We start from the raw sequence: 72089 nt of genomic DNA, 5'->3' as shown, positions 1-72089 counted from the left end.
TGCTCGGGTATTCAATTTGAGATTTTAGACAAAAGGGTATTTCGGTAATTTGTCAGCTCAGGTGTTATGGGAAGTGGATTTTGGTTCGGGACATCTTATGGAAGGCAAGAATAGATAATAGTGTTGAGCGTCTCGATACCTTTCTATGGATATATGACTGGTTGGGATATGAGTTGTATCGAGTAAGTTATAGCCTTCGAAAGAATTAGGGTTTTGGGAAAAGCCCTAGTACGCGGGGCGTACCAAGGTGGTACACAGGGCGTACCGAAGAGAAAGGACTATGCGAGGTGTAGTTGGAGGAACGCGCAGTGTATATGCGAGGACTGGATCGAGGTGCGCAACCTCATAGTCGGGACGCATGAGAAGGTACGTTGAGCGTACGAGGGTCAAAGTGAATACCCTAAAATTCAGACTTTACACCTATTTAAACATCCTTAAGCTTTTAGGACTAAACCCTAATCCGCCTCTAGAGCCTCATTTCATCCCTTTTCACCAGAGATGCCTTGTGAGAGTGTTTTTGAGCTTAAGGAATGTATTGTGGCCATTTTAGAGTTCATTCAAGAAGAAGGATGTGCTAAGCAAGCTTGGAATGGCATTGGGCTTCAAGAATCTGCATCTAGTTCACCTTTGAGGTATAAAGCTTTGATCTTGCCATCTTATTCATTAGATCTTGCTATGGTTTTCTATATTGTCCCTTTTAGTTGGTTTTGGACCCTGTTTGAGAGTTGAGCAACTCCAGAGGCTGAAATGGTTAGACTTGAGCCTTGTAAGCATGTTAGATGCATAAAAGTGCTAGCTTGAAGAGTATCTAGACTCCATGCATGAGTTTGAAGCTTCAAATGAAGTCCTAATGTGAAGAATGAAGTTTTTAAGTCCCATATAGCATGTAAGGGCATAAAGTTGCCAACTTTATGCCCTAAGACGTCTTAATGAGCTCAGATCTAAGTTTGGGTCGTAAAGTCTTCAAGTATTAAGCACTTAATGGATTTTGTGCATAAATTGTTTGTACACTAGGCGTACAACGTAGTACGTTGCGCGTACAACCCTTTTGTCCATTACGCTAAGCGTACAGAATAGGTACGTTGGGTGTATGCTCTCAGGAAGACTTGGGCCTTAGTAGACTTCGGACCTTTGGGCCCAAATGGTTTTGGGTCTGGATTTGTTGGTATTTGGTCTTGAACATACCTTTAGGCCAATATTAGGATAGTTGGGTCTAATGTGCCTTGTGGCCCAATATAGAAATGGACTTCGCATTATGGGCCTCGGTTTGGGTCATGTCTTGGACTAGGTTGTTATGGGCCTTCGTGGTCCTATTGGGAACAGGGTTATGGACTAAGGAAATTATTGGACTTTAGGATAAGGTACGTTAGAGAGGTTGGTCCCAATTTGGAAAATTGGGCCATTGGTTGATTAATTGGCCTTTAGGCCTTTTAGATTATAGTCTCGGCCAAAGTATTAGACAAGGATAGGTTAGGGGTAAAATGATCTTTTTACCCTGGGTATGAAGTGATATGTATGGATTGGAACTTAATTTCTAATTGAGTGTCAACTGATATTGGTAGCTCCGGGAAGTGGACAGGACAGCAACTAAGGATTTCATTCGGGAAGCGTCTGCAGTCGAGGTGAATCTTCTCACCATACCAATGGGTATAAGGCCCCAAGTCCGGCCCATTTAATGTTATATAGAATGATAGTTGGTTATGTGATATGTCGTTGGGACATTTTTATGGAAGTCCCCGGGGGTTCCCGTGGCAGTATATTAAGACCATGAGGAGGTTCACATAGCATTCGGCATAAGTACTTGGAGGGTTTCCATGGCTTCCTAGTATGTTTACTTTTTTAGCACGTATGATATTTCCATGATTAGTGTAGACCATGTGGAGGTTCCCGCGATAATTAGCCAAGACCACATGGGGGTTCCAGTTGCGGCTAGTAAAGACCACGTGGGGGTTTCCCGTGGCACTTGGTGTAAGACCTTGGAAGGTTTCCAAGGCTTCCTTATATGTTTATATGCATGGTTTGTGTGATTGATATGATTTATGTGATTATGTGTATAAGACCTTGAATGGTTTCCATGGCTCCCTTATATGATTGTTATGGCCTATGTGATTGATATGGTTTATCCGGTTATGTGGATTATGTGGGGCATGCTCTGGGAAACTCACTAAGCTTTGTGTTTACAGTTTTGTTTATTGTTTAAGGTATCATCGATTTGGAAATGAAGGGTTCAGATTGATCGCAATGCACACACCTATGATTTCCACAATAAATGATTTTTGGATGAACTCTGATAAATGTTTTACTTTAACGATGTTTTGGAATGTTTGAAATACATGGTATCAATGTTTTGGCTATATTAAAAATGAATTTTTTACCCTTGATTTTTGGGTCGTTACATCTAAAAAACTGGCCATCGTAAGAGGATTCTAGATCCTCTCCATTGTTCAACTATTGAACATTTACAACTGAACAATTGTACTTTTAATTAATTCCAATTAATTCTAAATTAATTCTGATTAATTCTTAATTAATTATTGTTATTTCTAATTAATATATCAATCATATAATATATTAATAAATTATATATCTCTTTCTTCTAATCAATCCAAGCCATTTCTTGGTTATGAGGGCAACCAAAAATAACTTTACTTTTGTTCTTCAGCATTATACTAACATTAATCCAATAGTCTCCCACTTGGATAAGTCGCGAACTTCAATCGGAAGTACAACTCTGAATAATAAGTAAATAGTGTTTTCCAAAGACACTAACAAACTCTGATTATGTGTTGGTCCTAAGATAAATGATTAACTATCCCTTCGTATTGTAACGCCCGTGTTTCGAGGCCGAGCATTGATGCGATAATGTAATAGTATAGGTCAACCATGTAACCCATTTGAAGTAATAAAGATGAATTATTTGAGTATTATGTGAATTTACATGCTTATTACTTATTTATAAAGTTATAATTAATAAATGATAAAAATAAGCGTCAAAATTTAAGTTTTGAATAAACCCGATATCGACACATGAAGTGGTAGTGGTCGTGACAAGGATTCCGGACATATAGAGAACGTCGAAATCCGAGTTATAACGAAGAAGTTATGGTATGTCGAAGTTTCACGGCAGAACCGGCACGACACCGCGTGACGTAAATAGTGAATTTATGATAGAGCGATTTTTAGACTTAGTGATCTTAACGAGAGTCGTAGAATACGTTAAACCGAGAGCGTCCATAAAAAGAACTCTCAAATCTGACTTTATATGAGGAAGTTATGATTTTTCTAAGTTTCGGATCGGCAGTACACATCCCGAAGTTCGAATATTAGAACGAGCGGTATTTAGCAGACACAACCTAAACGAGAATTGAAGATCTCGTTAATAGTAGCGTAACGATAAAAAAACAGATGAAAACGGACGTCAAATGAAGAAGTTATAAATTTTAACGGACCAATCATGTCCCGACCTGTTAAAAATATAACTTTCAACATAAAGTCAAAATTAGCCGATGGAGTTTAAAAGAAAGTTGTAGAGTATGTTCCCGCCTATGTGTGGATATAAAGAACGTCGAAAACGGAGCTCGTATGTAAAAGTTACGAATTTTTAAAGATTAGACTCGGATTTACGAAGCCTATAGCAAGACCGATGGCATGGCTCGATCTGGATCGTTTGTTGCTGATTGAAGGTCTCGCTTCGAATTCGAGAACCTGGCCTTCGTATTACGCCTCGCGTACGAAACCAGGTACGCCCAGTGTACTTCGGCCTTGTGTGGTCCGAGAGCGGGCCGCGTAGCACCACCCGAAGCTCACCACGTAGCAGTCTTATCCGAAGCTACGCCCATCGTAGCCTTTCCGAACGCCCAGCGTACGTCCGAGGTCTCGCCTATAAAAGGGAACCGAGGGCAGTCGAGATTTTTGCTCACTTTCTCACTACTTTCTCTCTTTATTTTCTCTCACTACCTCCCTAACCCCCTAAAGTATGACTGATTGTGACATTTCGAATAAATTAATATTTTGGAAGTAAAACATGCAAAGCGAAACACAAGAATAAATTAATTGACAAATGGCATCACACATTTTGAATATAAATAAATATCTATTTAATTAACAACCATTCAGTTACAATTTATTATTGCTACATTGTTTCAAAACATGAACTAACTACTAAAATCTAGAATCTGATATCGTCTCTTAGCCCAATGCTCCTAGCATGCTCGAAGTGTTTGATCTTGCTTAAACCCTTTGTAAGAGGATCAACGAGATTCTTTGTAGGGGTAAACCCTAATTTTTAGGGTTCGCACCCTATTTAAACAACTTAAACCACCTTTGGACATTCCATTGATCAACCTCCATCACCCTATACCCTAAAAACGAAACTCTAAGCGCCTCTTGTGAGTTTTGAGCTTGAAAGTGATATTTGGTAGTGTTTTAGTGAAAGAAGAAGAAAAAGAAGACCTCTTGGTGGTTGCTTGGGCTTGTAGATCCAGATCCATCATCATATTTGCAAGCTATTTGCGGTATAAAGGTCTCATCTTGATGGTCCTTTGTGCTAGATCCATTTTGTGGTGTTATTTAGGCATTTTTGGGTCTTTTAAGTTATATATGAAGTTATAGTCTACTCCAGAAGCTATGGATGTTAGATTTTTACTCAGTTGAGGTCCCTTGTCCATAAAATGCAACTTTATGAAAGATATTGGCCCATGCAAATGTTAAGTGCCTTATTAAGCTTCTTTTTGGGTGTTGGGTCCCATTAACTCATGCATGGGTGTAAAGTTGACAACTTTACGTATTAAGTCACCCATTAGGATTAGATCTAAGAGTTTGGTTAGATGTATCAACTGATTAAGCGCTTAATGGAATGGATTGGTAGTTTGGGGAGTACGTTAGGCATACCCAACTAGTACGTTGCGTGTACTGGCCCCGGAAGGAGTACGTTAAGCGTAAGAGCTGAGTACGCCCCTACGTACTCAACAGGTGGACTTTCAGTTTGGGCCTTATCTTGGGATATTAGGATTTGGACCTTGTAGGGCCATTGGACTTCTGACTTTGGGCTATGGATATACTATGGACTTTCTTGGGATTAGGTCCATAATGAATTTTGGGCCCATTTTGTAAGTTGGGCCTTATTGAGCCTTGTGATGTCATTTAAGGAATTTGGGTCTTTTGAGTAGTTGGGTTGGGCCTTGGTTTTGGGCTAAGTAAGGAAAAGGGTAAAATGGTATTTTGCCCTGAAAATTGGTCAATTAGCTTAGATTCTTGAATATGGGTCGAGATCCAATTATTAATTGGATAATTATTTGATTATGTTAGCGCGTGGATTTTTTGGACCATCAGACCGAGATTTATTTGAGAGATTCAACATCTAGAGGTGAGTTTCCTCATTGTATTTAGCGGGTTGAAGGCACCAATGTCGGCCCATGGTTTGTTATGTTTAGGATGCTAGTTGTCTGTGTGACTCTTGCATGTGATATGTGTTTATATGTTTACCGGGCGGGGCCCGATGACTATTCTATATGCTATTTATCTCTATGATTATTGCATGTGTTTATATGGTTATATGTTTATTTGTTTATATGTATACCAGCGGGGCCCGATGCTAGGTGGGGCCTGATGAATGACATATTTGTTTACCAAGCGGGGCTCGATGTCGGGCGGGGCCCACTATATGTTTTATATGTATGCTATGTGGTATTTTGGGAACTCACTAAGCTTTGTGCTTACGGTTTCCAGTTTATGTTTTTGGTACTTCTGGTTCGAAGGGGAAGAGTTTAAGATGATTGCAGTGCACACACCACGTCATTCCACATTTTTATATCACTCTAATATACTTGGATGTTATTGATACACTTTGATTAAATATGGTTTCTATGATGTTGTTTAGATAATGGTTTTAACTAATTTAAAAAACGAAATTTTTAGTCTTCAATTTTGGGAGGTTACAATTCTCTTTTACTCTTTAGACATTATTGAGCCAAACTGATCTTATTTAGATCTCGTCAAGGTTGTAGAACTCGTTACTCGGTACCTGTTCGGCCGACTACCGAGTAGCGAGTACTCGGGAGTACTCGGATTTGGAAATTTGTGTAAAAATATTTTTTGGGAAATTATATATGTCAAAATCATAAGATAAAATCATAAGTTGATTGAAATATATAACAAATTTTGATACATGTGAATACACAAAAAATGAAAAGCACATAATGGTCTCACTTCGTGAATAATTACTGAAAATTTAAGATATGTATGTAGTAATAATCATATGTGTGTGTTAAATAATAAATCATTAAGTCTATTATACATATTAATCACCGAGTTGACCGAATTTCACAACACTACTTAGTTTGTAAGGGGGCGATCGGGGAGTACTCGAAATTATGTAACTCGCCTCGGCAAGGGGGGGGGGGAGTAGCAAGTACTCGGAGGAGTAATCGGCCAACTCGGCGAGTTTTACAACACTGGATCTCGTATCCATTTACAACTTTTTATTGATTCAATCATGTTCTTAATCAATCTCTAACTCATATAAATTGGTATCAGAGAAGGATTCACTCAATCGATTGAAGTTTTCTCATAATTTTTCATTCTTTTTGAATCTCTATTTTCGATTCAAAATCTTCTGCAAACTGAATCAGGAAACTGGTGTCGATTGATTGTATTGAATTGATTTTGCACTTTGTGTGTTAGATCGATTGATTTTTGATCAATCTCTGATTGATTTCTTTCTTAGATTTCTATTTGAATAAAAAAATCTCTTTCTTCAAAATACGTACAACAATGGCGAATTCCAGTATGAACACAATGACTAATTTCTCTCACTACAATTAGCCACTTTAAGAAGTCCAATCTTCCATGTGTTTAAAGTTTCTTATTTGGGATCCTTCTAAGGTGTTTGATAGGAAGAAGTTGTGGGCTTGACAAAGCCAAGCTTGAAGTATACTTTGTGATGGCAGGATTATATTATGGTTTGAATGCTGATTATGCTTCACTTTTATGGGAAGAATTTGAAATTTCAATTTCTCACACGAAGCTAGCAACTGGTGTGTCGAGTACTCGATTTTGGGGATTAATTCTATAGGAGATATACAATCAGGATAATATTATGGCTCCATCAGGTATTGATACTGCAAAATTTCCAACGATGGTTGGTCCAAGGGTTTATGTGGATGATGCTAATGTCTTTCCCAATGTTGCTCACATTCCGGATTCGATGCTTAAACTAGTGGATCCTAAAAATCAGTTGTTGGTATAATATTTGGCTTCTATTCATTCTTCTAATCAAACTGGGGTTCTTCCACCAAAGGTTTCTCAAAAAGGGGTAGAAGGAACATCGAAAGGCTCTAAGGCTCAAAAGAAGAAGAAACAAGTCAACAAGCCACAAGCTATGGATGAGGAGATTGTTAAAGAAACCATACCAATGGAAACTGGGGTTCTTAAATGAATTAGGAAGCCAGCTAAGAAACCTTCTGATTCTCCAATCAAGGCATCTACTCATGAGTCATTTGTCGAAAGTGTTGAGCCCACTGGAGTCGAACCCTCAAAAATCTTGTTTCTTCTAATGGTGGTCCAAAGAAGGTTAGAAAGTTACAATTCACCAGGATGGGAGTTGTTGTTCGAGAAGTTTCGTCATCCTGGATCTCCAGTATCAAAGAAGCGTCGAGCTTTGGATGTTGCTCAACAATTAAAGAATAGAAATCATGATCAAGTTAGTGTTCCACTTGAGAATGTGACTGTCGAGACTGAGAATGATGGTGATAGTGACTGGTCAAACATTCGAATCAAGGATTCTTATGTTGTCTCACCATGAAAGGATACCCTTCGAGGAGACAAGTATTCATGGTGTCACTATAAACGTATATAATACGAATACAAACATTAATTCGGGTGATCAACCACAAACCAACATCCCTGAGAAGGCTTTCGTCAAACCATTCGGGGGTTTCGAATACCGAGTTTGTTAGGGAGGAGGTCGAAATTCCAAACATCACTGTACACTTATGTAACAAGGACACAAATTTCAACATGGATGATGGGATGCTCAATGTCGAGTATTCTATTGCAACTTCAACGGTTTTACCACCACCAACATCACTCATACCTACTTTTGTTCCTGTTTTGACTATCTCACGAACATTTTATGGTGTCATGCAAGAGCCTATCACCACTTTCTTCTCATCTCAATCAACTGAGAAATCACTTCAATGAGACAAAGATGATGATGAAGATATCATGGTTTCATTTGCTAATATTCAATTCAATCCAGAAAAAGAAGATATTCCTGATGAACTAATCATGTCAGGTAAGCAATTCGAGATACTCAACTCAAAGATCAATTTTCTTCTTCAAATTACAACAAATACGGGAGGAAAGAATTATGAGAATGGAGTCGAAGTGGATTACTTGATGAAAGCTCAAGAATCTCGTTTGCGAAACTTGATTGCGGGTATTGAGCAGAAACAAGCAGAACGATTGGCTTTTCATTCAAAGAGCTATGATTATAAAATACAAAAGCTTTGTGATGTTGCTAAGGCTCGTCATGAACTTTTCATGGAAACGATCAATGAAACGAAGGAGTCTCTTGTTGTCAAGGATGCTGAGATAAAACCCTTGATGTTAGAAGAAGTAAACAAGATGGAGGAAAATAACAAGTTTTTGTATGGAAAAGTAGATGTTATTGCTGGTGTCATAACTCATTTGGTTGAATTCAACAACGAGTACACTAAACAGTTTGAAGCTAAGTCTGAGAATGATGAAAAGGTGTTTGAAAAGATGGAGGAATTCTTGTCTGGAATTAAAGAAACTTTGTCAAAGGTGGATCTTTCGAATCAATCAACCATCTCTCAAGAATCACTCTCACAAATGGTTTCAAATACTGAGTCGAACATAAAGACTGAGCTCTCTCCAATCCTTAATTTGGTACTTCGTTTACCAACCAATGCTCCTCGTGCTGGTCAAGTCTCGCAAGGGGGAGATAGAGGAGTTGGGGGAGCTGGATCTTCAGAAGATTCCGATGGTGAAAAAGGAGTAGTGGTTAGGAAGGTTATTTCGACTCAAACTCCAACTACAATTCCCATGAAGCCAATAACTATATATTCGACGATAATGAATACAACAACAATTGTGTCGAAAGGTCCATCAAAAGGAATTTCGATAACGAAGGTGAAGGATGTTCGAATAATGCTCCTGTCAAAACAACTTCAACAACTGGCCCAAAAGATAAAGGAAAGGTCATCCTAATTGAACAATCAAAAGAGGAAAAGAAGAAGTTACAAACTGCAGAATTGGAATGACAAAGGCAGATAAACAACATTCTTCGACAAAGAGAGAATGACCCACCAGGCTTGAATAAAGGTGATCCAAACAATCATTGGTGTTATGAAACCATAGAAATTGTTGTGTTGGGGGAAGAATGATGAATTTCTCAAAAGACCGAAAAAGAGTTTTGAGACTGAAAATTCGGATTTCTATCAACTTGATTTTCCAATCAATCACATGCTCTTCACATCTTCACAATTCAAATTGGCTGATAACTTCAAAGACAAAAACGAATACAAAAATCTAAAGATTCGTTTTCATGCAATCTTGGGAAAGAATGAAGATGATGTATAGTCTTTGGTGAAGATCGTGAAGGTGATGAAAATCAAAAGGGATGCATTGTTCAAGGGTTATTAAAGCAAACAATGTGGAGTTCGAATTCTCAGTTGCTGATTTTCCTTTAATGAATCTGAATGATCTTATTTCTATCACAAAGATTTTGATTAATGTGAATGTGTCGAAGATCCTTGAGACAAACCGAAATGACTTCATTCTCGGTTTTGGTCATATCAAGGTTCTTCTGGAGAGCTACTATGAATATATGGCAATTACATATATTTATCTAGCCTTTGCAATCAAGAAGTCGGCGAAAGTGCTTTCAATCGCAAAGATTTGGATTAATGTGGATGTGTCGAAGATCCCTAAGACAAACCGAAATGACTTCATTCTCGGTTTTGGTCATATAAAGGCTTTTCTGGAGAGTTGCTATGAATATCTGACAATTACAGATATTTATCTAGCCTTTGCAATCAAGAAGTCGGCGAAAGTGACTCAAACTCTGTCGAAGGCAAAGCTGAACATCAATGAATTTAAAGACAGATACATCATCCATCAACCTTATGGTGGTGTGTTCCAGGGAAAGAACAAGAGAGGGAATTTGACAAAATTTTTATTTCAAGTCATTGATATGGAAAGATATACAAATTTCTATTACACAAACATCTTGATTCAAATCAACAGTTGTAAGAAGAATGATGATGAAGATAAGGAAGACAATTTTGTGGTATATGGAAGTTAGAAGGGAGCTTCTACAGACAATGAAGATGATTGCTTGAAATTCGACTTTTCTCACTAAGGGGGAGATTGTTGGGTCGAATGTACATAGCGAGAAGTCGAATGTAGTCTGTGTCTGTAATGTATCGAAAGTAGTCTGGTTTCGACACTCTATCTATTTACAAGACATCTTAGTTTTGACACTTAAATGTCTAGTTCTTGTAACTTTTTGTGAGTCTATTGTACCCAGTAAATAGGGTAAGTACATAGAGTAGAACGAACTGAGCGTCATTTGCATCTGTACTATGATATTCTCTTGTACTCTTCAAATGTAATTGAGCCAAAGGGATCTTATTTAGATCTTGTGTCCATTTACAGCTTTTATTGATTCAATCATGTTCTTAATCAATCTTTAACTCACATCATTATGCAATATGATACAAGTATACATCACCTCACTCATTTTCTTCTCCTCCATATAAGGCGTGGGATATTTAAGAATAGGCCAATGTTTTTTCAAAGATCCAAATGTTCGTCCAACATCCTTTCCCTCCTTCTCTTTAGGCTCTCTTAAACTTCAACCCTTTTGCGATCATTTGGACAATACAATGACTTCACAAAACAAGCACGCTCCCGATAGATCTCATCCACAAGATAATACCTACGATGTTCCAACTACATGTCCTCAAGTAACAGAGACATGTTAAGAACATTAATGTCATTAAGGGAGCCAACTGAGCCAAAGAATGCATGTCATATCCACATATCATGTGAGGCCACCGCTTCAAGAATAACGGTTGGATAACCATGATCGCCTCGGGTAAATTGCCCTTTATGGACATTCAGACAACAACCTCATGCCTAGTGGAGGCAATATAGGCTTCCTAACATTCCAGGAAAGTCATGCACATTTGAGTGATGAGCATACAATGTTGGATGTCACTACAAGTAGGTTTGCACAAATATTGTGGACCATATAATCTCATGACATACTTGCAAAATTTGTGAAGGCTACTTCGTGCAGTACGTCCGGACATCCTAAGGTTCTCCTCTAGTGCATCAGGGCAAGTGACATACGTTAATTGACAAAGTGCACCGGTGCATTTTTGTATATGAGTAAAACCAATTGTACCTCTAGCATCTCGACGTTATTGAAAAAATAGACACGCTGCCATGACGTCGTTGACGATACGCAAAAACATAGATTTATGAATACGGAACCGACAACAAAAATAATATCCTATAAACGTGGTGTCATCCACAAAGTAATCTTGCATGAGTCGTTCATTAGCCACCTCACGAAATCTTTGTATGCATCTTCTCTTCCTCCGGCATGCATTCTCCGCATTTTCTTGTTGTAGTTGATCGATCATCTGTTCCACCTCCTCAATGACCTCTATGGCCGTTTCAAGCAAGGCATCAAACATGCCCAATGAAGACGACGAAGGCGACATTTTGAGAGAACGTATATGAGTTGTAAATTGATTTTGATGAGTTAAAATGGTTAAGGGTTGTAGTATTTATAGTAGGTTTAAAAAAAATTATATGGAGGTAGCCATTGCCAACAACCCCATTGGTCCACTCAACATAGTCAAACTCGACATTTACTCACCGAGATACCACCAAGCCAACCTCGACAAACCACGGGGTCGCAAGCCCATACCGTCCAGCCTAAGCATTCATCACCATATTGAGAGTGAACACATTGATTGTGATATTGGATCTTCTCATTTGGTTGTAAAATGGTTAAGTGATGTCTGCTAGATTAAAACTAACCAGTGAACTCATATACATGTTACATGATTTAATAGTGGGAAGAAATCCATATTCTTTCATATGACAAAATATATCTTGTTGCATTCCTAAACTGTTTCATCTATGCATACATTTTGAAAAGTGCATTGAAAACACAAGGAGTGGAATCACACATTCGATAAGAGTGAAGAACAGCATCGAAGAGTCTAGAATGGAGGTTTACATCACAAGAACAAGAACCGATGATCTTTTTTAAAATGGATTCAGTTGACACAAATTTACGATTCTTGGTGAGGATGTGGAGGATGATGGAATTTGTTTCGAGGGTGAGCAAATTAGGGTTGTGAAGTTCAATCCATTTGAAGAATTTTAGGGAAATGGCGTAATCGTTGTGAAGCTTTAACAGAATGTGCTTCACTCGTAATGAATTAGATTTGGTTAGTAATTTATCTAGCTTATCCCAATAAAAAGTGAAGAAGATGACTGTTAGCTATGTTGATGTAATCGAGATCTTGACCTTTGGGTTCATGGATTGTTCTATGGGGTATTGGAATAGGAGTCCCATTTACTTCTATGGAGAGTTGAATTAGGGTTTTTCGTCGCTGAATCAAGCAGAGTTGACATTCGACGAACCTGTATAAAATACATGTTATGTTTAGCTCCATGTGTGCGCATTATATAGGATCACAGTTATCAAATCTTCTAGATCACTTTTGATAAAAACGGGGGAATCGTTGATTCTGTCTCCCACCATCACCACCACAAGTCCCGAACCTTGTATCTCTTTCACTTTCTCTGCTTGGTCATCTGGTTTGGCTTCGGCAATGACATGGTCGATTCCGACTTCCTTTGCAATGGAATTTGTTGTTCACTGTTCACCTACAACAACAAAAATATATAATTTTCCAAAAAAGGGAAAAATATTATCACATTATATAGAAAAGGTACCTAAGCTGCAGCAATTAATTGTAAGAGTCCCAGTTTTATGAAACACAATACAATTGACCTGTGCATAATTTAGTCCCAAACAATCAGAATTTTTTTGATGTTTTTAAAATGTAAGTGTTGAAAACATAACTGACCTTATGTGTCTTTTCTAATGCTTTCCTTCCTTTTATACCAACACCTTGAGAAGCCCTAACTCCAGTCCCAACCATCATAGCAGTTGCCAAAAAATGGTCCATGTGTCAAAAATACATTCCGAAACAGTCACGTGGCAGAAAGTGATTACATAAATGGTCCCTGTGAGTGAAATACATTACAGAAACAGTCCCCATGGCATAATTTCTTTATAAAATGGTCCCTATGAGAAACATTCTTGTGGCAGAAAATATTTATAGATTTGGTTCCTGTGGCAGAAATACATGACATATACAGTCACATAACATGATTTTTTTTTTACAGAAAAGGTCATTGTGGGAGAAAAACAATTACAAAAATGGTCCCAAAATAAATACATATCCCCTTGTAATCCTACCAAACAAAAAATGCCCTTACTACTACATCATCCCCTTGTACTTTTTTAACTTTCCACTTTTCATCATCAAAATGCCCTTATCAGTTAACAATTTTTATGTGATTTGGATAGAACATCTTCTTACTATTGCTGTTTTTAGATAGTAATCTGCAGACAAGAAACAACAAACACATCCCTTTAAAATTCAAAACGGGTACTATCCAAGATCTTAAGCTTCTCCATCTCTTCCTCAGTGGCAATTCCATGATCCATATAACACATCTGAAACAAAACCAATACCATCATAATATCAGCTTATTATATATATATATATATATATATATATATATATATATATATATATATATATATATATAATTACCTGGTAGTCCGATTTCTTGAGAGTGTGAACCCCTCTTTTTATATATCTTTGCCATCCAACTTTCTTGCTCAGACAACTTTCCAAAACTTTTGTTTTCTGGCAGCAATTAAAAGAAAAATTCATCTTAATCAAAATAATTAAATGCATTTATTTCATAACATTCAAGCAATATGTATGATATCACATGACATCTTCTAGTAAATAACCGAATACTGCTTCTGTATACGAGACCAACTAAGGTTGTGTTTCTTTTTGACTTAATGCATTTGATGATTGTAAATAAATAAATAAATAAATAAATAAAAACATGTACTTACGTGAGCGGGATCTAAAATCAGTAGGCTGTGTTGGTGCATCCCATTTGGAAGACTTTTCAACTGAATTCCAACTATAGTTCTTGAATGTCCATCATGCTGGAAATACAAGGGCCTACACAATAAGTTTCGAAATAAATCCATCATTATTTTATTTTGTACAGTAAATGTAAATTTTAATTAAATATAAGATTAAAACTATTACGCTTTATCCGTCACAACAACTCTGTTGCAGCCTGGTTTTGGTTTGATGGACGCGGACATATCATTATTATTATTATTTTTGGAAAAATAAGACCAAACCCAATTAGCAAGAAGTTGACTACCCTTGACTCCCAAAAAATTGTTGTCATTAATAGATTTACTATTGGAAGTGGAAGTCGATGCAGTAGTATTTAGATATTTATCCATTGGTCCAGTTGTAACTTGAGGGGTTGACTTCCTCTTCTTGTTACCACTAACATCAGTTGATAATCTTGAAGCAGAAGAAAAATCTACAATTCTGGCACGAATCCCAAAAGAGCAGAAAAGAGCAGCACATTCAGTGGTACCAATCCAAGTTTTTTTCCCATATATCTTTTGGTCAAAATCATTCGCCCCTGCTATATCAAACCCTTTCTCCCATGCAATTTCAAGCCATCTTTGGAGTGACAGTATATCAGGCACTAATCCATCTCCCCCAAATAGAATCTCCTTTGCTTCTTGCCTCTGTACAACCAAATGAGAGGTAAGCATTTGGATGTTACGCCACCCACAACCCCACCCGATATCTTCAAATTCTACACTTTGGAAATGATCAACGTGTCCACATAATATACTGGTGTTTGTTCCATTGTCGCACTCCAAACAATCCTTTAACATCACCATTATAGAGCTACAACCATGTTTCAACTCATAATCGTTTTTTGGTTTCACTTGCATTGGAACCTGCTATAGGGGAAAAACAATTTGTTTTTATAATCAATTCGGGAGAACATTGCCAAAGTATGGGATGTGGAAGATGAGAAGATGAGGAAACCGAAATATGATGGGGTAAATCGAAGGGAATATCTTCATCATGATAGTGCTTTGCTAATTGGAAATCCTTAGCTAAATCCTCATCCTCAAAGTGATTGTTGGCGTGCCTATATTACAAGCATGAAAACAAGAAGCATAACCTGTTAAGTGTTGACCATGACTCAAAAGTCAAAACCCTCATAAGGGGTGCTAAAAGATTGATACCTTTCGAGTTCTGTTGAAAGAACTTGTTGGGAGCAAAAAGGGCAAGATGACCAGCTCATTGGGTGGATAGATACTGTAACACCGTGATTTTTCGCCTATTTTTTTTTTAATGTTTATTTGACAAAATACGTTAGTGAAAGTCTTGTTTTAAATATTATGAAAGCATCACCAATGTTACTTTGTTATCATAACAAAACCATAAAAGACCATTAAGGAAAAAACGAAGTACATTGCTAAAAGAAAAAAGACCATTGAGGGCTTGAGTTTCCTACAGCGTTAAGCTACATATAAAGACCTTTAGGGACTGTTTTGAAGAGCTTTTGGAGGGTTCAAAACATGGTCTTTTTGGAGAAAAACATCACGCAAGAATCTATGAGAATTAGAGCAAAAGAAATCATGATCGAAGACACCAAAGAGAAAAGAGAAGACAATTAATCTACAATTCTAACCAATCCTTACTCAACAATGACCACATATATGAGAGTATTTTGACAGCCATCACCCATCAAAAACACACAAAACGTGGCTGGGGATTAATCATATAAAATCTCAAGGATTGGGAGTAAGAAGAATGAGATTGCTTGAATCCAATCACTAGCAATTGAAACATGAAATCAAAAGGCGAGTTAAAGCAAGGAACTAACGGATTGTATGACTCGATTTCGCAGCCTCAACACACCTTCAAGAATCGACACTTGCAGCCCCTTCTTTCCCCCCTCTCTTCTCGGTTCGTTCTTCCCTTCTCCACCCTAACCCGCCGTTTTTTTTTTCTTTCTATTCTGCTTTCGAGCGATGCCACTCCAAAGGATCGATTTTGAGTTTACTCCATCAATCCGTAAAGGCCAGGAGAACAGTCGCTAAAAAACTTCAGGAATTTTGAATCTTCACAAATTAAGTTTCTTTTGAATGCCAATTTAGTCCTAGACTTTGAACTTTTTCTTGTTGGGGGTTATGGACGAATTTTTAAGGATTAGTCCCTAGACTTTGATCTTTGTCCCCTCTTTCACAACCCCAGATACCTTCACAAATTAAATTTTTTTTAGTGCCAATTTAGCCCCCTTCAGTACTTCACAAATATATATATATATATATATATATATATATATATATATATATATATATATATATTTTGTTTTATATTTAGGGGTGCTCCATTTGACAATAAAAATAATGTTACGACAACCTATTATAGCCTTCTGACCCATGATAAGAGAATAAAAAAATAATCGTATTTTGAAATTACAAAAAAATAGGAAAGTATAAAAGATTAAAAATAATCTACTTATTTCTTAAAAAAAAAAAATTTGCGGTTTATGCTTTTGAAATTATTTTCTAAGTTAATAAAAATGATATTCAATTTTTCAAAAATCATATAAATTACTAATAGTCATTATTGTTAATATCGTTTACATATGTACATTATATTTATACTTCAATTTCAATTTATACGACGTTTTAAGTTTTTTATTCTTAAGACATTAGTCATTAATAAAAACGCTGATAATTAATAGTTATTATTGTGCATTACACGTTACAAAAGAAAAAATTACCACTAACCGGCTAAAAAAATACATAAAGGATATCAATGTCCATATGATAAAAAGAAATAAATCAAAAAAAATTGTTGAAGTATGCTTTAAAATAGATAAAGGATGATTTGTATATAACTATTTATGTTTTAAATATTTGTATTGTACAACTTATAAAACATAAATAGTTTGTGTATAAGAAAAAATTACCGTGTAAAGTTCTCTACTCATTGATAAATATCATTCATTTTTATAAAGCTTAAATCGACTATTTTAATAAAATTAACAAAGGTTTTCCACAAAATATTTAACTTTTTTTTGACAAAAAGTAATTAAAAAAGAAAACTAATTAAGATGTTATATCTTTTATCTATTAATAAATTCTAATCTAATTACTATTTTTATCACAATCAATGCAAACATCAACAAAGATTTCATTGTTGTTTCAAAAAAAAATCAAAGATATTTAATATTTAATTTCGAAGCCAACATTTCTTCAGAATCAATAAAATGAAAGGATAAATTCCTACCCCAAAAAAAATACATAATTTTATATAGTTAGAAACATTGAATAAATTAAATTACATTCAATTTCTTTTGAACCAAATATATGAAAGATTACAAAAATGAAGTTACAAATTCTTTAACTATTAATATCCTCAGCAACTAAGGCTCGTTTCAAATAATCAACTAAGAACACAAATTTGTGTTCAAAAGGGGGTGTCATCTAAATAAAACAACACATACTTATACATCAAGCTTATACAAGTAATAACTACCAATTTCGATAAAACTAATAATTTATTGTGAAATAAAATCAAAATGTGCAAATTATTATTATCTTTAAAATATAGAGTACAAATCTATCAAGACCAAGAAAACTACAACCATGATTGCACAACCTTCACGACCCATTCCTTTTTAGTATCTAAAATAGCATAACCATAAATAGCACTGTGCTTTGTGTATATGGTATAATATAAACATAAACTTTTGAAAATAAAATAATAAAAAAGTAAATTGCTACTTACACAATCTTCATTTCTGCTACTTCAGAACGATTTATTGAGTTAAGTTTTAGCAAGCTATATGGATTGGAGTGATTACTTTAAGGATCATGTCCACATACAATTTACAGGATTAGTAGTTGATATGCATAGTTGATGTGTACATTAAGAAGTGGAACTTATGCCTCTTAAAACTTTTAAAGCTTTATTCAATATATTAAAAGGTAGAAAGCATTATTTTCTCCAACACACATTTTGTATTCGGATTCATTTTTGTCATGATTAAATAAATCAACTTAAACATTTCCTTCAAGTTCTTTACCTTCATTGTTAGAGTCACAAATTATGCTTTTAACTTTCTCATAACGTTCATGACTAAAACACCCATTTTCAACCTCACTTAATAAATTCATAACAAATCTATCTTTCCAAGCTTTTGAAAACCCGTTACACAACCCACTCAAAACAACCGAATCAGGCCTCTCTAACATCTCTTTAAAACACCAAAAGCACCATAATAATCATCGGTTTGCAAGAATGATAAAATCAACATCTTCATAGTATCTTCATTTGGACGACAATTACTCTTCACCATGCTTTTATAAAGTTGAAAACCACGATCTGGGTTCTTTCGAGCACATTGGGCTTTAATTAGGGCAGAAAATGTTGAAGAATTTGGTACTAATTTCTTTTTATCAAGTTCTTTAACCAAATAAGCAACTTTCTTGGTTTTTCCTTCGTTACAAAGTCCCAACAACAATGCATTATAAGTCAAAATATCAGGTTTGACCCCGTTTCTTATCATTTCTTCAAAAATCTGATTACCCTTTTCGATTTTACCTGATTGGGAACATGCAGTGATTAATGTGTTGTAAGTTACAATATTAGGTTCCACATTTACCCTTTTCATTTCTTGGAAAACCTTAAAAGCATCATGTAGTTTCCTTTCTTTACAAAATCCATGGATTATTGTGTTGTAAGTTATGACATTTGGGCTGATTCCGTTCTTCTCCATTGTAAGTTTCAACTTGATTCTGGTTGTTAAAAGGCCTTTGTTGATGTATGCAGTGATCAATGTATTGTAGGAGGATACAAAAGGGTTCATTCCCATACCTTGCATTTCATCGAACACTTTGACTGCATTCTCTAGTTTCCCTAATTGAACATAAGCATTCATCACCATATTGAGAGTGAACATATTGATTGTGATTTTGGATCTTCTCATTTGGTTGTAAAATGGTAACGCGATGTCTGCTTGATTGAAACTAAGCAGTGAAATCATATACATGTTGCATGATTCAATGGTAGGAAGAAATCCGTATTCTTTCCTACGACAAAATGTATCTGTTGCATTCCTGAACTGCTTCATCTGTGCATACATTTTGAAAAGTGCATCGAAAACACGAGGACTGGAATCACACATTCGATAAGAGTGAAGAGCAACATCAAAGAGCTTAGAATGGAGGTTTACAACACAAGAACGGATGATCTTCTTTAAAATGGATTCAGCTGTCACAAATTTACAATTCTTGGTGAGGATGTGGAGGATGATGGAATTTGTTTTGAGGGTGAGCAAATTAGGGTTGTGAAGTTCAATCCATTTGAAGAATTTTAGGGAAATGGCGTAATCGTTGTGAAGCTTTAACAGAATGTGCTTCACTCTAAATGAATTAGATTTGGTTAGTAATTTATCTAGCTTATCCCAATAAATAGTGAAGAAGATGATTGTTAGCTATGTTGATGTAATCGAGATCTTGAGCTTTGGGTTCATGGATTGTTCTATAGGGTATTGGAATAGGACTCCATTTACTTTTAAGGAGAAGAGAATTAGGGTTTTTCATGGCTGAATCAAGCAGGGTTGACATTCGACGAAATTGTATATAATTCATGTTATGTTTCCAACTATGACACTGTTGATACAATTTGCAAAGAGATAGATCGAACTAATACCAGGATTTAAAGAACTATCCGATTGTTTGATAAGATGGATGCGAAGGGGTGAATCTATGAGTGGCGATAAAAGAATCTGAGAAAATTTGAGGATTTGCGTAGGAGGCAAAGTGATGAAGACTGGCCGCCTTAAACCCTCGTTAAAGACAAAATTGTAAACATGATAATCTGGATGTTAAAATTATGCGTTTTTAATAAAAAAAAAAGGTTTGGTTGTTCATTAATGGTCCAATTTTGAATATATTGTACGGATTTCGTCTCTACGTTGTTAACTCTTTTTTAAATAATTATTTTATCCTCAAGACCATTTCTAAAATTTAGTATTTTTACCAAACCATAGAGATCATTTTTGAATATCTTCTTTTTAGTTTTATTGAAGTATTATATATTAGGGGTGGTTTGATAGTTGCTAACTAAATTAGAGCTGAATGAGTTAGAAGATGATTGGGTTAGAAGGTCTGACTGAGTTAAATTCTGATTGAAACTTGTTGTTTGATTTTGGATCTGACTGACTGTGCAAAATGATTATATTACCTTCAAACAACATTTTTTATAAAAGTTCATTTATGATTTACCATTTAATTTGTAACCTTATATTTTTGTATAAAACATTCAACCTGATTATACACATTACCACATCATATATCAGATAACATACTCAACATTTTAAGATAATCATTCAAGCAATAATACAATTGCTTTGTTGCATAGTATTTTCTATCTTCTACTTCTTAGGTAGAATACAAACCAAACACATTGTTAGGTAGAATACAAACCAAAGACAAAAACAAAAATTAATTCACACCAATAAACAAAAATTACATGTACTGTTGTTTTTTTTTCAAAATTCCATGTATGCCCTCTGTATCATTGAATCCTTAATGATCCACTTAACTATAGTGTAGTGTGCTTCAGATCTTATATCCACCGTCTTATAGGAAAGATCTTTTGAATGGCTCATAGTGTCCTTCTAACTCATCCTTGCCACTTTCACCATCAATCAATCATGGCATATTACCATAGGAAACTAATGCCAATTTTCAAATATAAACATTCTGCATCCTCCCTTTTATGCAAGAGGGCTGCACCAATAAAAATGTTTGTGATTATGTGTGTGTAATAAATATAAATCAATTCACCCAAATTAATTAAAATTTAGCAATGTATCTATAATTTAACCCATTTATCAAAGCATTTATAATTTAACCATTTATCAAGGCATCTACAACTCAAACCATTTAACAGGAACAAAAAAAATCACAACAACAAAAAAATATAACAACAAATAGAGAGTACAGCAACAACAAAAAAAACGTTCAAAGCACATCAAGGGGGGCCGCCGGTTGGAACAACAAACCTCAGCAAATCGAAAATATCAGGTTGGATTGGAAAACACGGAAACAAAAAGCTCTGAAATACGCACCAAGTCGGAGGAAAAAGACAGAATCGCAGGTGGTCTTCGGTAGCAAGGGAGCAGCCGGAGGGAAGGAAATCGGAGTGAAGGAAGTCGGCAGTAGCGATGTTGCTGTGCTGCTGCATTTTCTTTTTCTTTAGGGTCACGACTCACGAGGGCAAAGAGGGTATACAAGTATTATTTTTGAGTCAACCATATTTTTTAAGCGGACCGACTAATAAGGCCCCGTTTGATAGTTGTTGATCGAGAAAGTGTTGACTGAGAAAGGTCTGTCTCAGTAAGAAATTCTGACTGAGTAAGAAATCATGTTGTTTGATTGAAAATCTGACCGAATGTGCTGACTGGTGCAAAATGACCATTTTACCCCGATGTTCTATACGTTTCTATGCAATATGAAGATAATAATAATAATAATAATAATAACAACAACAACAACAACAACAATTATAATAATAATAATAATAATAATAATAATAATAATAATAATAATAATAGTAGTAGTAGTAGACATTGATAATAATAATAATAATAATAACAATAATAAACTTCCAGCATAATAGACATTAAATATATTATTTTATAAATAAAACACAAAAACTCATTCAGCTTGCTGGTAAATGTCATCCCTTCTACAAGGGAGACCTAAGTTCTAATCTCGTAACCTTCATTAGCTATGAATTTTTATCCAAGCCAAGGGTATTATTGGAAACCCTCACTTTCTTTCTGGGTCAGCCATCTCCCAACTTCTTTCTCGGTCAGACCTTGCTTTCCGAGTCAGACGTCAAGATTTTGTCTATCAAACACCTTTAGTCTGACCGAGTCAGCCAAAAATGTCTGACCTGACTCGGTCAGATACATATCAAACAGGGCCTAAGTAGATGGATGGCTATTGCTGACCGAGTCTGGCATTTTTAGGTTTTATCAAAAGGGCTTATCCGGACTCGGACCGAGTTAGCCAAAATGGTTGACTGGACCCAGTCAGCTCACTGTCAAATTGACCCTTAGTTTTTGTTAATTAAATTTATTATTATTATTATTATTAATAAATTTTATTTTTAATATATAATACTTAATACACTAATAATATTATTTTATTAGAGTATTGATTTATTTTAATTAATTCTTTTTAATTTCTTTTTTATTGGAATAATTCTTTTTTATTGGATTATTATATATATTAATAAATATTATTTGTAATATTAAATATTTATATATATTAATGAATATTACTTTATGGGATTATTAACTTCTTTTAGTTATTTTTTTAAATTTCTATTGTATTAGTTCTTTTTTGTCGGACCGAGTTTGAGACGTATTTTGGGCAAAACCATAATTTTTGGACCGAGTGATAGTGGTGGTGTTATCCAAAATAACTTCATATCTGATTGAAATAAGGTCCATAGTTCCATAAAGTGAATGCCTTTGAGCCTTTGCATGGCCAAAGAGGAATAGAATCTCATTTCACCTCTTTCCAACTGGGTTACTCATGCATGGGACACAAAGGAGGATCAAGAAAGCATTTTTATTCTTCTACACACTCTAAATTGCAAGGAAGTACAACCCAAGCTCTCTGGAAATCCATAGGCTCGAAAAGGTCCAAACTTGGGGATTAAAACTCATGAATCTTATACCAAAAGAGATATAAGAGAATAGCAACCAAGGTGTAAACTTTATACTTGGAAATGTGTAACATCCCAAGGCCAGGTATACCTTATAAGCCCTTGTTCTTTTGGTAAATTATCAAGTTTAGCCCTTATTGAGAAAAGGTTGTAAATGAGTATGTGGGGCGTACGCGAGTATACGCTCAGCGTACTCATATGTGTGTTTTTGAACGCAGAAGCCACCTAGTACGCTGGGCGTACTAGGCCCAGAGTGAAAACCATAATTTGGGGTGTGTCCCTATATAAAAGATATGATGACCTCATTCATGGCCACCATTCTCAGACAAACAACCCTCTCAAACCCTAATCCTTGTTATTGAGCTTGTGTGTGTCCATTTGAGAGCATTTAAGTGATTTTGTGTGTTCTTGGAGTGAAGAAGGAGCTTTGAAGGAGAAGGAGTGGGAGACTAGGCTATATATATGAGCATATCTGTGTTGGGAGCTTCATTTGGAGGTATAAAGCTCAAAGCTTTCTCACTCTTTTGTTTTGTGCATCATGCTAGACCATTTTAAGGTTTTGGTCCCAAAGTTGCATACTTTAGGAGAAAATTAGCTCCAGAGATTATGAGCAGCTCCTTTGAGTGTCTTTAGGGGTATAGTGTCATGAAAATCAAGACTTGGACGTTTGAATCAACCCATGCATGAGATATGAGAATTTTGAGATAAGAAAATGAGAGTTTTGGTTGTTTGTGACTTTATCAGCCATGCAAAGTTAAAGTCACTGACTTTATGGAGTAAGAGCCTTTAAGGAGTCCAGATCTATGATATGAGCCAAGGTCTTAACTGATTAAGACCAAAAGAGTATAAAGAGCAAAACTGGGGTGTACACCGAGCGTAATCCCAGTACGTGCAGTGTAGGGTTGAGAATCCCCGATGCATGTGTGGCATCGGAGTACGCCCAACATAGAGATCTTGTACGCGCAACGTACTCGTTGGCGTTGACTTTTGGTTGACTTTCAGGTTTTGGTCAATTTGTGGACTATTAAGGCCATTGAGGGGTAAAATGGTCTTTTACCCTTCTGTGAGTTTGTAGAAGGGTTAGTTTCTTGAGAGCCGTAATTAATTAGGGATAATTGTCATATGTGTTAGGCGGAGGCTAGACCGGTGACTTGAGTTTGAGATTATCCGATTTCTTGTGAGGTGAGTCTTCTCAATATACTTACCATGAGTGGTATCTTTGTATGAATGAGGTGTCTTATGTGGTTACATGTGTATTGTGATATTCTGCATTATGTCTATGTGATTTATGTTGAGTATTATTATTAAGAGCTTGTTGAGTTAGGACCGGAGGGTCCACCCGAGTGTGGGACCCAAGGTCTCCACTGAGACACATTGACTGGAGGGTCATATTGAGTTAGCCTCGAGTGGCTAATGTGATGTGTGTGGTATTTTGGGGAACTCAGTAAGCTTCGTGCTTACCGTGTTATGTGTTATGTGTTTCAGGTACCTCCCAGGATCACGAGAAGGCACCGACTTGATTGTACACACACCCGAGTTGGAGATATGTCTTTGGAGGATCCTGGATTTGTGATATATTAAGTTTTGGAACATGTGTTTTGATAACTTGATATTGTGGGGGGTTTTTTTGTGATTTTGAAATGAGATAATTGGGTTTTTAAATGAAAATTTTTGTTTGAAAATTTACGGTGTTACAAAATGATGCACAAAAGTGAATGTTTTATTGATCTCAAATTTGAATAATACCTTCTTCTTCTTCCTCTAGCTTCCTTCTTCTACTACAAGGCCAAAGAACCACTTAAACTAGTAAGAACACACTCGCAAGCACACACTTCGGGATTTAGGGTTTTTGGAGGGATTGGAGTCTGCCAAAGGTGGCCAGAATGAGGCCGTGTTATTCTTTATATAGGGTCACAAGAGGATTTAGGGTCTGCACTTAGAGCCTAGTACGCCCAGCGTACCTTTTGGTACCCCCCGCGTAATAGGAGGATCCCGTGTTTTGCATGGTGTATGAGTACGCCTCGCGTACTCATGCGTACGCCCTGCGTACCGACTGCCATCTTTCTCCTTTTAAGGGACTAAAATTGACAATGATAGAAAAGATAGGGGTGGAATATTCATACCTCAAATCGAGGTGTTACAATTGTCCTATCCACATAAAATTATCATTTATCGTTATGTTTATTTTGACGATACCATCCTCCCATCCGAGTATATGACCTCAAATCTCATTCCATATTAAAACTTATTTGATGACTCTTCATTTTAAACAATCACTTGTGGATTTCTTGATAGGTTTTATAGGTTACAAAAAATCATGTGGCAGAAAAGTAACTTAACTCTTAAGTTTACATGCAACCTGATATGATCTATGTTTTCACTATAGAAAGCTATAATATATGAACATCAAAGAACCATATGGAAACCATAGTATTTTCGAAAATCATAAATAAGTTAGGGTTTACATACCTTTTGATTATTCTTGTAAATAATCAATGAATTCCTTCTTCAATAACTCTTGGAAGCAAGCACCAAAAATCTCGTAACTCTGATGGTTCACACCTAAACCTTAGCAACTAAGGAAACTTGAAGAGAGAGGAGAAGGGACGTAAATTTTTGGCTATTCTCTTAGGAGAAGTAATCGCCAGAAATGGGCAACCTAAGGACCTTATTTATAGCTGATAGAAAAACCCTTGATAACCCTTACTTGATTAAAATAATATTATTTCAAATCATGTAATTATCTAGTTTCCTAATTATCCATGTTATCAATATGAAATATTCCACAAAACCTAATTTAGCTCCTTAAAACCGTACACCACCTTGGAAGGTTCTTGAATCCCTTTTATTAAACTATTGAACAGCTACAACTTTAGTCCTTGCACTTTTAATTAATCCAATTAATCCCAAAATTAATTCTAATTAATTTATGATTAATTCTTAATTAAATAATATTATTTCTAATTAATATATTATTATCATAACATATTAATAAATCTTTTATTGCTATTTATTAATCATATAATAAATCAATAAATCAGTCTCTCTCTAAAAGTCATCAAATTCAATTACTAAGTTTGAAGGCAACCCAAAAAGAATTTGCTATTAATTCAAGTATATACCAATTTGGTTATTGTCTTAGACAACTAATCAAACAGTCTCCCACTTGGATAAGTCTATAACTACAATTGCCAATATAACTTCTAAATTAAACATCAAATAGTGCTTCCTAAAGAAACTCTAGACTCTGGATCTGATCATGCAATAGTCCTTTGATAAGTGATCAAATATTCCTTTGTTCTACCAGATATCATATGGACACAGGACATGTATTATTGTCTAAAATTTTGTTTCCCAATTTCCTGATTTGTGATGATCTCATAACACTTACTAATTGAACACATCAATTTGGTCCTAGATGGGCCCAACACTATAAGTTAACACCAAACCATCAAGGGGCCCAAAGATATCGCTTTTTCCTGTTAGGGCCAAAGGAAAGAAGAAACTTTGACTCATATGGTTGTATCATTTACTCACCAAATCATGCATGACACTGAATTTCATAACATCAAGTTACTAATGCGTTTACATAACACAAATGCACAACCATGTTGTAAATTACAATTCATATATCTTTATTTTAAGAATATATAGGATACTATCGTCTCAAAATTTACTTGTGATAGAATCCATGAAGTAATTTCCTGAGCGTGGGTTTATCCAATACTTAAATTTCCATTTTCTAAGTACTTATGAACGTTGCTACAGCACAATTGCTACGTCTAATCTCCTTAGACAATCTACAATCCAATTCATGACAGTCTTTATTCACTACTTATTTTCTAAAGTATGAGTGAATGTGGATTTTCACATAATCAAATTATTTAGGAAGTAAAACATGCAAATCGAAACACATGAATAAATAATTGACAAAGACAATAAATAAACTCATAAATAATATCCATTATTTAATCCCCAAAATCAATTGCATTTATTCTGTTACTAGTTTCAAACTAATCATCTAACTACAAAACTATTATCATCTCTCAAACCAATGCTCCTAGCATGTTGATTATGCTTAACCCTACTCAGTGCCTTCGTGAAAGGACCTGCAATATTGTCTTTTGATGACACTCTCCTTACTACGAGATAACCTTCTTCAACTCTATGTCTGATATAATGGTACTTTCTGTTGATATGTATGGCTTTACCATGATCTCTTGGTTCTTTGGTCAAAGAAATCTCTCCTTCATTATCATATAAAAGTTCCATTGGACCCTGAATGGTCGGAACTACTCCGAGGTCTCCGATGAAATTCTTCAATTAATCTGCTTCCTTTGATGCTTCACTTGTTGCTATGTACTCTGATTCACAAATAGAATCAGCCAGCGTGTTCTGCTTGGAACTTTTCCAAGTGACTGCTCCTTCATTTAATAAGAATACCCAACCAAATTAGGAAGGAAGGTTGTCTTTATCTATTTGAAAGTTGGTGTCACTGTACCCACTTACTCTCAACGTATCACTGCCACCAAGGACTAGGTGTCCTTTGTCCTTCACAACTACTTGAGTATGTTCTTCACTGCTATCTAATGAGCTATGTTAGGATTTCCCTGAAAAGCGACTAACCATGCTTAAAGCAAAATACACATCAGGGTGAGTTCATGTCATAGTGTACATGATCAACACTATAACCAAAGCATATGGGACTCGACTCATTTTTGCTATCTCTTCATCTGTACTAGGGATTTGAGTGTTACTCAACTTGACATTACTCTGAATAGGTAGCTATCCTTTCTTGGAATTTTCCATACTAAATTGTTTTAGTACCTTATCCAAGTATGTACTCTAACTAAGACTAATTAGTCTTTTCTTTCTATCCCTTAAAATTCTTATTCCAAGAATATAGACTGCCTCTCCTAGATCCTTCATAGCAAAACACTTTCCAAGCCAAGACTTACTTCTTGCAGAGTTGGAACGTCGTTTCCTATAAGGAGTATGTTATCGACATACAATACTAGGTAAGTTACTATACTTCCACTAGCCTTGACATACACACAAGACTCATCCTCGCTCCTAGAGAAACCAACTTCTTTGGCTTTCTCATGGAAGCAAAGATTCCACCTGCGAGACGCTTATTTCAATCCATAAATGGATTTCTCAAGCTTACACACTCTATTAGGATGCTTTGCATCTACAAAACCCTCTGGATGACTCATGTAAACATCTTCAGCCAACTTCCCATTAAGTAAAGTGGTTTTGACATCCATCTACCATAATTAATAATCATGAAAGGCGTCTATGGTGAGCATTATCCTAATAGACTTTATCTTGGCCACTGGTGAGAAGGTCTCATTATAGTCAATCCCTGGGGTTCGAGCAAAGCCCTTTTCCACCAGTCGTGCCTTGAAAGTGTGTACCTTTCCATCCATGTCAATCTTCTTCTTGAAGATCCATTTGCAACCCACTGTCTTTCGACCAGGTTCTTGATCAACCAAACTTCAAACTTGGTTATCATCCATGGTGTAACGCCCGTAGATCAGGGCTAGTCAATTTAGAGACAATAAGAGTCAAAAATGACTTTTTAATAGAAGATTATTTAGGGTGAATAATCCTAACTAAGTTGTAGTATATGTTACAAGGTTTCCGTGCATATAAAGAACGCCAAAATCCGAGTTATAACGAAGAAGTTATGACCTGTCGAAGTTTCGCGACAGAACCGGCACGACACAGCGCGACGTAAAAAGTGAATTTACGTTAGAGCGATATTTAGCCTTAGCAATCTAAATGAGAATCGGAGATCTCGTTGTTGGTATCGAAGCGATAAAAAGTTAGGCGAGAACGGACGTCAAACGAAGTAGTTATGAATTTATAACGAAGTTTTCTGTCGCGGCCTATTAAAAATAAATAATAAAAATAAAAGTCAAAATTAGCCGACGGAGTCTAAACGAAAGTTGTAGAGCGTAGTCTCACCTTCGCGTGGATATAAAGAACGTCGAAAACGGAGTTCGTATGAAGAAGATATGAATTTCCGAAGTTTATTAATCAATTTGTATTTAAATTTAAAAGGAAATTCGGAAGCATTATCCGAAGGAGTCACCGGTCTGATCCGAGGTACGCGCTGCGTACTCGAGTACGCCCCGCGTACTCCGAAGTGTCGACATTCGCAGCAAGTGGCTTCGGATGACGCACGCAGTGACGTTTTTCGGACCAGTACGCCCCGCGTACTGGCGTACGCCCCGCGTACTCCGAGGCTCCAGCCTCCTATAAATAGGATGCGAGGGCAGCCGACCCAATTGCCAATTTCTTCTCTTCTCTCTCCCGTTTTGCATCGTTTCGCGTGCCAGAAATACCCCGAAGCCCCGGTATTATACCCTAGCCCCGAGGCAAGTCCCGAGATCCCGAAGATCCCGAAAAGTGCGGTTCCCGAGTCGAAGCTCTGCCCGCGAGAAGTTTGATTTTCGAGGAGATCTTCCAGATCTGCTGAGGAATACTACTTCTATAAGCCGTAGTGCTGTCGGATCGTCTTCTGATCAAGTGAGTGTATACTACCTTTCATAAACACGATAATAATACAAGTATGGTTTGAGTGTATTAAGTATATTGTTGTTTATATGTGTGAGTGTGTAGTTATTTCTTCTAATACAATAATACGAAGTATTTTATATAAAAATACGTGCTATGTGTATATATTTGGTTGTGTTATGTGTGAATGAGTATTCACTCTCTTCTATCTTACAGATCTGCTTATTTCTTTATGAGATATGTGTTACGTGTGTGTGCCTCATCTGTTATGTGATATATGTGTTGATTAAGGCATGCTATACAGGTTTTCTTTAAACTATATATACAAATGTATATTTTTATCTACTAATATTGTTGGGTAGAACATGGGTAGATGGGTTAGTTGGTGACTATGGAGTTAGCGCCTGCTGTTAGATAAACCTTGGTGACTATGGAGTTAGCGCCTATTATTAGGTAAACCTTGGTGACTATGGAGTTAGCGCCTTTTGTATAAACCTTGGTGACTATGGAGTTAGCGCCTATTGCATAAACCTTGGCGACGATGTGACTTCGTGCCTATTTGATGAACCTTGGCGACTATGGAGTTAGCGCTTGTTAAGTAAACCTTGGCGACTATGGAGTTAGCGCTTGTTAAGTAAACCTTGGCGACTATGGAGTTAGCGCTTGTTAAGTGTACCTTGGTGACTATGGAGTTAGCGCCGCTTGAGTAAACCCCGACGACTATGGAGTTAGCGTCTTATAACTATGGATTTAGTACTCGATAGATAAACTTTGGCAGCAATGGATTTCGTGCCGATTCCTTAGGAATAAGTGAATGAAGGATAGTTGGTTCTTAGGGGGAAACCTTAAGAAGATGATGGGGATGGGTATTTGAGTTGATTGTTTGATAATTGAATATAATAAATGTATTATTGTGGGTTGAAAACCCTATATGCTCACCAGGCTCCCAAGCCTGACCCACTCAGTTTTCTTTTCATTACAGGTAATGACACAAGAGTATAAGTCGGCGGACTTGACGAGAGATTTTGGATTATAGATCAGTAGTTGAATAACTATTGTAAGGTCTATTTTATGTTGTTTATGCTTTTGGTCTGTAACGAACATGACATCCCGAGGTTTTATTATTTAATAAAAATACATTCTTTTCGAGAAATGTTTTGATAAAATGGTTATCATATTTTATTTTGGGAACAAATTCCGCAACCATTTCCTTTAAAAGATCACTCTGATTTTGAAAACAAAGCATAAACAAATCGGTCTTTTCTGGCCGTGAAATTGGGGATGTCACACATGGACTTGATCTTGCTATCCATTACCTCTCTCCACTTGGAAGCTTCATGGTCTACCATTGATTTCTCGTAGTTAGCTGGCTCATCAAAATTTACTAGTGTACGATCATCGAAAAATGTGTCACCATTTATAGCTATATGGAAACCATAGAACTCAGGTGGTACGCTAACTCTACTAAAACGTCGAAGAGGTAATGAATTGTCAATAGGTTCAATAGGACTCTCATCCTCTAGTTGAGCGTTAGTACCTTCTAAGGTTCCTTCACCGGTTGACTCTTGAATCTCTTCAATGTCAATTGTACTCCTACCTCCCTCTTTGCATATGAGCCCTCTCTCGCGAAAGATTCCCCTTCATGCTACAAAGATCACTTCTAGGTTGTAGCTTGTCATGAGTCTCTCGTTTAATGAAATCTTCACAACCCTAGACATTGATATGTGCTTACGAAGGAACTTTCCCTGTCCACATATTGTAAGGTGTTTTGGAAACCTTATTGGTAGGGAAAAAGATTGAGGATATGGGCGGCCGTCTCTAAGGCATACCCCCAGAAAGAAATGGGAAGAAAATCTCGACTCACCATGAAACGAACCATGTCTAACAATGTCCGATTACGCCTCTCAGCCACACTATTAAGTCGTGGTGTCGTGGGAGGAGTCAATTGTGAAACTATTTCATACTCCTTGAGATATTCATGGAACTCGATGCTAAGATACTCTCCGCCTCTGCAGATCGGAGCATCTTTATCTTCCTGCCTAATTGATTCTTCACTTCATGTTTAAACTCTTTGAACTTTTCAAATGTTTATGATTAATGTCTGATTAAGTAGATATATCCATATCTGCTATAATCATTTGTAGATGTTACATAAAATCGATTAGCACCCCTTGTGGTGGATCTTAAGGGTCCACACACATTTGTGTGTATGAGGTCCAACAAATATTCACCTCTTTCATAAAATTCAGTGAAAGGTGATTTTTTCATCTTGCCCAAAAGACAATATTCGCATTCATCATCTGGCCTTAAGTCAAATGATTCTAACACTCCATCCTTTTGGACTTGGGCGATGTGTTTCTTGTTAATGTACCTAAGACGATAATGCCAAAAGCAAGCCCTGTCTAAACCATTAGATGAATATATATATATATATATATATATATATATATATATATATATATATATATATATATATATATATATATATATATATATATATATATATGAAATACTCTATTACCTAAGCTATCAACACAAATCATAGTTTCGTACACACCATTACAAGGTAAGGCTTCAAACATAAAAATTACATTTTTTATAAACCAAAATCAAACAATTCACATAATTAAATGAATATAAAAAACTTTGTCTAAATAATGCATGAAAAGAAATAATGTTTTGCGTCATTTCTGACGAATAGAAACAATCAACTAAGTCTATTTTAACATCACCACCAAGCACAAGACTATAAATTCCAATCTTGGTAACAGGAGAAGATCGTATATTTCCCATGATCAGATTCATCCTTCCATGCTCTACCTCCTCATTTTCTCTTAACCCTTACAAATCAGAACAAATATGAAAACCACATCCTGTATCAAGGACCAAAGAATGAGTAGATTGTGAGTTTTTAGTTTGAATAGTGTAAATACTTGCCGATGATGGCTTTACTTTGCCGTCCTTGATGTCCTGCAAGTACTTGGGGAAACTTCGTTTCCAATTGCCATTTTCATTACAATAGGAGCAAGTGGTCTCGTTGGGATCACTAACAGAAGGAATGTAATAATTGGGCTTTGCTTTTGGGCCATTGCTAGACCACCCAACATGGGCCTTGCCCTTCCGGTTAGTTTTAGGAGCACCTTTCCTATTTTTTTTCCTTTTTTTTGCCCAATGGAAAGAGCAAAAGCACTAATAGGAGTAGAGTTTTGATTTCTATTCAAACCCGACTCAGTTGTCTGCAATATGTTGTGGAATTGGGCCAATGTGCTCTCATTATTGTTCAAATTATAAGCCAATATGAAATAATCATGAAAAGGTGCAAGGATTTAAGGACCATGTCAATGGCCAACTCCTCATCGAAATTCACATTAAGCCTTTTAAGGCACTCCATGTATCTTTGCATCCTTTGTACGTGATTGCAGATCGATTCTCCTTCCTTCAACTTGCAAGCCATGAGGGCTTTGACGACCTCATACTTTTCTTAACGAGCTCTCTTGTAAAACTTCTCCACAAGATCCAAGTTCATCTCGTATGGCCAGTAGTCCTAATAGAATCTTTACAATTCAAGAACCATGGTGGCGACCATGATGCAAGTAACCATTGTTGCATCGTCGTAATGCTTCTTATAGGAGAGGATTTCTTCAGGAGTAGCAGTGGCTTCATCGATCTCAACAAGTTGTTTTTAAAGGACATACTCTTTCCCCTCGTATCGTAGAGCCATCTTGATGTTACACATCCAATCAGTGTAGTTGTTGCCATCTAATGTCACCTTGGACACAATAAAGAGTAACGAGAAGTTATGGGTTAAGGTTTGAGAAGTAGAAGCATCACCAGGAGTAGACATCTGTAGAGAAAAAATAGTTTTAGTTAGATAACATAAATTCTTAATATTTTAACCCATAATAAATATTTAAGGCTAGGATCCAAAATAACAATTCACAACTAAGGAGAGGGACGTCGTAATCTTATTGCGAATTTATGAAGGTAGGTAAAAAATTCACCAATTTCAAACTACGAAATTCCTATCTTTTTGAGATTCATTGAATCTTATCAATGACATGTTTAATCTTAGATTATGCTCTTATATTTGTGATTGGGATGCCAAGGATCACAAACAAGATGTGAATAACCATGAAAATATGCTTGGTAACATCAATGCCATTTATCATATCAAAATTTTGTGACGGTTAACCGCACACACTCCATTAAAAATGATAATTTTCGAGATGTCCATTACTACTCTTTATAGTCACTATTAGTGTACCAGTTAACCACACACATTCCACTAACTACATATAAAACATGATGTGCAATTTCATGTATTAACATACTTTTCACATTTTTCCTAAAGTAACTAAGAGTGGGGTTTTAAAAAAAATACTTTAGTTACTTTATATTATTATACTTATTAATGAGATTATGTCCTATCAAATCCGTTCGGCCAACAATCATCCACCACACAGAAGAGTGCTGGGTGAGAGTGGACACACATTCAACGACCATTTTATCGTCTACTTCGTTATACCCTCTTTATAGCATGATTTTGTGAATGAGACGTACTAGTGATTTGACTGACTTTTCTTAATATATATAATATATTAAACTTTTAATAATATAATTATAAGGTGCATTTAAAACTTATTTAAAATATTAGGTTTACTTTTAATTTTTGAAATTAATATAAAAAATTAATTTAATTTAAAAATAAACCAATTATGATTTAATATTTATCTTTTAAGTAGCTATTAATTAAATGATTTAAATCATATGAGGATTAAATAATTATTTACTATTAAACTATTAATTAAATACTTTGAATTTAATCTTAATCCTTACCCTACTAGATTTTCGAAAATTAAGGGTATGTGGATTTTCCAAATTTAATTATTCTATTTTAACCAATTAAAACAATAATTATAAAATAAAGAAACCCTAATATCCATACCATATTTTCGAAAAATAAGGAGAAGGCTAGAGTTTCATGAACCCTAGCCCAAGTCAAAAATCCCTTGCCTTAGCGTTTACTTTCTATAAACCCTAATTTGATCTATTCAACTATTATGCATATTCAATTGAAAACATTGGACTATGATACCGTTGATAAGATTTATAAGTTACAAAAAATCATGTGGTGGACAATAACTTAACTCTTAAGTTCACATGCAACCTAATAGGATCTATGTTTTCACTATTTAAAGTTATAAACTTATAATCTATGAACATCAAAGAACCTTGTGGAAACCCTGTATTTTCAAAAATCATAAATAAGATAGGGTTTACATATATTTTGATTATTCTTGTAAATAACCAATGAATTCCTTCTTCAATAACTATTGAAAGCAAGCACCAGAAATCTTGTGTCTCTGATGGTTCACACTCAAACCCTAGCAACTAAGAAAACTTGAAGAGATAGGAGAGGGGAGGTAAAATTTTGGCTATTCTTCTAGGAGAAGTAATCGTTGATAGGAAAACCTTAGATAACCCTTACTTGATCAAAATAATATTATCTCAAATCAAGTAATTATCTAGTTTCGTAATTATCTATATTATCTATATGAAATATTCTAGAAACCCTAATTTAGCTCCTTATAACCGTCCACCAACTTGGAAGGTTTTGGAATCCCTTTTGTTCAACTATTAAACAGTTACAACTTTAGTCATTGCACTTTTAATTAAACCAATTAATCCTAAAATAGTAAAATTAATTCTAATTTATTTCTGATTAATTCTTAATTAAATAATATTATTTCTAATTAATATATTATTATCGTAATATATTAATAAATCTTTTATTTGTATTAATTAATCATATAATAAATCAATAAATCAGTCTCTCTCTCTAAAAGTCATTATATTCAATTATTAAGTTTGAGGGGAACCTAAAAGAACTATGCTAATAATCCAAGTATATACCAATTTGGTTATTGGTTTAGACACCTAATCCAACATTTCTAATGTCTCTCGCACTTCCTACACCCTTACCCTTTGATCCAACCTCACATCGAGAGCACTACCTCGACATCATTTTCCTTGACCCCACCCTATCTCCAACAACCGACAACCCGACACCCTCTTTTCCCCCTTTACTCATCACCCTCTCCACCTCCACAATCCAATCACTCGGCTTAACCAAATAATGGTAGCCGTCACACATTCACCATCACACCACAAGTAAATCCAAGCCATGCATAATATCTTTAAAAGTTGTATAACATGTAAACATCAATACAATTACTAATTATCCAACATACTGATCGTATGCTCAGGTTATCAATGACCCAAATTGGCAAAAGGAAATGACTAATGAGTACATTACCCTTATTTCCAATGGTACACAAAATTTTGTAACATGATCTATTGGGGTCAATATTGTGTGGTTGGTGTTGTTTATATGTGAAATATTCATGTTGATGGCTCGCTTGATCGTATAAAGCTCATATAGTTGCAAATGGAAAAAGTCAAAGACCTACGATCAATTGTAAGGAAAATTTTGGCATGTTTTTCTAACCAGCAACCATTCAGATTGTTCTTAGCTTACTACAACCAGACATTTGCTCCTACATTAGCTTGATGTCAAGAATGTTTTCCTTCATGGCCACCTCAAGGAAACATTATACATGCATCAGCCTCATGACCTCATGTTTTTTTTGACCAATGGTAACCTGATCATGTCTGCTATATATTTCAAGTGCTCTTTGTTTCCCATGCCTGGTTTCAATTGGTTGCCCAATTTGTTGAGCGTACTGGTTTTCACCATATTTACTATGATACATAGCTTTTTTACCGTCAGGGACCTCACACTGCTTACTTAGTACTTTATGTTGATGATATTGTGCTCACAGCTTCTTCCATAGATATACTTCAAGTGACCGCCTCATCGCTTAGTAGTGGATCCTTTATGACAAACTTATGAGACTCAATTATTTGTGTAACATCTATGTTACTCGAATACTTGTCGACACCAAGTCAACAATGGAAAACTCTTATTACTCTGTATATGATCCCACAGAGTATTGCAACCTTATTGGATAAGGATGAGATCGGTCCCAAAACCGAACTAAAATAGGTAACCAAAAAATAGGAATGTTAAGAACCGAGAACCAAACTATAAAGGATGGTAAAATTCTGATTTTGGTGTTGATAATTCGATTTTAGACCTAATTGGAACCAAAAGTGTACTGCTATTTCTGGGGGTTGTTTGAAACTCAACCCATTTGTAACCAGTTAATGTGATTCAAAAGCCTAAAATGTAGCCAAGCCAAGTAACTACATGTTGGATAAAAATTAGTTCATCTAGATATCGTTTGAGCGAGTTACGGTTGTTTAAAGTTGGAAAAAAAATTCTACAAAATATTGTAAACATTCGTAACAACCTTAAAGAAAACTTTGTTAAGGTTTGTGTTACTCAACCAATTTTCAGCCAATTAAGATGATTCAAAAGCCTAATATGTGACCAAGACAGATAGACAAAAAAAACCTACATGCTAGGAAAGATTATTTCCTATGAACAAGTTATGATTGTTCAAAGTTGAAAAACGTTATATAATAAGTTTGAAATAGTCTAATAGATAATGTTTAGGGCTGTATAACCCATCCAATTCTTAAGCATTAAGGCGATTTAAAAGATTAAAATGTAGCCAAGGTAAAGAAACTCATTTGGAGCTTGTATAAGCAAATTATGGATGCTCTAATTTGGGCAAAAATTATAGTTCCAAACCTGTTCGAGGATCGTAAGACCGAAAATCTCAAAATCGAAAACCGATATTCATAAAAATTAGGAGCCGGTTCGACGACTAGTCGGGGGTCGGGGGTTTCCAAAGGGGCAGCGCCCCTTTGGCCGGGTCTAGGGGCAATGCCCTTAGCGGGGTCCAAGGGGCAGAGCCCCTGGCTGGGGTCCCGCTAACTGGGTGATTATGGTAAAACTAATGAAACTCGTTAGTTTTTGGTAACCCTAATGGATTAATATTACTTGCTTTCAAAGCAACTAATGACAGCCCAACCCTAATGAAACCCTAATCGTGTTTAGTATATAAAAAACTCTTCCTTTCCAGAAGGTATACGTTCTTTTTAGCTCTCGTTTTTCATCACACACTCACAGAACCCTTTAGCATAATATCTTACGTTATCTGTGCCTAGAAACGTTAGTGTCCGCTTGGATTATCCTAGGCTGAATTTCTTGTAACCCAGACGTAGGGTAGAAATATCAGTTCGGAAAGTGATATCACGATCCAAGCTGGTATCCAAATCTCCACCGCAAACCCTAATATTCCCAACATAAAATTTGTATTTTTATGCATGCTCCTCGTGAAGCACACTTTGTTGTGCTAAAATCATATTTTTCACTATATTCGAGAGACTCTTGACAACGAATTACAGATTCACATCTCTACCTCGTCTGATATTGTTGTGACGCTTACTAGGGCAGTTGCCTAGACACTCATCAATCCATATATGGCTATTTTGTGTTTGTAGATGGCAACCTTATCTCATAGTCATCCAAGTGACAATGTAATCTCCCAATCGAGTGTCAAGTTTGAACACCAGGGTGTTGTTAATAATGTTATGGAAACATGTTGGCTTCACAATCTTCTTCAAGAGTTGTACTCTAATCCACCCAAGGCCACCATCGTCTATTGTGACAATGTCAGTGATATTTACTTACCGTCAAATCCGGTCCTATACCAACGTACGAAACTGGTTGAAAATAACATTCGCTTCTTAGTGATTGAGAGATGCTTTGGGTCAGGTTTAAGTTTTTCACGTTCCTTTGAGCTCTCAATATGTAGATATCTTTACTAAAATGCTTTGATTACCTCTATTTTATGAGTTCCGGTCTAAATTAAATTCTCGAAAAAAAACTCAAAACTATGGAGAATGCTAGCCTATAGAATTTTGTATGTATGTTTAGTGTAAGCCTAGTTTCGGGCCTGTGTGTTTCTTTAGCCCATTAATCCCTATTTATATATTTACATAAATGCAAGATATCCATTAACAGAAAATATTGTCTTTTAGAATTAATTCCATTTTTCTCACCAAACACACCGTTAGTTAGATTAGTCAAAATCCCATTTGCTGTTGCCAATAAAAAATATTTTCCCGATTAAATTTTTTACTCTTGCCGCTTAACGACTTAAGATAATCCATCATTAGTCATAAATTAATCAAAACTCATTTTCTCTATATAGTTGTTAGAACAATAAAAATCTAGTATTGAATATCAATTTCAACCCACTCACCCAAGTATGTTCAAAATCTTTGTCCCCGCATATTTGTCTTACAAAAGTTCTTATTCGAATATATAATAGAAAAATGTAATTACATCAATATCTTTATTTGTTTTACCAAATTTGTCCCTGATTTTGGCTTTTGCTAAAGATGCCTTTAACTATGCCTGAAGGGATGGATAAAGGACAACAAAAAAGAAACACAGGTGGTTCAACAGAAATGACATAATACTCAAGATGGTACCCCACACTATGTGCTTATGTCCTTTTCAGTCCCTCATATAATTTTCACGTAATACTTAAGCCAAACCCCACTTGATGGGAAGTGAAACCGACCACATCTATCAACTTGCAATAAAATACAAAGGTATGTTAATTAGAGATTAGATTGCCACCCAATAAACCATATGTGTGTCAACGTGAGTTTTAGTTTTATCATATGATAATAAATGGAAGAAAAATAAAAAATATATCAATATTTGTTCCAAAAAATTTATATAAATATTCAAAACGTGCCTCTTAAACCCTATGGTTGGAGATTATGAATATTGCTTATATAATTCCAATAACATGAGAGTTACACAAAATAAGTGTTATTACCGATCCATGTATAACCGGACACGAATGATGCAAGACAAAAACATGTAGACATTATTCAAGATTACCTAAATCTTTATTATATGTCGATAGCATGTTGACTGAGGGGCATCCAAAATGTGTGTGTGCGCTTTTTTTTTCTTTTTATTAATTTAATTTAATTTTTATTTATTTTTTTAAAATTTCATCTATACTATTAGACCGTGTGTCTACATGATACAATAGTAACCGTCAAACTAATTAAAAGAAGCATGACACTTCATTATCATTATATACTTATAAAGCTTGCATTTTTTCTTGAACCACATTCATTTGAAATACCCATGTATTTTTCCTTTTCACCACATTCATTTGAAACTCCTATGTCTTTGCAATTTCTTTCTAATAATTATTATTATTATAAGTTGGTTAATAAGGTTAAATAGATATCAAACCTAAAGTGTAATCATATATAAACTAAATTTAAATATTAAAAAAAATATTTTTTTTCTACTTATAAAGTTTGTTTTTAACTTTTAACATACTATACTTTATTTATTTGGTCTAATATGTTGTGTGTAAACCATTATCACTTTAAAGCTACAACTTTTGATCAGTTTGTATAAAATACTTAAACTGTTAATTTAAATATAACCTTACAGGATCAACTTAGATATAAAATTTAGTTCAACTTAAACAACCCAAAGAATATTTTGTAAATAGTTAAAAGTGATAAATTGTAGTATCTTTCTAAAAATGATTATAAATTGGTTAATAAGGTTAAATAAGTATCAAACCTAAAGTCTAATAAAAAATAAACTAAATTTCAATATTAAAATAATATTTTTACTTCTACTTATAAAGTTATGTCTTCAATTGTTAACATATTATACTTAATTTATTAGAATTAATATGTTGTTGTATGTAAACCATTATCAGTTTAAAACTACAACTTTTGAACTGTATGGGAAAATACTTAAATTATTAATTTAAATATAATGTTACAGGGTCAACTTCAATATAAATTTCAGTTTCACTTAAAAAAAACCCAAAAAATATTTTGTGAATAGTGAAAAGTGATAAATTGTAGTGCTAAATGCAAAAACTAAATTGTAATATCAATTCACTAAAATATTTCCTAAATATATTTTTATAATCGTTAAAAGTTTTGAAATAAGTAGCTTAAAATAACTTATAATAAGAACATTTAAAAATAACTCTATATAAATGATTATATTGTTACCTTTAAAATAAAAAAAAAATTGTTTGATGTTTTAAATGATTACACTAATGGAAATTAAAATGTTAAACAAATAAATTTTAAAAATGAATTAAAAATAATAACAACTATAAATAATATTAAACCATATATTATATTTAATTTTATTCATGAATAATCCGCAGATAGAGGTCATTCAAAAGATTGAGATTATGCAGTCTTAATAGATGTATATATTATCATATAATTCAAAACATATATTTGTAAAGATTTCAGTTATATAGATGCTTCTGCGCAACGCGCGGGCATTCGCCTAGTATACTTATAAAGCTTGCATTTTTTCTTGAACCACATTCATTTGAAACTCCCATATATTTTTTCCTTTAACCACATTCATTTGAAATTCTCATAACTTTTCAATTTCTTTCTAATAATTATTATAAGTTGGTTAATAAGGTTAAATAAATATCAAACCTAAAGTGTAATCATATATAAACTAAATTACAATATTAAAAAATATATTTTCTTCTACTTATAAAGTTTGTTTTTAACTTTTAACATATTATACTTAATTTATTAGGTCTAATATGTTGTATGTAAACCATTATCATTTTAAAACTACAACTTTTGATCAATTTGTATAAAATACTTAAATTGTTAATTTAAATATAACCTTACATGATCAACTTAAATATAAAATTTAGTTCAAATTAAACAACCCAAAGAATATTTTGTAAATAGTTAAAAGTGATAAATTATAGTGTCTTTCTAATAATGATTATAAATTGGTTAATAAGGATAAATAAGTATCAAACCTAAAGTGTAATAAAAAATAAACTAAATTTCAGTATTAAAATAATATTTTTACTTCTAATTATAAAGCTATGTCTTTAACTTTAAACATATTATACTTAATTTATTAGATTTAATATGTTGTTGTATGTAAACCATTATCAGTTTAAAGCTATAACTTTTGAACTGTTTGAACAAAATACTTAAATTGTTAATTTAAATATAACATTACAGGGTCAACTTCAATATAAATATCAGTTTCACTTAAAAAACCCAAAGAATATTTTGTGAATAATGAAAGTGATAAATTTTAGTTCTAAATGCAGAAACTAAATTGTAATATCAATTCACTAAAATATTTCCTAAAGATATTTTTATAATTGTTAAAAGTTTTGAAATAAGTAGCTTAAAATAATTTACAATAACAACAGTTAAAAATAACTCTATATAAATAATTATATTGTTACCTTTAAAATAAAAAAATTGTTTGATGTTTTAAATAATTACATTGATAGAAATTAAAACATTAACAAATAAATTTTAAAAATGAATTAACAATAACAACAACTATAAATAATATTAAACTATATATTATATTTAATTTTATTCATGAGTAACCTGCAGGTAGATGTCATCCAAAAGATTGAGATTATGCAGTTTTAATAGATGTATATATATTATCATATAATTCAAAATAATCAATATAGTATATCAACTAAGTATACGAATTATTATATCAAATTTAACAACGACATCATTTTTATATTTAAAAAAAAACATATATTTATAAAGATTTCAGCTATAAAGATGTTTCTGCGCAACGCACGGGCATTCGCCTAGTATATACATATTATGTACCGAAAACCAGTTATATAATGTATCTTATTAAGTTGAACAACTTACAACTAATGATCGTGATGTTATTGGTTGTTGTCTAGAGAATGTGTGTAATGTCTTTTTTTTCCCCTTCATTTTCCACTTTAAACTCTATCATACAAACACAATACTTATAATAGATATAAAAATATTTAGAAGATATGGAAGAATCATAGTTATAATGGACATAAATCCATATAAACAAGGCAACCTAGATGTTATGGAAGTCGAAAAATCAAGAGTTACTCAACAAAAATGAAGCAAAAAGTTGATATGCGTTTTCCCATCGATTTTGTGTGACATTTGTGTACAACGTTAAGGGGAGCTTATATGTTTATTTCATTAAAAGATTGCTCCAATTTCGCTACATATAAAGTGATTCAAACTTTCATATTTTCCTACTTCAGGACCAAGAGTTCAACTTTCCTAACATCTATTACAACTACAATACTTTGATGATCAAGATCTACTTCACATGTACTCCCTTTGGCACGTATCAGGTATCAAAACAAAATTATCTTGTAGGAGTACAAAAACTCATAAACAGTTTGCACATTAGAGATAGAACCTAGATCATCTTGACACATATACATTTCACTCGCTATATAATTTTACTTATTAAAATCTACATTCCATTTAACTTCATACAATTTAATGGATTGACATATTATTTATCATTTTTTTACTTATTGTTATTTTGTAAATAGTTAATTTGTATGAACTTAAAAATTAAAAACTACAATTAATAATAACACTAATTAAAAATTAAAAATTAAAAATTACAAATTTGAAATAAAAAATAGTATATATATATATATATATATATATATATATATATATATATATATATATATATATATATATATATATACAGGGCCGGCCTAATACATGGGCGAGTTGGGCTCCGGCCCAGGGCATCAAATAGAAGGGGGCATATTTTTTATCCAGATATTAATACTATATACGTGTTATTTTAGTCCAAAAACTAAGCCCAGTTCTACCGTCCAAGAAGAATAGCATCCGGAGGCAAGAATGAAAGGCATGAGCGCCAAATTGAAGCCTTGAGAACTGCAATCGTCAATCGTCAAATACCAATCCATGCCTTTGAAAATCGTGCGAGTTGTGTGTGGAGATTAGAGGAGTCGACACTCAAAGATCGAGGAAATAGGAGTAGAAACACTCTAAATCGACTGATTTCTGAGTTCGATTTCTCTCTAAACCTACTGCTAATCGACTTTTTTCAACCTTTCCTTTGATTTCTATTTTTGAGTTCGATTTAAATAACCTCTCATTGTTAAACCGATAAGACTGAGTTCGATTTTTTTTTCAATCTAAAGCAAGAGACAACTAACGAAAGCATCATCTTCAACTGATTTGGGTAAACTCTCTTCTCTTCAACTGATTTCGATTTTTCTTTCTAATTTCTTTCTTAATCTGTTGTCATCAATTATCACTTATGGACTGGTTTGTTTTAGCTTTTTAGGAGTTCGGATGTTGGATATTTTATGGTTTTCAACCTGAAGTAGAGACGAGGAAAGAAAGGACTGATTTTTGATTTCTCTTTAACTGATTTGGGTGAGTTCTTTTCAACTGATTTTGATTTTCTTTCTGATTTATTTATAAACATGTTGTCATCAATCTATCCTCTTTTTATGGTTTTTTTAAGGAGTTGGAGCTCTGATTTGTCTCCTATTTGAACTCGAAATCTGTTTGCTTTGTATCTGATATTTGTTGTTTGAAGTTGGCTTCAGGTAATTTTTCTGACTATTGTGGTTTGGCTCTGATAAAAATTACCAACGTTCCTTTTTATACCTTTTTGTTCATGTTTCTGTGATAAAAAATTCTAAAGTTCATTTCTATACTTTTTTTGTTCATGCTTCTGCGATGTGAATCAGAAGGCATATTGTCTATTGAAGTTATGATTTCTGTTTATTTAGAAATTTGGTTAGTGGCTACTGGTTCTTGTTCTTATTTCTAGAAAGGTATAAGTTTATTTTATTGTTGCTATTAATATTAGAAAATATTTATCTAAAATGGATTCCTAATTATGATTCAACGATTCATTTTTCAGATATCATGACATCTTGGAAGTGGAAACGAGAAGAATGAATATGTTCCCTAATCTGTTGGTTACTTATATAATATTTTGGATGATGTCAGTAATGTTTGCTTCTGTGAAAAAAGTTCTTCAAAATTGAAGCTTTTAAAATAAGATATATTTGCACTTCAAAAAATGCACAAAAACATATGGTTGTGGTGATTTTTGTAGTTTTTGTTTGAATTATTTGCTTGATTGTAAAATTTACTGCATTTTGATTTTATAGATTTTTATATATATGATTTTTCCATTTTACAAAACATATATAAGGGCATAAAATTTTTATCTTGCCCCGGGTAGCAAAGAACAATGGACCGGCCCTATATATATATATATATATATATATATATATATATATATATATATATATATATATATATATATATATATATATATATATGAGATGACCTTAGTTTGTTTTTAAGGTCAAAAGTGGACAAAATCCACTTTCTCCCCAATAAGTCGCATAGAAATTTTGTTTACTTCAACAAATGCTTTTGTTTTTTTTTCTTTTTGCTTAAACATCTAGGTAGATTTTATATTTTGTAACGAAAGTACCAAATTTAGCTTCCTAATTCCCCCCTCCAAAATGACTCAAAAAGGCCATGATCATATTAGTTAAATTAGGGACATATATGATGATGTGGGGAAGTTGGTTGTTTGGTTTAAAATGGGGTAATGATGAGGGTTCACACCAAATATCATATGTTTATCCATAATCCAACGTAGACTTGACTGTATATAATCACCAGATCCACCTACCCGTTTTTTGTTACATGTTATCACATCAAGTATATATGTCCCCTTTTTACTCATAAAACAAATATAAACAATCATATTCAAGTAAACAAATTGATAAAGTGTGTATAATCATAGCATTAATTTGTTTTATTTAATTAAATTAATTAAAATTATTGACTGGTCTAGAATAAGAAGACAAAAATGTTAAGTCTCAATAGTTATTGACGATTTGGATAAGGTGGTTAAATTTAAACGAAAATAATATAATTGACGTCATTTATATATATATATATATATATATATATATATATATATATATATATATATATAGTTTTTGTTTACATATGTTATTAAAAAACATGATAGCACATGGACGTCTTACAAAACTATGGCTCGATCTTAAGTCACCGCAATATGATTATCGAGGTATGTATCAGTGTACAAGTTAATATTAAAACTTGAGTGGACCCGACCAATCTTACCGGTCGGACCATGAATCCGTGGAGAGACTAAGGTGCTGTTTGTTTTGGAAGTGGATAAATGTCTTTTGTCTTTTTCCAAGTTTGCGTAAGAAGACGTGCACTTACGAAACGTCTACCTGCCAGAAGGAAAAAGTGCTCAAAAAGTACTTTTGTAGAAAAACAAACGAGGCCTAAGTCAATCAAAAACGGGTTTTATACTGCTTATGAACCATATGTACATAATGAACATATGTCAGTTTTACCATAAAATCGTTTGAACCGTTGACCGAAACAATTACAAAATCCCGGTTTAAACCTAATAAAAAACAATATTACGACGTTACATATTATATTTATATTCTATTATGTTGGTGATTTGTTATTATAAATATTATTTAAGTATAATGAGATTAATTTGTGACCAAAGGTGATCTTGATAAATATTGAACAAGTAAAGAATATCTGGAGTACACACTTGTTTAAGTATGATCAAGTTTTAAAGTATACTGTCGTTTAGGATGAAACCCCTGAACGAACGAGGGTCCCGAGGTAGCTCCCCTGACGGAGTCCAAGGAGCAGAGCCCGGGGGTCCGGGCCACTGCTCCAATTCTGACAATTAATTTATTTTTTTTCTATTAGTTGCAATGTTTTAAAATGCGAGTGTCACTATTAATTTAGATTTATTCGGAAAAAAGAAAATCGGGTGCCACCACTAGTAAGTACTATATCTCTTGGAGTTCATATATTGGCACGTGTTAGTGGAAAGATTTGTAAAACGTTTTGTGATTGTGATTGTGGTTATTTCATTGTAGAATAAAATCTTTTGTGCTCAAAGTCCTTTTAAGATTTAGATTCGTTATTTCTAGCTATAAAACATTAAGTTTTTTGTACACGTATGAAGGCAAACTTTCTATAATATTATTAAAGATTTATTATAAAAGCAAAAGTTGTTATTCGGTTTTTAAGACTATCCGATTTTCATTTTACTACTCAAAACAAATCCAAAATCATAATCCGGTTTTGGCAAAAACCAATCTAAAAATTTGTATATCAAAACCATTTAGTTTAATCATAATTATCCGTTTGGACAAGTCGGTTTACTCATATAAAGTAATACTTTTGGACTAAGGCCCATGGGTCTATGATATCACTGACATAATTTGGTTATGATGATAGGCTTGGTTCTCAAGCTACTAGGTCAAACTAAAGTTCAAAGTCTTGTGACTGCTTTTGATCATTGAAGCCCGAAGCAGTATGTACCCTGAAGACAAAGCTCAAGTGATGAGCTCCGTAATCCACACATGTGCTTCAGTGTTTGGCTTCGTTGTCAAGTCTTGAGACTTTTTTTCTAACTTCATCCGAAGCTCCACTTCTAACCTCATCCATAGTCTACAACTTTGCTCTTAAAGCTTCACATATAAAGTATAAACAACATTCAACAACTACACCAAGTGGCTTCGCTAGGTGACCGAAGCATTGCACCAACAACTTCGTGAAGTACCATATGCTACAAAGTACAAACCACAATCCATTGGTACATGCTTTTATCAATTGATACTGTTTGGACCTAAACCCACCTATTGTTCTTTTTACCATGATATTTTTACCTGTAATTTTACGATATTCCTATAAAGCATAAACCAAGAACATTCTTTTGTTTGCTTGTTGCTTTTGAGGCCACAATGGACCCACAAAAGTCCTGTTAGGTTTTCTTTACAGCTGACCAATATATCATACTTAGAATATTAGGTCAAAAGAGACATCTAATAAAGAAAGCATTTGATTCATGGTTTTTATCAAACCAACCACGTGCAATCAAAATAACACACTATCAAATCTTCTACGCCTTTTGTTTTACTCTTTTACCACCTGTCTTTCAAAAACCATTGTTGCATAAGCAAAAGAATTTTTCCCCAAAACAATCTAAAACTTCCAAGTTCAATAAATTAATAAAAATCATCAAAAAAACCACCAAAGAAACATATTGCAAAGGCAACAAGTCATATTTGATCTAATGATATAACTGAGATTCAAACTACCAAACCCCATACCAACAAGAAATTATTTGTGCCAAACATAACATACCATACCATGAAAGAAGAAAGGCAAAAGATTCATATATCTACAATCTTACACTACCATTCTCATTCTTTTATCTTTTTTTTTTGTTCCATTCCATATACTACAAATTTATTTATAAAACAGGTCCACAAGGACTAAAATAAATCAAAAAAACCCAACCAAAACCTAAACCCTTCACTACAACAACCCCAGTCAAACTATCCAAAGTCAAACTCATACAAGTACACCCTCTCTCTCTCTCTCTCTCTCACTTAAAACTGGCAAGAAGTCCCCAACCTCTGTCTCAGCCTCTGCCCGACACTGCCCGACTTCCGTTGCCCGAACGCGGGCCCCAACAGCTCCTGAAATTTCTCCAAAAACATCCCCCACTCCTCCTCTTTCATATCCCCCAACTTCACAAAACAAGCACTCCCCGGAGCTTGCTCACTCGCACTCCTATGTTCACCTAAACTCAAATTCTTCTTCAACAACCTCGACACACAATGTACATCTCCCGATGCACAAAGTACAACCTCCTCCTCCTCCTCTTCCTCCTGTTCCTCTTCAAGTTTCGAAAGCGGGTTTCTCCCATAACCAAATTGAAACGGAGAAATAGGGCTGATGTCATCGATCTCAAACACAATTCCATGATTTCCATCTTCTTGAAACTGAACTTGAACTTCTCTTTTCGGAGATGATGATGATAAGACAAAGGGTTCCCGGTTTTGGTTTTGGTTTTTCTCCCGCTCAACCACCACCGCGCGTCTTGCCGCCATGCACAGTGCCTCAAGCTCGCTCGGCTCCTCCTCCCCCCGCCGGAACTCCCGGCTCATCATCTCCCCGATCTCCGCCAAACACAGCCCGAATCGAGCGCCTTCTTTTAGGAAAACGGTGGAGAGGATGAGAACACGAAGACACGCTTCACGGATCATCGGGAGCTCGGATTTCAATATTTCAGAGTCACGAAACGGATCGAGTGATTCGATGTAGTCAAGTTCATCTTCCGAGAATGGAATTGAAGATTGTGGCCAATGAATCCATTCGAAATACGGATCTTCTAAGTTTTCAGGTAGACAGAGTCCGTGATCGATCGGGATTAATTCAACTTGACCAAATTGCCCTCCACCAATTCGAACCAAAAGATTCCCTGCGTGTCGATCCGTGTTAAAGATCCGTATGTCTAAAATCCCGATACGATGCACGGATGAAACCGGGAAATTTGAAGTCCCGTGATCGCTCGCATCGTAATCGTGTGCGATAAATTGTTGGAAAGAAGCGATTTTGCTGAAATGTTTCTTTTTGTTCTTGTCTCGGGTCCCACTTACATCATTGACATTGAAGATGGAGTGAGTGATTTTGACAAGGGCAGTAGGGGGGACATTAGCAAAGTGGTTGTGATCAAGAAGGTAAGCTGCAACCTCACGATAACCGGTTTCACCAACACGAACTGACCTTTTTAACCCGGGTTGACCAAGGGCTTTTCCTACAAACCCTTTTGGATTATTGGGTGCAAATGGTTCTTCGTCTGTTGGTTTCACAATTGCGACACTTTCACCATTGATGTTTCTGAAGTAATAAGCGCCACCTAGGCCTCCATGAACTGGAATCGGGTCGATTCCGTTTTTTAACGCGATTGCAATCTCCTTCACGAGTTCTTTAGTTTTTGTGAAATTACTAGAATGCCCCAGGATTTCAATTGGTCCAGATCTGTCTCTCTGTTGGATGTCTCTACCTGAAGGGGAAAGACATGGACTTGAAGAGCTTCTGTGGATTAAGTTTCTTGTTAGGAGAAGAGGGGAATAGTTGCGAATGGCGCTTAAGTCGTTTTTCAAGATTAAATCTCCAAAAGTTAAAGAACTCTCTTCGGTTGGGACATTGAGGGCGATTTGTAACCTTCGTTTGACCATGTGTGCGTTATCGTTTCGATCCAGATCCATTCCTAATACGCATCCGCTTTCTGTTTGAATGAAGATACGTCTTCTACCTGTGGTTTTCAGGTTCACTCCTTCCATTGTGTCGTTTCCATGGTGATTCCTTCCTACAGGACTCTTGAAAACTGATAGAGCCATTTGCGTTTTAACTGGGCTGTCTAGGTTACCAGACATGAACCAGTTGCAGAAAGGGGGTGATGGGAGCGAGGGTGAGGGTGAAGGTAGTGGAAGATGAAATCTTCCACTTCACTCTCACAAGTGATTCAGATCCTGAAGCTGGTTGCAGGCTATTAGTAGAGCGTGAAACGTAAACAATCATTAAACAGCAAAATTGAGTTTCATTTTGACACCATCCATTTGATCGAATCAAGTAGGTGCAGTTTCCCCTAATCTGTACACAAACATCAACAAGAGATATATAGTATTTGATCAGAGAAGACAGAGAAGAGATACGATCTCATCGAACTATGACAAATAACGAGATCAGAGCCAATCGAAATGAGTGTTATTCAGCTAGATTAGCATTCGAAGGTTCATGTTTGCATTTTTGAAACAAATATTCAAAGCGATAAGTCAACTTTCCGAGATCTGGAACTTCAAATTGATACTGTTCCCAAATCAATAAACCTTAGCGCGAAAATTCATGGACAACAAATGTTACTGAATTGAAGTTTGCACGAAAAATGATCTAATAATCCGAAGAAGGTCAACATTAACAGAAGAAAGCAGGTCATCAGCTAAACCGAAGATAAGATCACTGACGACATACTTGTTTACAGGCTTAGAAGACGTAAACATTGGGGAAAAGGAAAACAAAGTAAACGATACGTTTGCAACAAGATGAACAAAAACCCTAAGTTAAAAAAACTCACCGATGAACCAGATCTGCAGGAGATTCATACACGGTAACAGATGAAGAATCGAATTCAACCCAATCCAATCAAGATCCGGATAACAGAATCAATCCGAGAGATAACATGAAGGAAAAAAGGGTTTTTTTACATCAAGATTCACATAATAGAAACCCTTTCTTCTTGTTGTTACTCGGAGTTCAATCACTCTCGAGTTTCTTCTTTCTCTAAAAATACTCCCTATCGACTCAGTCTCTCTCTCCGTATCTATATAGAGGTGAGGGCAGTGATACGTAAATTGGGCACCAAAAATTCTTTTTAACTCCGGTTTTTGAGGAGTAAAAGCCTAGAGGGTTAAACTTTAGTTACAAACTAAAGAAAAACAAATATAAATTGTCTAGCTTTTTTTCATTTATTACCCAAAATTTCTTAATTATAATTATTATTATTTATTTTTATACCAGATTGATTGTGTTTTTATGTATTTTTTCCATGTTCTTAATAAAAAACAATTCAAAAAAAACATATGAGTCAATAAATTATTCACCACATCTTCTACCTATCTTACCAAATTGTCGCAATGTAAATGGTTATCAAAAAAATTTATCTTTGATTTTTATTAAAAAATGATTTTTCAATTTCGTAGTTAACAACAGTATATCACACTATAAAACTTTTTTTCAAAACAATATCCTTTTAAACATCAGTCATTATTAATATTTTACAGTGGGTACTTCATAACTGACAGTTATATGAGAATTTTTTAAAACAATTTAGGCTAGTTTAAGAAAAGAAAAAAAATTAACTATTTTTGTCTTTTTTCTGATAAAAAATATTATATTTTATTATAAAACAAATGAAATATTTAATTCGATACTTTTAATACAAATTGTTATAATAAGAACATGTCCTAGTCGATCGATTATGAAACTGAAAAGTTTATAATTAATGTTATTTTAGAATATTATATGCTTTTGGATTCTTTTAAGAGTCTGTCAATTATTTATATGATCTCCTGTTAATCTTCCTTGATCTTTTGTATGGAAGGGTCTGGAAGGAGGTGATCCGTCCGTTGGATCAAATACGGGAAGTGATCTGAGCCGTTGGGAGGAAGTGGTAAAAGAATGGTGACGTGGAGATAAGGGATTGGAGGTCAACGTCAACATAGTAGTAGATTGGTCATTGGTGTGTTGTTGGCTTGTTGCACAGGTATTGTGCCCTCACTCTCATTGTGTGAATTTTATGAGATTTTTTGACCATCCCGTTTTAAGGATATATGAAAATATTTTTTTATACAAGTAAACTGGATTTTGGTCATGTAATATACTTTTTTATCGATTAAAAAAAAATCTTTTTGTAGCTTAAAAAGATTATTATTTTGTTTTTTATTTAAATTTTTTGATTTTATTATAACAATTTAATTATTTATATGTCGATTGTTTTTTGGGAAATTGAATAATCTAACTTTTTTATGGTTGTTTTTTAAAAATATAATCTTTTTATTTTGCAAAATGACCACTTGGTCCGGAATGAGACATTTTGGACTCAATTTAATATTTATTAAACAGGTAGATAATTCCGACCCGGTAATATGGTTCTCATATAAATACCCATTAACCCGTTTTGGACTATATTTCGTCATTCCCTTGTTTCAGATCACCCTACATCTCATTCCGGACACTTCTACAACTGAAAATGTCTTCTGATAGCAGTGAAGAAATGTTGTTTTTATATGTAAGTTTCAAATTTATTTCTAATTATATGCATTTATTTTAGACTATATGTTAAAACATGTTTAGTTTATGCAATTATATATGTATTATAAGGGTTTCTATGAATTTTAATCGTGTTAATGCAATTATAGGATTGTATGTACTTATACATTTACATTATATCATAAATTGTTATCATTTCCTAATTTTCGCTATTTCGGAACATTTTCGGAATCCGAAAATCATGTTTAGAGTACATAGAACTCTCCATAATACAAGGAACCTGTTCCAGATTTTTGGTATGGAATTTATGGTTCGGGCTACCATTCCAGATTTTTTTTGTCCGGAATTTCGTTCCAGAACATAGATACAAAAATCCCTAATTAATAATTCTTTTGATTGTAGCACGATAGAACATACAAAACAGTTGTTACTACAACCTACATACCAGAACTTGGATTCGAAATCATGGCATGCTTACAAAACCGTCCAATTTGTGGGTGATGTTTAGGCAATCATGTTTTGGTGATTACGTAAACATGCAGATGGGTGTCGAATGTCAACCTTTATTGTGTCACGATCTTATGTGCAAGAAGTTTACTACTTTTGATCCAGTTAACCTATAAGAGCTTCTATTTCTAGTTGGTGGCTATCGGGGATTATTTCCATTACTGTTCTGGTTTTGCAGAATTCAAAGGACGTGTGTTTCCATTTGTGTCGCTTTCACGTTTGGTGAGTATGGCTGACCTTACACACTTGTTTAACAACATACTTCATCAATTAAGTAACGAAGACATGGTGAGAGTCTCCCTGTTGTATATGCTAGAGCAAGGATTTTTGGGGAAATGCCCTCGACAGCTAGTTACTAATGAATGTATGACACTTGTCTCTAATTTACAGGAGTTTAACAGGTATACAGTTTTTTACCCATATTATATCAAAATGATACATATACTTATTAACTGTGATTTTTTGACATAGGTACCCATAGGGCAGATTGGGGATTTCACTTACAAATAGTGTATTCTGTGTTTGATAAGACTGAGGACCATTTGAACCCAAATGCACCAAGAGTCAACAATAGACACACATATACTCTACAAGGATTTTGTTTATGCATTTAAAGTATGTACACTATGTTTAATAAGAGTTTTTAAACAATAAGTATTGCAGCTTTGTTAAGTTGGTAAGTTGTTTGACATCTTAATTTTGTAGATTTTGATCATGGAGACATTTCCCAATAGTAGTATAGCTAGTTCCCCTATACCGGGTGCTATCCCTCGGGCAGTTGCATACCCTAGGATGAGGTGTTTGCAGACACCTAATTGTTAATGTATTCTCGATGTTACTAATGTATGTAGTTTAGTCCACCTTATAATTTATAAGCTTCTATGACAAAAATAACTTAATATTAACCTTTATATATTGTGTAACATCCCCCTCTGGCACGTATCACAATATTGTCCGCTTTGGGCTACTCGGCACGAGGACTTCCCAGGGGGTCACCCATCCTGGTACTACTCCCGCTCGAGCACGCTTAACTGCAGAGTTCTTATGGGATCTGCTGCCCTCACGGCTTTAAAACGCGTTGTGACAAGGAAGGTATCCACACCCCTTATATGGAGATGTTTCGTTCTCCTTCCAAGCCGATGTGGGATCAGATCTAACCCACTTTCACCCCCCATTATAGGGTTCGACGTCCCCGTTGAACACATCGACCCGTGCCCTGGCTCTGATACCATTTGTAACATCCCCCTCCCCGTCGAACACATCGACTCGTGCCCTGGCTCTGATACCATTTGTAACATCCCCCTCTGGCACGTATCACAATATTGTCCGCTTTGGGCCACTCGGCACGAGGACTTCCCAGTGGGTCACCCATCCTGGTACTACTCTCGCCCGAGCACGCTTAACTGGAGAGTTCTTATGGGATCTGCTGCCCTCACGGCTTTAAAACGCGTTGTGACAAGGAAGGTATCCACACCCCTTATAAGGAATGCTTAGTTCTCCTTCCAAGCCGATGTGGGATCAGATCTAACCCACTGGGAACATTTTAAAGCCGTGAGGGCAGCAGATCCCATAAGAACTCTGCAGTTAAGCGTGCTCGGGCGAGAGTAGTACCAGGATGGGTGACCCCCTAGGAAGTCCTCGTGCCGAGTGGCCCAAAGCGAACAATATTGTGATACGTGTCAGAGGGGGATGTTACATATTGTTTTTATGCAACGTCCCCCCAACGAGTTGTTGCAGCCTACTATGCAGGAGTGTGCTGCTTTATGATAGATTGAAAGTGTCCAGTGGATTGATGCTGCATATTACGTTAATGTTTGATTTATGGTTTTCTTTGTCAATGTTTTAAAACAATTTCATTTTGAAGATGTAGCAAAAACAAGTTTATCCTTCCGAACAACATTTTATAGAATGTTATGATATCGTACAAACATCATTGAGGTTTTTTTAAATCAACAACATCATACTGTTGGCTACCTTTTTGACTAGTATGCCAACTCTTAGACTTAACGGTACTTTTGCCACTTGACTTGGTCCTACTTGAAGATTCACTTTTTGTTGACTCTGCGGGAAACGAAGTGTCGCAGTTTCTGCTTGTGTGACCAATCATTTGACAACGGCTACATTTTTTCTGAATCAGACCTTCACATTGGGATGAGATACGGTTATGGTTTTTAAGTTGTACAGTTTGTCGTTTGTCCATCAATGGTGGCAAAACAACCATGACTTCATACAGTTCTTTGTACTGGCTAAAACTAGCACATGAAACACAACCTCTACATATGTTGATCGACATATTTCCATTGTGAAGTACGATGACACCCATTCACTACAGTTTTGATATCTCAGTTCCTTAAATACTGCCATAGCATGAGTATAAGGTACACCCGAAAATTACCATTTCCCACGCGTGCAGTAATGACTTTCCAAGTTTACTATGCCATTTTTCATTTGTTTAATTACCTCATATCTGCCTTGATCAATCTGATATACCCAAAAAGCAGAGGATTTGTTGATCTTCCACTCGATGACCTTCTTAGTATACTCAGTAACATCTTTTTGCTTTTAGTTGTAACAAACATTTATGTATATGTTGTCATGCATAGTAAATTACTCTACAATTATCATGGAAGTATTACAATACAGGGAAACACTTACCTCCAACATTACGTCACTGACACCACCATTGTTGCATAGTTGATCGAAGGAAATCAATCAACATTGTTATTGCTAGTTTGTGCATCTCTTGATAATGTAATGGCGAACTCAACATTGTTTGATGTCATAATATTGTATCGAACCATAGGGAAACACGACCTTGCCTATCTCTCATTACCAATTATGTCTAGCCATATCTGAAAATCATCGTTTAGTGCATGACGTAGCCTACCCAAGCTTTCTTTGAAATCAGACTCTCGATAAACCTTTGTAGCCTCCCAAAAAAAATCTATGTTCCCTCTTTCTTGCCGATCTTTTCTCTCATATTCATCAATAAATGGCGACAACATAGTCTGTGATATGCATTTGGGAACACGACCTGAATTGCCATATCAATTGAATTGGCTTTATCTGATATGATAGCCAAAGATGGCATCTCCCTAATATATTCTTTGAGTCTTGATAAAAACCAAATCCATGACTCTCCACTTTTAGTTTTCCCAACACCAAATGCAATAGGGGGATTTGGTTATTACCATCCATGCCTACTGCTAGGAATATGTATTTCCCTTTAAGGTATGTGCCGTCAATGATAATAATAGGACACAAACATCTTTGAAATGCTCGAACCTAAAAAGTAAATAATAATCTAATTAAAGTGAACGCATGTGTATGGACATTAAATATAAAGAATTCTTTATATAAGAAAAATATTATCGCGCATCCGATAGCTATGAAAAAGCATTCAAATTTGTTGTCATCACTCATCTTTATATGTGTAACCGTCCCTGCATTCTTCTTCTCCAAGTTGTAACAATATAAAGGTAGACTTTGAAAGCTTTCTTTAGGGGTCCCTCTCAATAGATTTAGAGCATACATTTTAGCATTCCATGCTTGCCGGTATGAAATATGTACACAAAGACGGTCAATTAAAGTTTGTTGTATCTATTTCCCCCGCAACATATTACCCATACTATCAGCTAATATGCCCTTCCAGAAGTGACCCAATACCTTTTTATTGGCTTGTCGATGATAGGGACGTAGCTGTGTGTTTAAGAAAGTGTGTTTCTCCGATAGTTTAACCACTTGAAATGTATCACTTTATATTGGAAACCTTCACTAACAATTTTCAATCCTAAATCAAGCTTAAGTGCTTCTTTGTTTTTAAAGAGTTTGTATAGCTTCACATGGGAAGTATAGTTGTGCGATGCGGCCCCTTTACGATTTTGTTGAGCTAATTCGGCCAACGGTAAAGGTTTAGGTATACCCCAATGGGTGGGTTGTGTTTCTTAAGAGTCGGAAAAATAAAATGGAAACTTTTCGTGTTATGCTTTTCAGGGTTATAAGGGACCAGTTTCCTCCTCTCCATCTTCATCATCGTCCCCATAAAATTCCGTGTAACTCTGGAAATGTTTAACTGGCTCTCCTTGTGGAATTATATTAACATTATCAACCAACATCATTAGTTTTGCCTCATCATTCGCAAATTCATCAACATCAACAGTAAGGCCAGCATGAACAACAACCTTACCTTTAGACCTATAATCACCCCCATGTATAGGGTCATTGTAAGAAGGAACATGGTTGGTTGTCATGGGTAATAAATTACAAATTTGGTTACTTGCAGCACCGAAAGAACCATTTCCAAAACGATTTTCCCAAGGAAATCGATTATTACCATTTTCCATAACATTATTAACAACAAAAAAAATTACTGTGTTGAGAGACATAGTATTAACAAAACTAAGAAAATATCTAACGTCACTATTGTCAAGAATATGCATAACTATATTTGATCCAACATGTTGAAAAGATAGATGAATTTTATTAGTGTGTAACTTGAACTTGGAAGCAACCAGCATAACTAACCCAACGATGTTGATATCATTGCTTATATCTACACCAAAGCATGTGCAATCCGGAGCAAGATATTGCATACATCCGTTGATACGCTGCCATTGCCCTCCACTTAAAACTGGAACTCGAAAAAATCATGTATACGTACTCATTCCGGAACCATTCCGGAACATTTATGGAAAGTATCGAAGACACAAATAAATTTAACACACAAATGAATTGCATATTTCGAAAAAAATACAAAAACCCCAATTCTAGCTCTCCAGAATAACACTCTGAAATGTACGGCTGTTGTGGACTGTTGTCTGGAATACATTTTTTCAGTCCAGAACGTACACGGTGTCAGATTCCATACCAAAATCCCACCAACCAGCACCCACTCAGGAACAAGATCATAAATACTCCAAAATATCGTATTCCGAACCACAAGTCCGAACACAATAGTACGTGCTCCGGAATATGATATTCCGGAGCATGTGGTCAATTTCCCAAAAAAAATGATGGTTATTTTTATTAAAATGGTCGTTTGTAAGGGTTAGATTACTCAATTTCCCTTTTTTTTTTTTTAAAGATTATTAATCTAATGTGTAATTTACAAACTTACAATATAACTTCAAAATCTTATTCAATATGATTAATGAAAACATTGTTAATCTTTTATAAAGAAACCTATTCGATATCATGTATCATCTGTTTTCTAGGATGGATCGACTTAGGGCTTCAAGGAGTCAAAAGGTTGATTTTTCTAAAGAAAATTGAGTGTCACAACGTGACCATTAGGAGGTCACGACGTGACAACACAAAATACAAGAAACGCGTTTCAGACCATCCTCACGACTTGAGATACAAGGTGTCACAACGTGAGACCAACTGCATCCCAAGCCCATGATCTATTAGGGTTTCCTTCCTATTTAAACCCCTCTAAGACAATTTTAGGGTTCATTATTGTAAGGTCACACCTTCTGATCAGACGAGTCAAACTCTTTACATTCTAACCGCCAGCGCCAATATCAACACCAACATCAATGCCTTAAGACCTTATCAATGTCAGCGTCTAGATAGTGATCTTATGTGATATTTGCATATTAGGTAATTATACGATTATGTTTAGAATAGATAGCAGATGCGATATCTTGGTGATAAGAATCGGTTCTTATTACAGACTATATACAATCCCTTGATTGAAGGTATATACTAGTATAGTTTTGTATATTATAATACCTTGTTCCGGGTTGTTTTATAATTCGGGGTCGTGAGCCAAAGATCAAGTATCATAGGACTTCATGTGTTAGTTAAATAGAGGTTTAGACCCATTTGGAAGTGGGTAATGTAGATTATGTGATCCAAGAGTTCGGTTTGTGCTTTGGAGCCCAAGGGCATAATGGTAAGAGTAATGCTTCAGGCCTTTTATTTGAATTAAGGATTTTAGTTCGATGTGTTTTAAGTTAAAAGTAATTAGATATGATTTAAGAGCTCCTCAATACCTTTTTTTGGATATAAAGATCATCGAAAAAGGAGTTGAAACGAATAAGTTATGGTCTTCGGAATTTAGGAAAAAATAGGGTAGTCTAGTACGTTAGGCGTACCTGGAGTACGTCGGGCGTACTGGAATAAAATGATCGCGAATGTTTAACCTAGTATGTCGGGCACACGCAATAAGGTGTCAAAACCTAATTTGAGGGTTTTGAGCCATATTTAAGCTCTTTAACTCCCCCAAACCCTTTCCGTTTTTAGACTCCCCCCCTTCAACATCCTCCCTTGATAACTGAAACCTAGTTTGAGACTTGTGAGAAAAAGAAGGTGTTTTTGAATGCCTTTGAAAGAAGAAAGCGATGATTGTGCTTAGAAGCTTGAAGCAACCTTAGATCTAGAAATTCTCCTCCCTCATTCATCTCCAGAAGGTATAAAGTTTTACTTTTATTCACCTATTGATAAATCTAGTTTAATGGTCAAAGTTATGTCGTTTTTGTCCCATGAATTGGTCTATTTGAGTATGGGGTTTTCTTGATCTTGTGATGTGCATTTCCAGGTGTATAAGAGGGTAGTAAGTCATAAAAATATGATCTTGGCCTTGTTATTTTATTCATGCACGTGTTATGAAGCGTAAAATATTACGATAAGTTAGGGTTTTGGATTTGGATCCTTTCTAGCCATGCAACATCATCAAGTTTGAAACTTTATGATTTAGAGCATCATTTAGACTCAGATCTGAGCTCTTGAGAAAAAAGTCTTAAGGGATAAGGTGCTTAATGGAAAGGTTGGAACTAGCTCGCGTATGTTGGGCGTAAGTTTCGTACACTGGGAGTACTAAGCCAACCCAAGTACGCTGGGCGTAAGTTGAGTACGCAGGGCGTACTTAACCAACCTTAGGCTTTGACTTTTATTGACTCTATTGACTATTGACTTTTTGACCAAGTTCGACTTTAGGTCAAACTTGAGGGTTTTGAATGGTGATTAAGATTTCATATGGTTCTAGTGTTAGTGGATCCGTGAGAGCCAGCAATGCTAAAAAGGGATTGTAACGTAGTTCTTCAATTTATGTGAGTTTCGCCTCATTGTACTGTGGGTTGAAGAAACCAATGCCGACCCACTAGTTTTGGTTATCAGTTAGTAGAGGGATTCCTTAGGGACTATATATAGTCATGTAGGATAGACTGGTGATTCTTGATCTAGTCTTTCTTGCCTGGTCCTTGTTTGGCTGTGGCTCTAGAGTAGGATCACATGTTCGGGTGTCTATCTCACCTCTAAGTATATACGATTATGCACCCCTTATATTGTTGCTATATAGGATGTTTTTATGTTGTAGTTATCTGTTATATCTGTATCCTGGTATATAGGATGTTATTATGTTGTAGTGATATGTTAGATCTGTATCCTAGTATATAGGATGTTGCTATGCGGTAGTGATATGTAGATCTGTATGTCTACATATACTTGCAGGTTATCATCTAGTGGAATGCCATAGTAACTATATGTGGTCATGTAGAATATCCTAAGAATTATGGATATATGCTTTCTTATTTGCTCCTTGTTTGGTTGTGGCTCTAGAGTAGGATCATCTATTCGGGTGGCTATCTCACCTCTGGTTACTTATGGTTACGCATTTCATGGAGGTTAGCTGGTAGCGGAAAAGTATGTTGTGAGAGGACTAGTAGGCGGTAATGAGTTGTATGATTGATGTTTGCCTGTATTATGTGCCTACTTGATCATTTATTGTTTATATGTCGACATATGGTGGTAGTGGGTTGAGGCGGTCCTGCTTTGTGTTGTAGGCCAAAATACCCGGTGCAGGCCGGCTGTAAGCTGAAGGCACGGAGGCTCGAGAGGAGCGCTTGGGTTGAGGCAGTAGGCCAACAAACCCTGGGTATTCTAGCTCGATGGCTAATTGGACCTGTTTCATGTTGACATTCCTGTCCGATGGCTGATTGGGCTTGGGCATTCCAACCAGGAGGTTGTGGGTTGTTATTCATGCTTGTATGTTTATCATATGGTGTATTTTGGGGGAAACTCACTAATCTTTGTGTTTACTGAGTTGTTTATTGTTTGAGGTATCATCGATTATCATGAAAAGGCGAATGTGTGACTATACACATTCATCAACAACAATGAAGATCTCGCGCTTTAATATTACTTTGATTATCAATAATTATATTTTGGAATAAACGCTTTTCTTAATAATGGATTTACAAATTAGGGAGTTTTACCTTACTAAAATTGAAAATTTTTGGTTGTGAAAATGGGACGTTACAAGTTGGTATTAGAGCCTTGGTTTGAGCGAATTGGAGGAACACTTGTGTGAATCCGGTCTCAAACTATGATCCGAGAGTTTTTGAAAAAAAGTTATAATAAAAGGGTTGGGTTAAGGACATGGCGGTCTCTTGTCATGTTCTTGTTTTATTGTTGGCTTGGAATCGGGAACGTTGACCTTGACTTAACTTTGGTTTTTCAGGAAGATTGGGTGTGTACAGTCGGCCAGAGCCAAAGAGGAGAGTGGTCCCCCAGAATAACCATACTTGCTATATGTGCTAGATTCTTGATTCTTGTTGATATGTGAACTGTTAGAAAGCATGCTAGTGGATAATCTAGGGTTCTCATAGGAACCGTTGGATAGAAGTTTCTAGTTTTGGTGATGCCTTATGATAGAGGGATGGTTTGGTATATGTTACTTGATTGTGTAATTGTTGCGTGTATGTTGATGATTTTTATATGGTCAGGATTAAATAGCCTTAGAATGATCGACTTAACCTTACTTCCTGTTCCTTGTTTGGTTGTGAACTTAGGGTAGATTTGATTATTCGACTGTCTATCTGACCCCGTATTATGTACAACAAGCATGCATAAAAGTAACCAGTGGTACGGGAGCAAGGATAATCCTAGGAAGAGTGCCTAGGAAGTTGGTTGTTGATTGTAGGAGAAATGGATTTTAGCACCCCTAGGAGTGGTCTAGTGCAGTGACTTAGGACCTCGGGATGAATTCTGAATCGACTACAGATTGGTGTGGAAGATAGTATGGGCCCGTACTACTAAAAGCACAAGGTCCATATGAGATTCTGGAGGAATTTATGTTGGGTTTTTATTCAAAAACTAGTTTAAAAAACAAGAGATTTAGCAATGGAAGACTTGATCATTCTTGAATAGCATAAACAAGTTAAACCCACCAAGGATCATCTTGCAAAGTTTGGAACGAAAACAAGCACCAAAGAAGAAGATGGAGAAAAAAATACAACCTTTGTAGTTCTTTGGATCCTCTTGGTATGCTTGGAAGTTGATGAATAATGATAAACTTTGGAGACACCAACAGGTTTTAAACTTAATGTATAATGCTATTTATTTTGTATAAAACTCTTAATCAATTAAGCTTGAATTTCATAACCAATATGAACTTCGAGAGAGCATAAGATAAACAAGTAATCTTCAATACTTGAGAGGAAAATAGAGAAAAACCTATGCTAGAGAGCATGTTACGGTTTTCATTAAGTGTTGGAGACTAGAATGAAAGCCTCATCTCTCTTAATGCGTAAAGTGAATTTATTATCCAATAGTTACTTCCACTTTAGACAACAATGACCATCAGTCTTAATGCATGCATACATAGGCTTAAGGCTTTCGAATAAACAATTCAAGAAGCCATCCCTTTTGATTAAACAACTAGTAAAGCCCTTGCTCTCTCTTTATTCTAGCATTTTCGAAAATTGAATAAAAAGAAAGAAATAAAGTTTCAAATTTTATAAAACAAGTTTATAAAATATAAACTCTAACTTTTAGGTAAAATACAAAAAAGATTTATCTAGTCCAAGAAGTTGTGCATGACATATTAATTCATATCATATGAATTATATGTAATGTTACTTGCTAATGAAAACTATTATTTCCTAGAAATAAATCATTTTCAGTTAATTATAATAGTTTATTGAATATTTATTAAAATCAATTTCTAATAAATAATCAATTATATCAAGTTGTTGTTAGTGTGACTCTTTAATATCATATGTTAATTAGCAATATCACTTTAATATGATTCTTCAACATATTAAATCTTTCAATCTCCCACTTGCACAAGATTCATATTAGACTGATATAGACAGTAGTGAACGTCTGGTAACATTTCACTACCCCCATCAACGTACAAATTTGTGCCATTCTATCAACGCCCAATTCCCAAAAAGCTCCAAGCTACAATTGGTGTATAAGGTAAGTTTATCAGTTATCCTTTTGTCACAGACATCATGTTGAACATGAGATACGAATTGCAATCAATCTCATATGGTGTTCAACTTTTGGTAAGGCACTTTAGATGTCTAACTCTCAACAGATATGAGGAAAAAAAATCCCATATTGACTACATAAGCTTCTTGAATAGTTCATACCATACCTAAAAATGGATTTTATAACTGCCTGGTTAAGGACCAACGTTTGACCATATCTAAGCACAATACTCCCTATACTTAAGTCCCACTATGTATCATAGGTGTTAAGGATACAAAATAGTACCTTTTTCTCAAGTATCATTCACGATATTGATCCATGAGATGATCTTGATGTGGGTCAGTTCAATATTAGTTCTCTGACAAGTACCTATGAAACTTGGTTACAACCATTGCCTCAAGCAATCCAATTCATATTAGTCTTACTTTATAATTGCTCCCATAATTATAACCGACCATGAACTTTTTGAATAATAAGATTATTCATGGATTAAACATGTTAATATAGAAAAATCAAGTAATGATGTTATGATCATATCCCAATATATCATAACATTATATAATAGTTGTTGTTACAATGTTCCAATATCCAAATACTAAATCCAAATCAAAATCCCATTTCTAGAATAATATAGTCTTATAACTCAAGTGTAACAACGTAAATTTTCAAATAATTTTTCATTTCTTTAAAACATAATTTCATTCAAGACAAACCATAAAATCCAATGTAACATAGTCATAATACAAAACATATCAATCCCAAGATCAATCATATCCAAATCCGCCTGTGTGTGTACGAGTCATGCCGGCGCCTTCCCACGATCCTCACTAGTACCTGAAACACATTACACATAAACACTATAAGCAAGAAGCTTAGTGAGTTCCCCAATATACCACTTACACAAATACGCCTTTCCAGGCCATACTCCACACGACCATTCGGTCCATGTGTCTCAGGGGACTTCCGTCCCAACCCGGTAAACCTTCCGGTCCTACCCGTGTCGACCTTCCGGTCCATAACTCCCCGACCTTCTGGTCCATATCATAATGCCTTCTGGCCCATATCATAATGCCTTCCGGCCCATATCAAGCATATCATACATATCACATACATAGCGCATACGAAACAAGCAACTCATAGCATACAATGCATATATCTCATAGCATACCAGACCTTTTGGTCACACATAGGTACCCTTCTAGGTACAGTAGAATGAGAAGACTCACCTCGTATGATGTCTAGTATCTCACGTGCTCGATATCTATGAATCTCGAAACGACGACCTAGCCTCGCCTAATCACAACAAATAATCATTCCAAATCATTAACGGCTCTCAAGGCTATGCTACACCCTTTTCTACAATCCCACAGAAGGGTAAAAGTCCATTTTACCCCTCCCTAACTCAAAAGTCCACATGTTGACCAAAACCCTAAAAGTCAACAAAAGTCAACAGCAAGCAGTACGCGGGGCGTACCAGCTCCTGTACGCGGGGCGTACCCTTGCACTCCAGAAATGGGGAACGCAGCCCTCTACGCGGCGCGTATTGGGATTACGCCCAACGTAAATCCCAGTTTCTTATTTCCTCATTTTAATGCCTTAAACAATTAAGACATAACCCCACATTCCAAATCTGGCCATTCTAATACCTCTTAATTCATAAAGTCGAAACCTTTAAGCCTTTGCATGGCTATAAAGGTTCCCCACACCTTCTAACACCTTTCCTTTCTCCTCCAAAAGTCTAGATCTCATGCATGGCTCAACATTCACATCCAAGATTGCATTTTTATGAACATACAACTCATATAGTCCTGGAATATGATAGATCTAGGCCAATGGATACTATTTGATCATAAAGTCTCCATCTTGGGACCAAAAACCCTAGAAATTGGTCCAAGAAGCACACCACACAAACAACAAGGCAAGATCTGAACTTTTTACCTCAGGGAGAAGCTCCAACCTTTGTAGTCCTCAGATCTACACTTGTCCACCAACTTCTAGCTTCCACAATGGCCTCCTCTTCTCTTCCACCACCTTGAAATGGCACTTTGAAGCTTAGAACACTCACACCCAAGCTAAAAACGAAAGAAATACTCTCTTAGGGTTTCTTTGTGAAAGATGGTGGCTGAGGGACAAGACCATCTCATTCCTTTTATAGCCCTCAAGTCATATTAGGGTTTTGAAACTGGGCCGGTTACGCCCGACATAACCTTAGGTACGCCCAGCGTACCCGGATGAATCCGCGTACAAAATAAGCGCGCTACTCACAAGCTTAACACTTATCACAAAGGGACTTAATATGACAACTTGGAAAAGAAGAAGGGTTAAATGGTTGAACCTGAATTTCGGGATGTTACAATTCTCCCCTACTAGAACCAGACTTCTCCCTTGAAGTCTTATACCGAAAACAACTCCGGATGCTGCTCCCGCATCTCTGACTCTGACTCCCACGTCAGCTCGGACCCCTTCCGATGCTGCCACTGAACCTGCACCAATGACACCTCCTTGTTCCTCAGAACCTTGATCTTCCGATCCCGAATTGCAATTGGTCTCTCGACATAATTCAGGCCCGCATCCACCTGAATATCCTCCAGTTGCACTACCACCGACTCGTCGGCTATACATTTCCTCAACTGAGACACATGGAAGGTATTATGAATCTGGCTCAACTCCGCAGGTAGCTCCAATCGATATGCTACTCTGCCTACCCTCGCAATCACTCTAAACGGCCCAATATACCGAGGCCCTAGCTTGCCCCTTTTCCTAAACCGAATCACTCCTTTCCAAGGAGACACCTTCAGGAGTACAAAATCCCCAATTTGAAACTCGAGCTCGGATCGTCGCCTGTCTGCATAACTTTTCTGGCGAATCTGAGCGGTCAACAACCTCTGTCTGGCCTGCTGTATCTGCTCCGTCGTCCGGAGCACTATCTCCGTACTACCCATCACACGTTTCCCTACTTCACCCCAACAAATGGGGGTCCGACACCTCCTCCCATACAACAGCTCAAAGGGTGGCATACCAATGCTTGAGTGATGGATGTTGTTATAGGAAAACTCAGCCAATGGCAAATACGTGTCCCAACTCCCTCCGAAATCCAATACACATGCCCAAAGCATATCCTCGAGCGTCTGAATCGTCCGCTCACTCTGTCCGTCCGTCTGTAGGTGGTATGCGGTACTGAAATGCAGCCTCGTACCCAACTCTTCGTGAAACTTCTTCCAAAATTTGGAAGTAAATCGCACATCTCGATCTAAAACAATCGAGATCGGAACTCCATGCCGCGATACCACCTCCCTCACGTACAACTCTGCCAACCTCTCAGCAGAAGAGCTCTTACTGACAGCAAAAAATGAGCGCTCTTCGTCAACCTGTCCACAATCACCCAAATTGCATCGACACCTCTGGCAGTCCTTGGCAATTTGGTGATAAAATCCATGGTAACCTGCTCTCACTTCCACTCGGGAATCTCCAATGGCTGCAACTTACCATGTGGACGCTGGTGCTCGGCCTTAACCTTGCGACAGGTCAAGCACCTCTCTACGAACCATGCAACATCTCTCTTCATACAGGGCCACCAATAATCCCTTTTTAGGTCCAAAAACATCTTAGTGGCCCCGGGATGGATCGAGAACCTCGACCTATGGGCCTCCTCCATCAAGATAGTACGCGCTCCGCCCACAAACGGTACCCAAATCCGACCCTGAAAAGTCATAAGTCCTCGACTATTGGTAACGAACTCCGATACTTGCCCGATCACCCGCTTCCTTTTGCGGTTCTCCGGTCTCACGACCTCCTCCTGGGGCCCTCGAATGGTTTCCAACACCGGAGTCATCACTGTTAACCTCATACAAACGTCTCGTATCGGGGCGCTCTCCGCCCTACGGCTCAAAGCATCGGCTACAACATCAGCCTTGCCCGGGTGGTACAGGATCTCACAATCATAATCCTTTACCACATCCAACCATCTCCTCTGGCACATATTCAGGTTGGGCTGATCCATCAAGTACTTCAGACTCTTGTGGTCCGTGTATATGGTACACCGAACCCCATACAGATAGTGACAACATATCTTGAAGGCAAACACCACAGCCCCCAGCTCCAGGTCGTGGGTAGGATACCTCGACTCATGAGGATTCAGTTGCCTCGATGCATATGCTATCACATGCCCCCTCTGCATAAGCACTGCTCCTAACCCGGATATCAATGCGTCACAGAACACCACAAAATCCTCCATCCCTTCCGTGAGTGCGAGCACCGGGGCTTCGTACAACTTCTGGCGAAGTGTCTCAAATGAGGTCTGCTGCTCCGGACCCCAGGAAAAAGCGACACCCTTCCGGGTCATCTTGGTAAGTGGCACGACGTTCTTGGAGAAATCCTTAATAAATCTCCGATAATAGCCGGCCAATCCCAGAAAGCTCCTGATCTCGGTGGGCGATCTCGGAACCTCCCACCTCATGACTGCCTCAATCTTGGCTGGATCGACCAATATCCCATTCTGGTTAACGAGATGTCCCAAGAACGAAACCTCTCGTAACCATAACTCACACTTGGAGAATTTGGCATAAAGCCTCTCTGATCTCCAAACTCCAAGGATCTCCCTTAAATGCTCCTCATGTTGTTCTTTAGACCTCGAATACACCAAAATATCATCAATGAATACAATCACTGACCGATCCAGCATCGGCCTGCACACCTTGTTCATGAGATCCATGAATGCAGCTGGTGCATTGGTGAGCCCAAAAGGCATCACCACGAACTCGTAATGCCCATAACGAGTTATGAACGATGTCTTCTGGATATCTTCATCTCGAACCCTCATCTGATGATAACCCAACCTCAAGTCTATCTTGGAGAACCAAGACGCCCCTTGCAACTGATCGAACAGATCATCGATCCTCGGCAACAGATAACTGTTCTTGACTGTCAACTTGTTCAACTCCCGGTAATCAATGCACATCCGGTGTGAACCATCCTTTTTCTTGACAAAAAGGACCGATGCTCCCTAAGGTGAGCTACTCGGTCGAATAAACCCTTTCCCTAGCTGCTCCTGAAGCTGCGAGGATAACTCCTGCATCTCTGGCGGTACGAGGCGATAAGGTGCCTTGGTGATAGGTGCTGCTCCCGGAACCAAATCGATATGGAACTCCACTTGCCTCTCGGGAGGCACACCCGACAATTCCTCGGGAAATACATCCGGGAACTCGCACACTATCGGAACCTTGTCAATCGAACCTGGCCTCCCAACGGCCATTTGCGTGTCCAACACTATGACAACCGTCAAATTTTGGTCAAGTCAAAGTCAACTAAAGTCAACAAGTCAAACCGGTCAACTAGACTAACCCTTGTGTACGAGGGCTTACGTTATGTATTTACTAGACAACTCGCTATTCTAACGAGAGATCATAAATCGAAAAGTGCGTAAATCTAGATCTCCTGAACCTAAAACTGTGGTACGTGGCGAACCAAACCGATCAAACAATGTTGCATACTCATCGGGAGTATGCAAGATCCTTAAACAAGGCTTAACGGGGTTTAAGGACCTTGCATTGCGAAGCCGGACACTCACATTCGTCACACACGAAACCGCTCTCAATCGTTTTCACTCTATCTCTTCTTATCGATAATCTCTCCCAAATATCTCTAAGTATGTGAAATCTCTCCCAAATATCTCTTTGTATGAGAAATCTCTCCAAGAATGTCAAATCTCTCCCAAATCTCTCTAAGTATGTGAAATCTTTCCCAAATATCTCTTTGTATGAGAAATCTCTCCAAGAATGTCAAATCTCTCCCAAATCTCTCTAAGTATGTGAAATCTCTCCCAAATATCTCTTTGTATGAGAAATCTCTCCAGGAATGTCAAATCTCTCCTAAATCTTTCTAAGTATGTGAAATCTCTCCCAAATATCTCTTTGTATGAGAAATCTCTCCAAGAATGTCAAATCTCCCCCAAATCTCTCTAAGTATGTGAAATCTCTCCCAAATATCTCTTTGTATGAGAAATCTCTCCAAGAATGTCAAATCTCTCCCAAATATCTCTTTGTATGAGAAATCTCTCCAAGAATGTCAAATCTCTCCCAAATCTCTCTCGAAATCTCTCTCAACTTTCTATAATCACTCGGGGCATCCCGACCCTCGAATTTGGCGAAAACAGCCCAAAAACAGAAGTCTACGCGAAAAACGGACTTAAGGAGCCGAAACCCCTCTTAGGACCCGAAAGTCCTCTTAGGACCCGAACCCTTCTGAGCCAAAGGCTGCTGAACCGCACCTCACTCAAAGAACCGAACCCGAAGGTCCTCTCAGGCCCGAACCTCGCATGCCACACCCGAACCCGAACCTTCGGTCCATTTCGGATCATGGTGCCCTTGGTCTAGTTCGCTTCTGACCCTTCGGACTGACCCTTCGCCTCTCGCTTCCTCGCCCCCCCTTCGCTTCGCGCCTAGCTGCATTAGGGACCGAACATCGGCCTAGGGACCGAACCTCGACCTAGGACCGAGAGGTTTCGCTGGAATGACTTTTTCTCCCGGTTTTCGACTAATTTTGCGTTTTAGGCCCGTTTTTAATTGTTTTAACACGGGATTTTCGCCCAAAACTTTATTTTAACATATAAGACCTCTTAAGTAATGAATAATCATGTTTTAAGGATAAAACCTTATCCAAAAGAGAGTAGGTGAAGTACAAAGGTAGAGTGTTGACTTTACCTTATTTTATGACACAAGCAACCCCATACCCACTCCATGCCTAACCCACACTCCTCCCCACCATACCTTGTCACTTCCTTGTACTTTTACCCTCTCACAAGCCATCCCCACGTTTTTAGGGCTGGTCACTCAACCTCTCTCCTCATTTTTCTTTCTATTACTCTCATTTCACCAAAGATCCAACTCCAACTTTTCCCTCAAACTTTTCTCTCTAATTCGAGATCCCAAGGCTGATCATCAAGTGTTCTTCCACTCTTGGTAAGTATAATTCATCCTCCTTGTGATTATTGCACTTCATTTTACTCAAATCATTGATTTCTTACACAAACTCCATAACTATGATGCTAGATTCTCGAAAATCTTCAAGGCATCTCCAAGTGTTCTTGAGTTAAACACTTCCATTCTTCAACAATCATCTACTGAAATCACTTAAGGTGAGTTCATACCCCTTCATTTTCATGTTTTCTCAAGTTTTTAGGGGGGGGGGGGGGGGGAATACAAGTTAAAACACCAAGAACATAACTAAACTTTTCTAACAGCCTTCATCATAAAAGTTCAACTCCATTCACGGACTGTTTTGGACAACTTAAACATTTTAGTTTTCAAAACGGTTTTAGGTGCAAGTAGTTCCACTTCTTAGCTTTAAAATGACTACTTTCACATCTCCACACGATTTTTCTACAATTTATGATGATTTTTACAAAACAGCCTGTCTTTTCAAACACAAATCCGGACCAGTCTGTGAATATGAGCATTTTAATACAAGTTAAAGGCTTCCAAAAATCATGATAAAAATTATGAGTAAACTAGACACAATTTAGGAACTCTTAGAATTTATGGATCTAGTTTTCGACTTTGTATGATTTTTCTATGATTGTTCTAAAACCGTGCAGAAAGGTTAAGAGTTAGTTAACAGCTTCTAACTTTCAAAACACTTTGTAACATGTTGAGCAAAGTGTTAAATCTTTGATGACTTCATATATTACATGTATTTCTTGTAATGCTATATTTATATAATAGGAAAATACTTACTGAATTTATAAGAATCCTCCATCATAACCGTTAGTACAGAACAAAGCAAGATAAACATAGCTATATTGTACTATACATTTGACTTACATAGAAAGGGTTCTTATACACCCAAATAAACATACTAAACTATAATAAGTATAGTTAGGTTACATATACATTTCAAACATTTTGATAAACTATAATAGGTATAGTTTATGATCATTTACATTACAAAAGGTTTTCACACGAATAAGGTACATTCCAAAGTACCGAGTTTTCACATAAATGGGGTACATTCCAAAGTACCGGGTTTTTATACAAAAAGGGGTACAAATACAAAGTACCGGGTTTTTAATTACAAAAGGGGTACAGATACAAAGTACCGAGTTTTATACAAAAAGGGGTACATATACAAAGTACCGGGTTTTATACAAAAAGGGGTACAGATACAAAGTACCGGGTTTTCATATAAATGGGGTACATTCCAAAGTACCGGGTTTTATACAAAAAGGGGTACAGATACAAAGTACCGGGTTTTTAACTACAAATGGGGTACATTCCAAAGTACCAGGTTCACATAAAATAGTTGTTATGATATTAAAACTATATTTCATCTAGAATTGTTAGACTTCAACTATAATCGTTGAGCGTATATGCTTGAGTCATATAAGAAATTAGTCTTGATTGGCTTAGAATTGGTGGTGCCCGCCTCATCTCCTGTTCCTCGTTGGGTTGTGGACCTAGGGCAGACCCACTATATTCAATGTTTTATCTAAATTAAATATTATATAACTTATATATGCTGGACGATTATAGGGGAAATCTACGGGTCATTCTAGGGTTCATTAAGGCATCATATAGGAATATTCTGTTCACACTTAACTAAGAAAATATTGGATTTTCTGGAAATCAAACTCTATCGATTTTACAAGGAAAACGGTTTCTACTTCAAACAAAACTCTTATGAACTCACCAACTTAATTGTTGACACTTTTTCAAAACTACTTGTATTCTCAGGAAATCAGTGAAACAGGAAAACTTCAGCGCTTTGAGGATGGGACGTTAAACCGTCAACAATTTATTTTTGTCATCATAATGTAATTGATTTTGGAACATGTAAACATATACTTTGGTGTAACCTTTTCAATTATATTTATGATGGTTGTATTTACTTTGAGCACTATTATATACGTTGTTGTGATACTGTACATGAAGTCCTCCACCCCCGGACGTTTCCGCCATCCTTGGTTTGGGGGTGTGACAAACACATAGGCTACGAATCCATTGCAGCCCTGCTGCAAACTCTGTCTCGCCCTGACAGCCGAGCAAAACGCTGACCCACATCGGGTTCCCTCTCCATACACCGTAAGCACTCCCCCACTGGGGTCTCGTATCGTCACCAACTGACGCTCGCAGTCTATAACAGCTCCAAATCGGCTCAACCAATCCATGCCCACTATAACACACACGTCCCCCATCGCAATCGGGACCAGATCTATCGGGAACTCCACTATGAAGATCTCAAGGATACATCCTCGAATCACATTCGTAACATACATTGCTCTCTCATCAGCTATGGAAACTCGCAGAGGTCGACTCAATGCCTCTCGATGGATACTAATGTGCTGACTAAATGCCA

The 72089-nt window shown here is 36.0% G+C and overlaps 3 protein-coding genes, 1 long non-coding RNA gene and 1 pseudogene across 6 annotated transcripts; 2 read left to right on the top strand and 3 right to left on the bottom strand.

Moving 5' to 3' along the window:
* Positions 1-13372: 13372 nt before the first annotated feature.
* Positions 13373-16339, bottom strand: LOC111896602 (uncharacterized). 3 transcript variants are annotated; one of them, XM_023892582.3, is made up of 7 exons: positions 16110-16339; positions 15431-15525; positions 15228-15333; positions 14415-15139; positions 14213-14324; positions 13896-13991; positions 13373-13795 (listed from the first exon to the last, which is right to left on the bottom strand). In XM_023892582.3, the coding sequence occupies exons 2-7, from the start codon at positions 15487-15489 to the stop codon at positions 13712-13714; spliced, it is 1182 nt and encodes a 393-aa protein (XP_023748350.1). In that variant the 5' UTR covers positions 15490-15525; positions 16110-16339; the 3' UTR covers positions 13373-13711. The 3 variants fall into 3 exon arrangements, with proteins under 3 accessions (XP_023748350.1, XP_023748349.1, XP_023748351.1); XM_023892581.3 differs by having other exon boundaries at positions 16075-16338; XM_023892583.3 differs by having other exon boundaries at positions 14415-15136; positions 16075-16338.
* Positions 16340-18262: 1923 nt separating this feature from the next.
* Positions 18263-19855, bottom strand: LOC111896607 (pentatricopeptide repeat-containing protein At4g26680, mitochondrial-like). The gene is given in 3 exon segments (XM_023892587.1): positions 18263-18471; positions 18474-19677; positions 19679-19855. Coding segments are annotated over 3 exon segments (1590 nt in total).
* A 23298-nt stretch (positions 19856-43153) lies between these two features.
* LOC111896606 (uncharacterized) lies at positions 43154-44461 on the top strand. The gene is made up of 5 exons (XR_002851962.2): positions 43154-43536; positions 43634-43733; positions 43825-43909; positions 44054-44140; positions 44230-44461. It is a non-coding gene; the product is annotated as an uncharacterized LOC111896606 (long non-coding RNA).
* A 3089-nt stretch (positions 44462-47550) lies between these two features.
* Positions 47551-50555, bottom strand: LOC111896600 (phosphatidylinositol 4-kinase gamma 7). Its single transcript, XM_023892576.3, has 2 exons — positions 50323-50555; positions 47551-49841 (listed from the first exon to the last, which is right to left on the bottom strand). Exon 2 carries the CDS (start codon positions 49622-49624, stop codon positions 47792-47794), a length of 1833 nt encoding a protein of 610 aa, XP_023748344.1. The 5' UTR covers positions 49625-49841; positions 50323-50555; the 3' UTR covers positions 47551-47791.
* Positions 50556-54052: 3497 nt separating this feature from the next.
* Positions 54053-54175, top strand: LOC111896611 (5S ribosomal RNA; annotated as a pseudogene).
* Positions 54176-72089: the final 17914 nt, after the last annotated feature.

The sequence above is a fragment of the Lactuca sativa genome, chromosome 8 (genome assembly GCF_002870075.4).
Source record: "Lactuca sativa cultivar Salinas chromosome 8, Lsat_Salinas_v11, whole genome shotgun sequence".
NCBI classification, from domain to species: Eukaryota; Viridiplantae; Streptophyta; class Magnoliopsida; order Asterales; family Asteraceae; genus Lactuca; species Lactuca sativa.
Note: the sequence above shows the minus strand (reverse complement) of the source record. Positions and strands in the feature narration are given on the sequence as shown.

Coding starts and splice junctions, on each gene's coding strand:
- LOC111896600 (XM_023892576.3), bottom strand. CDS start 49,624: ATGTCTGGTAACCTAGACAGCCCAGTTAAAACGCAAATGGCTCTATCA.
- LOC111896602 (XM_023892582.3), bottom strand. CDS start 15,489: ATGAGCTGGTCATCTTGCCCTTTTTGCTCCCAACAAGTTCTTTCAACA. Junction 15,334..15,430: donor CTTTCAACAGAACTCGAAAG/GTATCAATCTTT, acceptor CTTGTAATATAG/GCACGCCAACAATCACTTTG. Junction 15,140..15,227: donor ATTTACCCCATCATATTTCG/GTTTCCTCATCT, acceptor TTTCCCCTATAG/CAGGTTCCAATGCAAGTGAA.